The sequence below is a fragment of the Hyperoodon ampullatus genome, assembly GCF_949752795.1.
Source record: "Hyperoodon ampullatus genome assembly, chromosome: 4".
NCBI classification, from domain to species: domain Eukaryota; kingdom Metazoa; phylum Chordata; class Mammalia; order Artiodactyla; family Ziphiidae; genus Hyperoodon; species Hyperoodon ampullatus.
The window spans coordinates 78,870,284-78,942,372 of NC_136917.1; positions in this window are offsets into that span (position 1 = coordinate 78,870,284).

The window sequence follows — 72,089 nt, forward strand, 5'->3', positions numbered from 1 at the left end:
ATGGCTTTCTGGTACTCTCAGTGTTGAGGAAAGATGACTCCTTAAAATGGCCCACAGGGCCCTTTATTGTCTGGGTCCTCAAAGCTACAGTTAACTGCTTCTTTTCCTTGTACTTATCATGGTCCTGCCCATCACAGGACATTTCCACATGTTTTCTCTGTCTGGAATGCTTTTACCTCTCCTCTTTGCCTAATTAATATAAATCTATCTCATCCTTCATGTTTCTCCTGGTGAGGTCAAATTCCCTATTATAGGTTGCCATGTTATTATGAACCTTTTTGTCATAACACTTTTAATGGTTGTAAATTTGATATATATATTTAAATTTAATATTCTGACAGACATATGAGAAATAATTCAATACATAAGTTTTTTCTGAATTTATAAGCAATTTGATGGTAAGTTGGTTCTGTTGACATTATATTATCTGTAGCAAGATAAAAATTATGTATTTGAATAGAGTTACTTCTGGTTATTTTTGAAATGAGATGGAGTAAAAATAAAATAAGTAGGCCCTCTGGAGCGTGATGAATGCAAAACACAATGCTTCCCATTTGAAGGGCTCCTGCTTCCTTAACGGTTTGGAAAATCATGCCCAAAGATAGCATCTGAATACAGGTTCAGAAATTTGGAGATACAGAGGGTATATACTGGCTCTGTGCTGTTCAGTGTGATAGCCACTAGCCACCTGTGGTTGTTTATACTTAAATTTTAATTCATTAAAACTAAATAATATAAACCACAGTTTCTCAGTCATACTAACCATATTTCAAATGCTTAATAGCCACAACCAATCAGACAGTGCAGATATGAAACATTTCCATCGTTGCAGAAAACTAGCACATAGCATTGCCTTAGACAGCTCCCACTAAGGATAGAAATGTTAAGTGGAATTAGAAAAATAACTGAGGAATTTCTGAGGTAAAATTAATTGCTTTCAAAGTGAAAACTCTTAAGTTACAAGTAAATTTTAATGAATTTCCCTTAAGCAGTTTGTGCTGGCTCATAAAATATAGTCATATCTTTCCTAAAGCGCCTTTCTCCTCAGAGAATTCTATTTATAGATATGTGAAAATTTCCTGATGTTTTCTACAAGATAAATCGAAGAACAAATTCAAAACCTTCCATTAAACTGCAGAATGCAGTTGTAATAAAATTGGACTTGAAATTTTCTAGGTGTAAATATTTATCTAGCAAGTTATGTTCTTGTTTAAAATTTAGGGTTTTCTAATAGATATGGTTCACACAGAAAAGACCTCTATCCCCTTCATCCCTGTTTATTTTCATAAGGGACTCTTTCACCTCTTGTCAGTGTATTTGAAGGAGAAGTCAGGAGGTGCACTTGCATTTTTCACAGAATAAGGTTGAAACGCCACATGAAAACTTTTGAGGTCATTAATTCACTCACTTGACATATATTCACAGAAACTGTTCTTTGTGCTAGGCTCTGATGGGAAGGGGAGGTAAACATTAGCCAGAAGAAGGAGGGCATGGACAAGACAGACTATGATGGGTAGTGAATACTTTGAGCAAAGGACTAGAAGTGAGAAGAAACATATATAAAACTTCACGTAATTGTGTCTGGCTGAATTATGACATAGTTATTACCAGGCACATTTTATGGATGGAGAAGCAGATGCAGAGAGGAAATGTGCTTACACTTTTGTGGAGAGTTATTACGAGAGTTGAAGCAGAACACAGGTCTTTGGGTGTCAACCCACGGTTCAGCCCTTTGAAACTTGATTTCCCTAATAGACTGAAAGCATCTAGAGACACTCATCAATACCCCTTCTGAGGCTTGGGAACAATAGAAGTTCTTGGGTACCTCAAATAAATGGCTCAAATTTAAGAGTGTAAAAGATTGGGTTGGAAAAGGTTGTATAAGATGGGGCACTGAAATCTGAGAAACTGTGATCAAATCCTGGCTCTGCTTTCTATTAGCTGTGCAACTTTGGACCAGCCTTTGATCTGTGGGTCTCAGTTTTTCAGTCTGTAAAATGTTCCTAAAAACAACAACATCCAACTCATACAAGGAGCATGTATGAGCTGGATTTTTAGAAGTTATATATAATCTGGAATTCTAAGGTATTCCCTAGGAGGGAGAAATGGATATGGATATCCCAGGATATGAAACCTAAGTTTTAGAAGATGCAGAATCATGAAGGAGTGTGGAGTATTTGGAGACAGAGAAGAAAGTTGGTGTGGCTGGAACATAGGATGTGGATATTTGTGTGTGAATCAGGTCATTGGAAGCTGGGGAGAGTGGTGAGAGATGAAGCTGGAGAAATAATGTGAGGACACAGAACCAGGCACACTTTCAGGTTGAAACTTCATATTATCTTTATATTGTCAGTGCCTAGCAGGGAACTAGACACTTAAATTCATGCTTTTGAAATAGGTGGACAGATAGGTCTATGGATAGATGAATGGTTGGATGGATGGATACTGAGTACATTTAGCTGAAGTAAAGACATTATGTATAAAGCTCCTAGTTTTGATTATATTCTTTAGCTATTTGAGGCACTAGAAAGTTTTTTAAAGCAGGAAAATTGGGTGACCAAATTTACATTTTTAGATTATAGTTGGAAGTAGTATGGAGAACTGACCGGAGTGAGGAGGGGATATGGGCAGGACAGTTACAAAGGAGGTTGTTAGGATATTCTAGAGAAGAGATGTTAAGTGCTGTAAGTAGGGATGTAGAGAAGAAATGCAGTTTAAGAGCATTTCAGGTAGAGGTGATAGAAAGTGTAAAGGTGTTTACATGGGGCAGGAGACATAGATGTGTGAGACAAATGAATCTCTTCATCTGGAAAAATGATGAAAATTTCTTTTTCAGATTCTTTTCCATAATAGGTTATTACAAGATATTGAATATAGTTCCCTGTGCTATACAGTAGGTCCTTGTTGTTTATCTGTTTTATATATAGTAGTGTGTATCTGTTAATCCCCAATTCTCAATTTATCCCTCCCCTCCCTTTCCCCTTTGGTAACCATAAGTTTGTTTTCTATGTCTGTGAGTCTGTTTCTGTTTTGTAAATAAATTCACTTGTGTCTTTAGATTCCACATAGAAGTGATATCATATGATATTTGTCTGTCTTTGACTTATTTCACAGAGTATGATAATCTCTAGTATGATAATGTTGCTGCAAATGGCATTATTTCATTCTTTTTTATGACTGAGTAATATTCCACTGTGTATATGTGTATGTTTGTGTATATATATGTGTGTATGTGTGTGTGTGTGTGTGTGTGTGTGTGTGTGTGTGTATATATATATATATATATGCACCACATTTTCCTTATCCATTCATCTGTCGATGGACCCTTAGGTTGCTTCCATGTCTTGGCTATTGTAAATAGTGCTGCTTATGAACACTGGGGTGCGTGTATCTTTTCAAATTAGAGTTTTCATCTTTTCTGGGTATATGTCCAGGAATGAAATTGCTGGATCATATGGTAACTCTATTTTTAGTTTTTTAAGGAAACTCCATCCTGTTTTCCATAGTGGCTGCACCAATTTACCTTCCATCAACAGTGTAGGGGGGTTCCCTTTTCTTCACACCATCTAGCATTTATTGTTTGTAGACTTTTTGGTGATGGCCATTCTGACCAGTGTGAGGTGATACCTCATTGTAGTTTTGATTTGCATTTCTTTATTAATTCATGATGTTGAACATCTTTTCATGTTCCTGTTGGCCATGTCTAAATCCATTCTGAGGTCAAAATATATGATCTAATGTTATCACTTCAGCAACTTTTTTCAGGCAACTTGTACTTTACCCACTAAACTGTGTTCTGTCTGGTCCCTTAACCCTTGCTGAGTCGTAATTGATTGCTCACTTTCTTATAACCCATACTAAACTGCTTACTCTTTAAAGGCAAACACTGTGTCTTATTCATTCTTTTATCCCCGGCTTCTAAAACAGTGCCTGACATATAGCAGGTACTCAACAGATAGTTTTAAAATTATTAATGAATACATGAATGAATGAACTTCTAACTAGGGGACACTGTGGGATCCTATGGCTCTCTCAGGGATTTACAGCTCCCATCTAAAGTTCAGAATACCTTGAGTTTGGTGACCATTCTGGCATCATTTCTAAGTTTTCTGTTGTGCTGGGTTCTGAGGGACTAAGACTCTTTGGAATGATATGAATCCCCAGGCACTGGCTTTCTTCCTTCAGTTTTGTCTTTTCCTTTGTAAAAGTGTCTGAGAATAAGGAATTTTCTAGGCTAGTTCCTTCTCAGCACCATCCTTTCTTGGGGTGGATAGCAGAGGGCTTTTCCTGAGACCTGAAAACTGTGAAGATCCCTCAGGTTCAGGATGTAGATCAACTCTTCATTCAAATATTACCAGATGACATAGTGTAACAGAAAGCCAAACCCAAAATGTCACACATGGAAAGCAAAGCAAACAAAAAATAAGACCTTGATGACATTGGTGCTTTGTAGGTTATACTTCATGATTACTTTCCTATGAGAAGAGGTTCTTAGGTGATTATGGATAAGTTGGGAAGAAATATACAATCATATTTTCAGTACCAATTCATCTGTCTTGCAATAACTGAATTCAGGGATACTGATACTATATTGTAAACATCATGTGATGTTTTACATCACTTTAATGGCCAAATTCCCTTGTTTCAAATAAATGAAATACATTGCCCTGAATATTGAAACAAAAATATTTCAAGACTGATTACCCACTTTAATAAATTATTTCACACTAGGGATGCATAAAGTAAATACCTTTAAGGAGATCAGTTTTGTTTTAATGAAATTTTATTTTATTTTTTTGACTGAAATGTGTTTCTTCACAAATTTGCACTTGGGATTTATTTATCTATTTGAATTAGTCAATTTATTTAAATTTTCTGCTGCTTCTATGAATATGAAATTTATTAATATTTTACTGTATTTTTGCTTTAAGTTTGGAAGTCATGTATCCAAAATGAGAACATGTGGTGGGTGCATCAATATTCCTAGCGTTGATACTTAGATATCCCAGCAGGACACCTCTCAAACTCAGAGGATAAGGCGCGCAATTAACATAGGATACATGAAGTTAGAGACTCAGCAGGGCAAGATTAGGTTATTTTCAAAGACCAAGCATTCTCTAGGCCATGATTCAGTAGTAAAAGTTTCCCTCTGTTCTAATGAGGGACCACATTACAACCAAAGAAAGAATAAATCCAGAAAGAGGGAAATGGTCAGTTGCAATCTAAGAAAGATGACAGCAAAGATTAGTGTGTTGACTTGCTCTTCAGTAACATGCAGAAGAAAGGGTCACTGACAAAGCGCCTGGACGTGCATGTTCTAGTGGCAGGGATGCCTCCTCCCGGCACTGTGCATTCATTGTCATAAGCTGATGCCCTGGGCCACTAATAGTGCTGTGAGTTTTCACTGTTGTGATTCAATGTGTACAAAGTAAAATTGGATTAGAATTTGGTTATCTATTACTTAATGGTACACTACTTCAAAAGTTCATGGCTTAGAACTAACAACTAATTAATTCTCATGGTTTTATTGGTTGATCAGGAATAGCTGGGGAGTTCTCCCTTGTAGTCTCTCATGGTAGCTGGGGTTGGAGACATCTGAAGGCTCAGTTGGACTAGATGTCCAAAATAGTTTCTTTATTCACATGTCTAACACTTCACCTGGGGGCTGGCTGAGCATCTTTTTCTCTTTGTGACTTCTCCACGTCTTGCTTGGTTTTCCTCATAGCATGGTAGTCTCAGGTTTTAAGTCAGGCATCTTACAAGGCTGCTGACTCCCCAGAGAGAGAATTTGCTTAGATATAGGCAGAAGCTGAAAGACTTTTTATGACTAAGTGAATACAGCATTACTTGTGTTATGTTCTGTGAGTCAGAGAAAAGTCAATGGGCCAAACCAGATTCGTAATGAGGGAACTACAAGGAAGCCCATTGGAGGCTCATCTTTGGAGATTAGATACAACAGAGGGTTAAAAGCTAGAGCAACTTATTGAGGCACTTAGCCTAGAAACAACTTCCATGTTTTGTGTTATGGGTATTTATTTATTTGCAGACTGTTTAATTTTAAAAATAATAAATAGACACGTACAAAAACAATAGAAACATTTTATAACGGTGTTGAATGAAAAATAAATCTTAACACTATCAACTTCCTTAATCCCATCTCCACATCCTATGTAAGCATTTTTGGTTACATTCTTCATCATCATTATAAAACAAAATAATATATTAACAATTCTGTTGCTTGATTTATCACTTTAGATAATAGATTCAAGCTCCTATCTTCACAAATGGATAAACTGATGCCTTTTATACTTTTTTCATTTCCCTTCCAAACAAATTTTACTATATTTTAATTTGTTTATTTTATTGCTTTCATAATTTTAACAATATATTTAACTCTTTATTACATGCGTGATTAAAAGGTATTTAAAAAGGTATTTTTTGGTTCACAATTACCAAAATGGAGTAAATTATCATACTTTACCATTTCAAACATTATTATACTTTACAGTAAAGAACTCTATTTTACATTTTAAGGTTGGTAAAATTTTCAATTTGTCTATAAATATAACTAAGTCTTCACTTCTCATTGTTGTAATATATTGACTCTAAAATTTGTGGGGGAGGTGTGTATAAAGTTGTTTAACATATTATAATCACGTGTCACTCTTCAGAACCAAATGGTATGATTGACCCTGTGGAAAAAAAATGTAATCATGTGTCATTTTAAACCTGTGCCACATGAATTAGTATTTCAGTGTCAAGATCAAATGTATGTTTCTCCTTTAAACACCGTATTTGTTCAAAATTATAATCTGCTTCTCATTTAGACCATTTCCTTCTTGAATGGTATTTTTACTCTTTTACAATGCTTTTCTTTTCTTCTTGACTGATCTTTCTATTATTAAGTTCTTCAAACTCCTTGATGATGGTATTTCCTGAATTAAGATATCAATTCACTTTTTAGTGATTTTTGAAGATCTTTGACTTCTCGTGGTAGGCAGCCTCTAAGATGTCCCCCAGTGATCTTCATCCCTGGCCTCCCTCACTCCCCATGTAATCCTTTCTTGTTATATGTGGGTGAGGCTTATTTGCTTCTCATGAATCAATTACGGCAGAAGTCATAGGATGTCATTCCTAAAATTAAATTGTAAAAAATTGTGGCTTCTGTTTTGGGCACACTCTCTTTTGTCACTTGCCTAAGAAAAAGGCACCTGCTATTCATGAGGGAGCCCTCTAGTGAGACCTGTCCACAACCATGGAAGCAAGAAGGTCCCCAGGTTGAGCCTTCATATGAAACTGAAGACAGAATCAACGGGTTGATTGCAACCTGTTGCAATCATGAGTGATCCTGAACTACAGGTACCCAGCTAAACTGCATCCAGATTTCTGACTCACATAACTGTGAGATAATAAATGTTTCTTATTTTAAACTGTTAAATTTGGGGAATAATTTGTGTTATAGAGAAATAGATAAATAAAACAGATTTTGGTACCTGGAAGTGGGGTGCTACTAAAAACCCTGAAATGTGGAAGTGGTTTTGAAACAGGCATTTGGCTTTGAGGAGAGTATTACTGAAAGTTTAAAGTGAATTAAAGAAGTTATTAATTAGGAGATGCATGGTCTTTGGTAAGGCTGCTCTTGAGGGCTTGCAGGAATTGAGGTAGATGTTATTGAAAGCTGGAGAAAAGGGGGTACTTCTTATATAGTGGCAGAAATTTAACAACACTGTTGTGTGAAGTAACTTGGAAAGTAGAAAATGTGCTTAATGAACTGAATGATCTAGCAAAAGCGATTTACAAGCAAAGTGGTGAAGGTGATGTCTAGTTCTCCTTGATGCTTTTGGTAAAATGAAAGAGAAAAGAGGCAACTTGAGGGAAGGATGGTTAAATACGAGGAATCAGCAACTGATGTTTTGAAAATTCTTCATTTCTACAGATGGCAAATGATGCTAAAGTAAGAAATGGCTTCCAAGGAAGGGTCAAACCCAGGGCCCAGCCAGAAAAGCACATTCCAAAGATGCAGCCAAGGGTGTAACTTTAAAATATCTTTTTTTTAAATCTCAGATCTAAGGTGATGTATCAGCATATTCTGTAGGCAAAAGGCCCTCAAGGGAGAATAAAAGTGTTCTTTACAGATCTCAGTAAAACGAGAGATTTTATAAAGGGCTTCTCTTAAAGAAATTTGTGGGTGTGGCTTTTGTTTAATAGCGTGAAGCTCAAGAGGATTCGAAGGAGGCCCTTAGTGTTTAAGAAATGCTGCAGAAATATCCACCAGCTTGGATTGAGAAGGACAGAATGTTAAGTTGAGGAAAGATCCTGAAACCCTAGAATTCTACTGCCAAGGAGCAGGCTGAGAAAGCTGGTCAGCTACCAGCACATGATACCTTTCATGAAAAAGGAGAGGTAACATAGGGGACAAAAATAAGAGTCCAGTGGGCAGAGCCAAGAGCTATAGAGAATTATTCCTGGATCTTGAGATGTAATTAAGGAATTATCAAGATTTGCCTGGATTTCAGAATTTCTGTGGAGCAGTGACACCCTTGTGCCTTCTACTTTCTCCCTTTTTGAACAGGAATATCTATAGCAGTTATCCTTTCGCTGTCCCTCTGTTGCACATTAGTGTGTGTAGCAAGACAACTTATCTCTTTAGTTGTGCAGGTCTGCAGGTAGATCGAAGCTATATGCAAGGAGCCCCACCCAAGGAGTCTCTTCACACATGGAACTGATTAGATGATGATTCTGAAGTTTGAACTGATGATGTGATGTATGTCATTTCCAAGATGAGATCCTAAAATATCTGTAGTTCCCATCCTGAGTGCTTTCTTTTGTTCTCTTGTGGATTGCTCCCCCTGGAGGAAGCCAGCTGCAATTTTGAGGACCAGCTCTGTGGAGAGGCCCATGGGGCAAGGGACCATGACCTGGCAATAACAGCATGAGTGATCATCCAGCTGAGGCTGAAGGAAAGCTTTGGCCAGGGCTGCAATCTTATCTGAAAGCTCAATTTACCAGGTCTAGAGAGAATCCACTTCTATGCCATGAATGTACTCCTGAGCCCAAGAAACTGTGTGATATATAATACATGTTTGTTGTTTTAAGCCGCTAAGTTTTGGCGTAGTTTCCAATGTAGCAGTAGGCAAGTATTACAGGTGGGAGAATGCCAACTGACTAAGATGTTAAATGAAAGAGAAAATTTTGCCTCAATTAAAAAAACCAGTCCGCCTGTTTCAGCATATAAATATCTCGAGAGGTGCTTGGCCAAATTGTTTGTGGAAATCAGGGTTTCTCTAGGAGGAAAGGAAATGATATCATATAGCTCATCTCTTCTCCATGAAATCTAGAGTTAGGAAGTTTTATCTGGATACACTTGTATTACCCTCTTCATAGCCTAGTGGCATTATATACAACAGAGTCCCTGAATGTTTTGATAAGAGTAAAGGGAATAAAGTCCAGCTGAGTGACTTGCACAGAATTGGATGAGATGAATGGGAATCAGTGTGTTAGTTGGCCAGAATGGTGGGCACAGGAAAGGGCCCTGGATCACCTCTACTGGGGGGGCAACAGAAATAAGTAGGCATAAGTAGGGGTGTAATGTTTTGGCACTCCTCATAATGCATGGGACAAGGGTATTGAATCCCACTTATAATGTTCCAGAATCAGCTTTCATAGAGAGCCACACTGTTTACAATTGATTATTAGAAATACATTTCCTATTGGGTAGAGCACAGTCATCAGGGCATTACATGCTAAGTTTTTTCCTCCCTCCCTCCCTTCCTTCCTTCCTTCCTTCCTAATAATTTGAGTGTCCGCTATCTTATAGTTTCTGCTTTACATGCTGAAGTTATAACAAAAAAGCAGAATGGATCAAATCCTTGCCGTCTTGAGGCTTTCTTACCTGTACATGGGTCTTATGCTCTAGCTGCTTCTAGAAGAATCTGCTTGGTCCCACTGCCTCTCTTGACTTGTGAGCATGGCTAAAGGAAGGTATCTAAAGACCTTTGATCTTGAGTGCACTGGTCAGTGTGCCAAACTGATTTTCACTGAAGCTAAAGCTGACGAATTCACCTACTTCTGTGGGTGAAATGCTACTGTACCACAAGTATAGCAGCAGAGGAAGGGGATTTTGGATTAACTACTGTGCTTCAGCCACAGTCTGCCGAGGCCAGTTTCTACTCAGCAACAGATGGCCACTTTCATAGTCAAGGCACTGACATAGGACCACGTCAGCCTACACTCTCTTTCACAGAACTCTCCTAAACACATGGAAATTCACTGACAGAAAGCAGAGGAGACTGAGGACTTGGAGGGAGGCAGACTCTTTTTGCTTCCATTTCCATCTGGTGGGTTTCTGCATCCCACCCAGGAAACTAAGAGTTGCAGGTCATACTACTCAGCCATAAAACGAATGAAATTTTGCCATTTGCAACAACATGGGTGGACCTGGAGGGTATTATGCTTAGTGAAATAGACAGAGAAAGACAAATACTCTATGTTACCACCTAAATAGGGAATCTAAAAAATGAAATGAATGAATGAATATGAAACAGAAACAGACTCACAGAAAGAACAAACTAGTGGTTACCAGTGGGGATGGCAGTGGGGGAGGAACAACATAGGGGTAGAGGATTAAGAGGTACAAACTAAACTACTAGGTACAAAACAAATAAACTTCAAGGATATATTGTACCATGCAGGGAATGTAGCCAATATTTTATAGTAACTTTAAATTGAGTATAATCTTTAATTTAATGTTGTCATGTTGTACCCTGGAAACTAATTAATAATGTAAATCAACTATAACTCAAAAAAAGTTGCAGATCAATCTGTAAAGTAGTAGATCTCATTTATATATGTTATTAGGCATACTAAATTCTGATTCTGAAGCTAGAACAATTTATTAAAATGACCTCAACAAATATATTCTTGATTAAATTAAAACCTGCTTTAATAGGCCTACGTGAAACATTATTTGTGACTAAACATTTATTTTACAAGTACATTCACACTACGATACACACACACATACACTCATACATCTTATTCACCTGAGGTTATATTAAGAAGAAAGACTGCAGCGACAGGCAAAATATTTTTAAAATGTGCAAGTGGATTCATAACCTTTTGAGTCCAATCCATATGGCAAATAATACTTTCAAGGCAAATATTTTGCAAATGTTTTTGCCCTTCTCACTGCAGTTGTCAAAGTCCTAGCCAAGGTTTAGCAACTGACAATAGTTTGTGGAAATGTTAGCCAAGCGAGTACTCTGCTATTAGTGGCCAAAGTAAATACATGTTTTATTGCCAGTGCTTCAAACTAACATTTTCATAAAGGCATGTTTACCAAGGAGTAAGCATCTCCAGTTGTAACCTAAGACAGGTATGTGACTGGATAAAGGAGATGCCTGTTATTTTATTTTGTCGTTGTGTGAATTATAGACATATTTTTGTATTGCATAAAAAGAGTGCATATAAAACTTTAAGTTACATAACAGGGGTATTTGTTAATGACTCACTTTCTCTTGCGTATCATAGATTAAAACGATACAATCGCTTGGTTCATAGACTTTACAGTCGGTTGTTCTTAAGGAATTACTCCCCAAATGTATATTACTTTGGTCATCATCCAGCATGCTAGATAATTTGGGTATAATTTTTGCAAATAAGTGTTTTTTTTAATTTTCAAAGTTGTCTTACAAGTTTTAGTAAAATAAGCCAATTTTGCATCATTTTACATTTCTTCTAAATCTTATCCAGATGATGGAATAATTCTATGCTTTCACTGCCACTTTTGAGACAATAACAAGATGGAGAGATTTAATAGTTAGCATGTTTAGCGAAGTACAAAACTTGCTAAAGTATTTATGCATTCTAAATGAGAACTGGGCAGTGATTCCATTTTTTCCCCTCCCTGACCAATAAAATGACAAAACGTTTTAAGGGACAAAACAATAGCAAGTGCTATCCTTTATAAAGTACAAAACATACTTCAATCTCTGATGGTTCATTTTGTGATATGTATGTTGAAGAGAACAGAAACTAGTTGAGGATTAATCACATATCATGAATTTCTAACTATAATAAAATGAGAAAATAGTACATTAGGATGGTATGTATGGCCAACGCTATTTTAAGTCCATGATCATTTTAGAAAAGGTACATCACTTTGTGGATTAGATATTCTTGTTTCATTGCTATAGCGAGATAACTAATGAGTTAAATTTAGCTTAAAAGAAAGATTTTCAATCTCTGGGCTGGTTTGGGAATTTCCACACATCTGGACACGAAGCTCTTTTTTTACTGATACGGAATCTGTGATGCTGTCAATGAATTACCTACACTTAAAATTATTGAGTCAGAGCTTCCCTGGTGGCGCAGTGGTTGAGAGTCCGCCTGCCGAGGCAGGGGACACGGGTTCGTGCCCCGGTCCGGGAAGATCCCACATGCCGTGGAGTGGCTGGGCCCGTGAGCCATGGCCGCTGAGCCTGCGCGTCCGGAGCCTGTGCTCCGCAACGGGAGAGGCCACAACAGTGAGAGGCCTGCGTACCGCAAAAAAAAAGCAAAAACAAATTATTGAGTCAGTTGCCAATGTTTCTTACTCTGGGGAAATACCTCTGCCTAGCTCTGAGAGGAAAAAAGCTCTTTCTCTGAAATGTAGTTCTCTTGAAGGCAGCATTAAATCTGTTAGTGTTAATGCCTCTTTTGATCCTAATAAATTATGACCCAAAAGGCTGTAGTGTCTTTCAATGCATTCTAGTCCTTGTGTGTCTGTTTTACCACAGGTAGCCTGGAAATAGTGCATCTAGCTCATCTAATGCTATTGAAACTCAGTGAAGGGTCAGGACTGAGAGGGAGCGATACCTATGAATGTGTCAGTAATTGCTCATCACCAGCTGATATGAAACATAGTGGGACTGACAGTGGCTTGGCAGTTGAGCCTCCAGGTAAAGAAGCTTTCAGCTAAAATGAATTAAAGCTGGGATGACACCCGAAAGCCCTCAACTATGTCAGACTTGGAATGAACAAGGAGCATACAGATTCTCTGTGCATATGTATAATGCTTTCTGCTCATGCCTTCTTTATTTTGATGAATTCAAGCCTTTTTCCCTTCTATTTATGAAGGTTTGGACTAATGATGTTTACCTATGCCTGAAGAGAACATGAGCACATTTGTCTCAAATTTTTGAAACAGCAAGAGGAATCTTCTTCTTCTACTGAACTCAAACTGACAATTATAATCCCTTAGAACAATATTTCTCCTGGGGAAAATGCATTGCAGTAGGAAGTTTCTTCCAAATATATAGCTAAAAATGGGCGAATCTTCACTTATGTTCAGCTTTTCTTAGTTTATTTATCACTGTCATCATCATCATCACCATCACAATGATGACAGTGACCACATTAATGTAGGAGAGCAACTTTTCACAAACAGAATGTACCCCAAAAAATTTGGCTGAGGAAGTATTTCTTGTTTGATCACCAGTGGAATCACAATAAAAAAAGAAAGGAAATTCTTCCTTCTTTAAGGAGTATGGCTTTGTGTTCTAAGTAGAGGTAACAGGCCATTTTTGAAGGTCTGACTAAACCATACCTGGGAGATCAGTCATCATGTTACCTAAGACATAGAAGGAAAAAGGATGATATATTAAGTTGAAAAAGTGTGGTCCTCTATGGAGGTGGCTGTCAGAATGGGGAAAGGGCAGGTGTAGGACTCTTCAGGTGGCCAACTGCTGCACCTTGGAGATGGATGACTAAGTATGCTGGGTGGGTATTTGGGGAGACCTGGCAATTAAATAATGTGACCTTGGGCACCATGCCAAAAATACTTTTTGCATAACTTGAAAGGGATTGCTGAGTGGGCATTGTGGCAATGGCTCAGAGAGATCGTGTCCTGGAGATGGTAATGGACAAGAGTCCAAGAAAGGCAGTGCATAGCAGGGCCTCAAGTAATGCAGCAACACTGTGGCCTGAAGCCAGGGTCCTCCTCTGTTAGTTTTCCAGGATATTCTAAGTCCAGGAATTCTATATGATTCGTTAGAGAGGGAAAGGAGCTCCAGTAATGCCTGAGTTTGGGCTTTGTGCTGATCTTGGTTTATAGGCTGTTAGAGCCAGATTTGCTTTACTTTGGAAAAATGGAGAATATCAGCATTTCTTGCTCTTGGGGCATTGTGGGGCAACTAATATCTGCTATATTAACAACAACATTTTCATTAGTTTCCTGTTATGTTCTCATGTACACTTTATCTATAATACTTGCAAAAACCTTGTTAGGTAAGTTTCTCTTGATTTTCTTAGATATCTTCATGTGTCTATTATAATACTCACTATGTCAGTACTATTTAACTATAATAAATAAAAACTATAGTTATGGGCTTCCCTGGTGGCGCAGTGGTTGAGAGTCCGCTTGCCGATGCAGGGCACATGGGTTCGTGCCCCGGTCCGGGAGGATCCCACATGCTGTGGAGCGGCTGGGCCTGTGAGCCGTGGCTGTTGAGCCTGCGCGCCGTGGCTGTTGAGCCTGCGCGCCCGGAGCCTGTGCTCTGCAACGGGAGAGGCCACAACAGTGAGAGGCCCGCGTAACGCAAACAAACGAACAAAAAAACAAACAAAAAAACCAACTATAGTTATTTAACCACGAACTTATTTATTTGGCAGATATTTATTGTTTACCTATAATGTATCAAGCACTGCTCTAGGTGTTGGAAATAAATAAGAGAAACAAGGTCCCTGCTGTCTAAAAAGTGAAGACACTAAACCAGAGGCATTTTGATGTCAGGGACCATATACTGTTTATCCTCTTATTCCCAGGTGCCTGGAGGTAGAATAAGGAAATTGACATTTGTTGTGCACTTACTTTGTTCTTTGGTAAGCATTTTTGTTCTGTATACAGAATACAGCTTTAGCAGAAAGGGAGTGGATTGGAAGGGTTCCAGGACAGCCCTAGTGACCAAGGGACTAGAACTGAGCGACCTCAGTCTCTCTCTATCCATCAGTTATATTAGCTTTGTTCTTTCCTGCTACACGCAGTCTTTCTCTACTTGGTGGAGCATTTTTACCAGCTTCTCCAGATTTGTTCTCTTGCAGTTTTATGGTCTGATAGACAAAGAAACATTTATCCCAGCAGTAACTGTCCTGACTTTGGGACAAATGCCCAACCCTGGAAACTTACCAGGAGGATGAGGCCCCTGCAATAGGTGCAGATTGGGTCTAGTGATCACCTCTATATTTAGCACACAGGGCTAGCTCCCAGAAGGCAGAACCTGAACTGTGTATACGCCAGGTGGACTAACACAGCTACCACACGTAATTCTTATAACAACTCTCTCAACAACTATATCATATTCCATATTTTACAAAAAATTATGTCTCAAAGACATTAATTAACTATATTCACTCAGCTTGTGGAGGTGAGATTCAAACCCTGTTCTGCCAGCTAGAAATCTGGTGCTCTTTTTGCTATGCCATACTATTTCCGTGATGCCTGGAGCATGACAGTTCCTAAGTAATAGTCACTGAATAAATGCATAAGTATCAAACTATATGTAGCTAGGATAATCCAGAAGAACCTATGTAATTTTTACTCAGAATTTAAATTGTAATGTATGTAAGCCTATGAATTTTTAGATTTGAAATGAGAATACTCAACATGATAGATGTATAAATATGTATGTGAACACGCAGTGCTATATTTGGGGAGCTATGAATTCCAAAGTACAGAAATAATTATTTCAGTTTCTGTATAAAACATACTACTTTCAATTCTTAGAGAAGACTTTTTTAAGTTTTAAAATGGCCAAAACCACTTTTATTTTGACAAAAATGAGTCAGCTAAATGTATTCTCTGGAATATTGAGAAGAATCCTCTTACTAAAATACCTTCTAATGGTTAATTGAGACATTTGCCATCATGGTTGAGACAGCTTTGCACCTCCTTCCGAGCTTGTGTCTTATGGTGGTGAAATCTATAGGTGAGTTCTGACTGACTGGCAGCTGTCACTTGTCAGTGGCTGTATGTGAGGATCAGCATAGGTCCTAAATATTTTTTTTTTTTTTTTTTTTTTTTTTTGTGGTATGCGGGCCTCTCACTGTTGTGGCCTCCCCCGTCGCGGAGCACAGGCTCCGGACGCGCAGGCCCAGCAGCCATGGCTCACGGGCCCAGCCGCTCCGCGGCATATGGGATCCTCCCAGACCGGGGCACGAACCCGTATCCCCCGCATCGGCAGGCGGACTCCCAACCACCGCGCCACCAGGGAGGCCCTAGGTCCTAAATATTGACTGCAGAGCTTATCTAAGGTGCCCCAATGTAATGCCTTTAAACAGGTATGCTCCTAAGAAGCACTTTACAAAAACCCAGCTTCAGATGGCTTAGCCAAGAATAGTCTTACTTGTAGAACTGATGGGTATGCTGACAGTAAAGGGAGGGCAGTGACAAAACGGAAACAGGATCAGAGTGGACACTCCTTGTGGAATATCTTCAGGCACCCAAACAAAGATTATTTTTTCCAGCTTTCCTTCAGTGTATTATATCACAGGTCAGCAACATTTTTCTTTAAAGGGCATTTTCTATCAAGCCTAAAATGTTTCAGGCTTTGTGGGCCATGGAGTCTCTGTTGCAGCTACTTAACCTTGCTATTGTAGGGTAAAAGCAGCCTAGACACACATAAGCAACTAGACATGGCTGTGTCACCCCAAGAATTAATTTATAAAAACTGGTGGGAGACCATATTTAGCCCACAGGCCATAGTTTGCTGCCCCCTCACTTACATGTAAGCTATTATTTCATCCATGTCATCTCCATACTTCTGTTGAACTATTTCCTATGCAGTGTTCTGTACTAGATAGAAAAGAATGTGATGATATCAGTAGCTTTGGGGGGTTATAAATCTAACATGAAAGACTGGAGAAAAAGCCATAATGTTTCATAACTAATGCAAACATAAAGCTTTTTACAAGTTTAAGGGAGAGATCTCTTCTAGAGTATATGGTCATATGAGAAAGCAGGATCTAAACAAAACAACTTGAAGAACAGATTGTAAAAGAAGAGCATAGAGAGTATTAAATGTATAGGGGATGGCAGAGGACAAAAATAGCAAGGAAAAGTAGGGACATGTTAAAGGAAAAGTCATTATGACTTGAATCTTGAACAGTATGAAGAAGGAGTTGGGTTCAGATTGTGTAGGACCTTGAGTGGTAGGTTAAGAAATTTGAGTTTTATTTTTAAGCAGTGAGGAACTTGTGAGGGCTTGAAAATAGCAGGGGAGTGATGGGAGCTTTATAGTGAGAAAATGAACGTGCTGTTTGTAAATAGTTTGGATTGGAGGGTAGAGAGCTTGGAAGTAAAGAGACTAGGTAGGAAGTAATTGGAATTGTCCAAATGAATGGACTGAAGACTTGGATCAACGTTTTGGGAAGTGGAAGTAAAAAAAAAATATTTAATACAAAAGAAAAAAAACAAAAAGAAATGGATATGAAAGACACATAAGCATTAGAATGATTGAATATAGTGGGTTAAGAAAAGAGAGAAGTCAAGAAATACTTTTAGGGGCCAAGCCTGAATAACTAGGAGAAAAGTACTCATATTTAAGCAAATAGGAAAGTCAAGAGGTAAGACCAATTTGGGGAGAAATGTGATTAATTTAGCCTTGAATATATGACGCAAAATGAAGAAAGAAAAAAAATGTTTGAGTCCAGTGACATGAGGCATTCTGCTCACGTAGAAAGTTTCTTATCATTGAGAGTTGCATAATGGGAATATGTAACTGAAATTGCTTAACTCTTTTATATTAAACTACTAGATCATGACTTATAATAGCAGACTAGCAATTACATTACCAATCTTCTTGGACCAGCCATCAGCCACAAAGAGTAGTAATTCTCCTGTTTATTTCATAAGAGAGAGTACAGAGGAGAACAGATGTGATAGAGAATATTGGAAGTAGAATTAAACCATGATCTTCACATATTTTATTAAATGTCAGTGATCATTGTTTTAAGGATTAATGGCTAACTCTTGGTTTGAATTACAGTACATTTCATTACTGATAGTGATCAAATGATGTAAAATTGTAAAAGCTGAATCACTATAAGTCATGTTTTATAAACTGAGGCATATGTTTTGATAAAGAACAAAAAAGAAACCCAGCTAAATCATGAATCTCATAATTACTGGCTGACATGGGAATAAAATGCTAGGTTGGATTTTCAGAATCTCTGTTTTTAATTAGGTCGTTGATAATGTCATTTGGTAATCAAATTTAATTCCAAATTGAGAATTAGGAACACTTGTATTTTTCAAGTGACAAAAGGACATTGGTTAATGAAAGAAAGCATATGAAAATGACATTTTAAATGCTTAACTACTTAATAATTTATAGCATTTGAATAGAATCTGTTTTTCTTTTGCTGAAAGGTTTGGAGAATATCCCAGATGTTATAAAAATTAATTCTAAGACCACTTCTGTGTTGTGAATGAGCCCCAATAGTATCTATATTTTGTAGAGTGTGGCCTTGGTACAGATTAGTTTGATAAATAAGCTGCCTGATTTTTCCCAGAATCTCACAGAAAGCAGGGTTTAAGGTACATGAGGGAAGCTCTGTATCCATTCCTCTGTTTTGGTGCTTTGTTCAAGACTATTACAGGCCTAGAGAAGATGAACTATAAATGGGAAGTGTAAAGAATTTTACTTTGCATCTGAAGGTCAGCAAACAATGGACATTGGTGAAAGTAGAGAGCAGAATTTTCTTCTGAATTCAGTAATAATTTCTTTTTTTTAAACATCTTTATTGGAGTATAATTGCTTTACAATGGTGTGTTAGTTTCTGCTTTATAACAAAGTGAATCAGTTATACATATACATATGTCCCCATATCTCTTCCCTCTTGCATCTCTCCCTCCCTCCCACCCTCCCTATCCCACCTCTCTAGGTGGTCACAGGGCACCGAGCTGATCTCCCTGTGCTATGCGGCTGCTTCCCACTAGCTATCTATTTTACGTTTGGTAGTGTATATATGTCCATGCCACTCTCTCACTTTGTCCCAGCTTACCCTTCCCCCTCCCCGTGTCCTCAAGTCCATTTTCTAGTAGGTCTGTGTCTTTATTCCCGTCTTGCCCCTAGGTTCATAATTTCTTAAGAGGATGAACTCTTCAAAAATCAACAGACCTGTTGCTATCAAGAAAAAGGGGCAAGAGTAATATGGTGAAACTCCCTTCTTTTCAGCTGAGATGTCTGAAAGACACCAACTAAGGGTTGTCACTTAACATGTATAAAGGCATAGAGAAAATTTGAGTCATGGATATTCTTAAGTAGAGTACTTGAAGGATTTTGACAGGATACATTTTGAAATGTCTGTGTGTGCAGAGGTTGGATTCAGAGGTAAGAAACCAGAGGTCACATAAAGTAACAAAAGGAGGCTAAACTAAAAAGTTTAATGGGTTTGGTGATTTAAAGACAAGTACGGTACATTTCCTCAGAATCTGAGCAGTCCCAGCACAGTCTTCAGGGGGTGCCTTCAGGTACCCTGAGCCTATAAACTAACAATTTGTATGCTAAGACTTAGCCAACCAAAATTTCCAAGTTTACTCCAATGCACAATTCAATGCAAATGTGTGTATTTTGGTGGAAGTTTTTCAAATAACAAAACAACACTGGTGACAACACACGAAAATGTGTGCCCCAGCAGCAGTCTGCCCTCCTTGCTTTGGCTTTTACTGTTGATCTGAGCTTCGTGTTGGCTCTTTTTGTTTGTTTGTTTTTAATTAATTAATTTTTGGTTGCGTTGGGTCTTCATTGCTGCGCGCGGGCTTTCTCTAGTTGCCGCGAGCAGGGGCTACTCTTCGTTGCAGTGCGCAGGCTTCTCATTGCGGTGGCTTCTCTTGTTGCGAAGCACAGGCTCTAGGCGCGTGGGCTTCAGTAGTTGTGGCTCACGGGCTTCAGTAGTTGTGGCTCGCGGGCTCTAGAGCGCAGGCTCAGTAGTTGTGGCGCACGGGCTTAGTTGCTCCACGGCATGTAGGATCTTCCCGGACCAGGGCTCAAACCTGTGTGCCCTGAATTGGCAGGCGGATTCTTAACCACTGAGCCACCAGGGAAGTCCTCTTGTTGGCTGTTTTATGGTGAAAGACTAACCACAGACTCTGGAGATAAGGACCTGAGGAGATTCAAGCAACATACTCAGAACAAAATACCAACTGACCTTGGGAGGAGAACAGAAGACTTGCACATTTCACATCCCAACCAGAAAAGCAGTCACATTTTTAATGTGCAAACAGTTTTACTAGTTCTCTCCTAGTTTATCAAATATAGCAAGTGTGGAGTCTGAGCTCAGATTATGTTTAGCCTCTTGCAGTTTTCCTAGAAAGTAATTTGGGTGAGCATCAAATTAAGTGCAGCTTCATTAATAACTGCAGCAGCCACTGTGGTCTCTAGGGTAGTTATACTAAATGTATTTACATACAAGAGTGATTATTCTTTAGTCTCTGTGGAGATATGGAAATGTGCATAGCTAATGCCAACTATTAAGACCTGTATTAGATTGAGGTAGTATGATACTGAACTACTTCAGGATTTGGAAAGAAACTTGGAATTATGTGTTAACGTTGACTAGTAAATGCGACTGTTATTCCACATTAGATAGTATCTTTAGCACACATGGACATAATCTATGAAAATATGCTCTTTTGTAATCTGGACAGTGGAAAACATCACTTTAACTTTTTCCCAGCTCCAAGCTCATTTTTTTTGAGAGAAGGCAATGTGAAGAATGACACAGTTGATTAGGAAAGTAAGTGACTGGCACTTGAATACAAGTGGCTTCTTTCCGTCAAGAATGGAGTTCATTATTTGCCACTGTTCAAAGAGTGACATAAAGCCAATAAAGCACTTTGTGCAATTTTTCAATCACTCCTTAACAAGTATATAGTTTCTGTATGTGAGCCAGTGCCACAAGATTGTCAGGGTATATGTGCTATTTGGAAATTTATTAGATGTGAAACGTATTTTTATTTTTCTACTTCACACTTGTTCTTTTCTAATTTTCCAGCCTTTATTTTGGAGTTCTAAACTAGCGAAGACACTCAAACCAGTATCATTTCTCTTGCTCCATGGAAACTGATGCATCATACAAAAATGCTCCTAGATTCAAACAAATTTAAGACTTAATAACACTGTTCAAAATATCCAGTGTTGTGGTTCATCTCCTACTAGTGCCCTTTGACCTTTGGAATAGTAGATAAATTCTGTTCCACTCTGTGTCCCTAAAAGTCACTGGGATGTTTTATTTTACTTTCTTTGAGTCTGTAACATCTTTCTGAACTTTGCTTATAAACCATAGGAGAAGTATATATCATGCATTATTTTGTCCAGTGTCATGATCAGATTTGTTGAGCTTCCTCTTTTAAATGAGTGAAAAATAATTTTTATCATGTAAAAAAGTGAGAGTGTAGCTTATATTTAATAACTATCATATACAGTGTCAAGTTATGGTAGTTTTTCCAACTTTATTTTTGTTTTCTTTATAGTGTTTGAAAATAGCATGGAGCCAATTTTAGAAAAGTAGGAGAAAAGGACCACTTTTGTATACTATTGGCATTGATTTAATAAGTTGTTTATCTCATATAATTAAAGGACATTGATTAAGGTTAAATCTCATTGATGAAATCGGTGTAACAGAAGCAGAGTAGCGTAATTTAATTATTCATAAGACATTGATAGTTACTATGTATATAGATTTAAAAACAAGAAAACTAGCACAAGGTAGGTGTGACACTGCAGAGAAAAAATCTTACACTAAATCAAATGCACTATTCTCTCCAAGCAAAAATTAATGTTTACAGACACAAATCACACTGGAGTGCATATTCACACACACACACAAATTGACATTAGCAATCATTTCAAATTATGTTTTAATAGTTTTATTAGAGATATGAAAAGACATTAACTGAAGAAGGTTGTGAGAAAGTTGGTGACTGAAAGAAGTAGTAGAAGAATAAAGAGAAAGATCAAGCATCCTTGAGATCCTGTGAGAAATGGTCAGGATTCTAGTGAGGTCTTGCCTCCTTTGGTGAATGTGACTCTGATTCCTAGGCAACCCTTATTATGATATTTAGATTTTTATTTTCTTTTATTAGAGTTTTGGTGTTTTCATGCATAAAGATCCTGTGAAATTTTGTTTCATTTACACTTGAGTATTTCTTTTTTGGATGCTATCATAAATGTCAAGTCTTCAAGAATTTTTCAAATTCTAGTTTTTCATTGCTGGTATATATAATAATACAAAAATAATTGACTTTCATCCTTGTTTATTGGTTTCAGGAGGGTTTGGGGGGGTCAGGGGGGGTCAGCTAGAGGGGTTTCTACACAGACACTGATGTCATCTGTAAACAAAGACAGTTTGATTTACTTCCCTATCTGTATACCCCTTATTTCCTTTCCTTATCTTTGTTACTAGCTAGGACTTGCAGTATAATGTTAAATACCAGTTATGAGAGAGGACAGGTTTGTGATAGATTTCACATGGTTCTTTTAATATGCTGCTGAATTTGGTTGTTAGTACAGGCATACCTTGAAGATATAACAGGTTCTGTTCCAGACCACTGCAATAAAATGAATATTGTAATAAAGCAAGTCACACGAATTTTTTGGTTTCCTAGTGCATATAAAAGTTATGTTTACACTATACTGTAGTCTATTAAGTGTGCAATAGCATTATATCTAAAAAAGGTACATGCCTTAATTTAAGAATACTTTATTACTGAAAAATGCTAACTATCATCTGAGCCTTAAGTGAGTTGTAAACTTTTTGTAGTAGTAAAGATCACTGATCACAGATACCAGAACAAATATAATAATAATGAAAAAGTTCCAAATATTGTGAGAATTCCCACCTTGTGACACAGAAACATGAAGTGAACAAATGCTGTTGGAAAAATGATGCTGATAGAATTGCTCCATGCAGGATTGCCACAAACCTTCAATTTGTAAAAATGCAATACCTGTAAAGTGCAACGAGGCGAAGTGCAGTGAAATGAGGTATCCCTGTATTTTGTTGAGGAATTTTGCATCAAATGTTCATAAGGCACGTTGGTCTGTGGTTTTCTTTTCTTATAGTATCTTTGTCTGGCTTTGCTATCACGGTAATGTAACCTCAAGGAAATGAATTAGGAAGTATTTACTCTTCAGTCTTTTGGAAAAGTTTTAGAAGGAATGGTGTTCTTCTTTAAATGTTTGGTCAAATTCACCAATGAAACCATCTGATCCAGGGCTTTTGTCTGTTGGGAGATTTTAGAATATTGATTCAATCTCCTTATTAGTTGTAAGTCTATTCAGATTAGTCTTCGTATGTTTTTGTGTTTCTGGGAATTTTAACATTTCATTTAGGTTATCCAATTTGTTGGATTAAAATTGTTCATAATACTCTTATAATCTTTATTTCTGCAGAGTTGGTGGTAATATCTGCACTGTCATTTCTGATTTTAGTAACAGCTAATCTCTGGGTTAGTCTAACATAAAAAATAAACTGTGACTTAAAGAAGGTAGCCTGTATTAGTTTCCTATCACCACTGTAACAAATTACCACAAACTTAGTGGCTAAAAGCAAAGCAGATGTATGATCTTATAGTTCTAGAGATCAGAAGTCTGAAAAATATTTCACGGGGCTAAAGCTCAGGTGTTGGCAGGGCTGTGTTCCTTTCAGGAGACTCTAGAAGAAAATCCATTTTCTTGCTTATCCATCTTCTAAAATTTGTCCTCATTTCTTAATTCATTGCTCCCTTCCATCTCCAAGGTCAGCAATAGGTAGTTTAGCCTTTCTTCTGTGTTAGCACTCTGATACTGACTATCCTTTTTCTTCCCACTTCCACTTTTAAGAACTCTTGTAACTACCTTGAGCCTACCCAAATAATCCAAGAGAAATTTCCCTGTTCTAAGATTATCTAATTAGCAACTTTAATAGCACCTGCAATGGTATTTCCCTCATACCATATAACATAACATATTCATAGGTTCTGAAAATTAGGACATCAACATCTTTGCAGGGGACATTATTCTGCCTACCATATACACCATCTTGATTTTGTTTAAGGTCACTTATTTATGTATTTCATTTTTATTCAATTTGGAGGTTAAAGGTGGAGCATGGGGGCTGTGAAGTACTGGGTTAGGATTATCCTAGCACCTAATCTTTTCTTTGTCTTGATTGACACTTGAGAGTTGCTGGAGGTATCTATGTAAAGCAAGGAGTCCAGGATTCTCACCTGGGTAGCAGAATGGAGGGAGTTCTCATAAAAAGGAAGAACCTCTTAGGAGCTATAGATTTGGTTGAGAGGGATGAGGAGTTCAGTTTGAAATTGAACTTAAATTACCAAATGGATTTTTCTTACATAGTTAAATAGGAACATGAGGCTTAGGAAAGAAAAATTTGTGAAGGTAAAACTTTAAGAGTTGTTCACATAGAGATGGTAATTAAAATCAGAGAAGTGGCTACAGTCTTAGGAGTACTTATAGAATACAAAGAGAATGCCTTACCTAGAAATGAAAAGAGAAGCATTAAAGGGCCAGGTTCAGACTGAATCCTCTGCAAAGAAGACTGAGAAAGAGTGGACAGACAGGTAGAGCAACACTATAAGAGGGTGGTATTATGGGCGGCAGCGGAGGAGAGTATCTCTAGAAGCGGGGGGACAATCAAAAGTCCTAAATGATACAAAAAGCTAATTAAGCCAAAGCCTGAAAAGAGGCAGTTGAATTTAGCTACAAATTCAATTTGGCTATAAATTCAAGGCAGTTGAATTTAGCTATAAACCTTGATAAGAGTTGGACTAGTGCCTTGGTGAAAATAGTAGCCACCATCAAGTAGGCCACAATCAAGTAAGTAGCTAACTGAAGAGCAGTGAAGTGCTATCTGAAGGGGACAAGGAGAGAACATGGGAGAAACCTGGGCACATGACATGCCACGACTGAAACCGTAAGAAGGCCTTGTGTTGAGGGTACAGGATAAGGAAGAAATGGGAAGTAAAGGCCTTGAGTAGAAAGGAAAGATGTATCAGCAAGGAATTACTCGAAAACAGGAATATCTCCTTCTCTGAAATCGGAATAAAAATGAAAGAATGGGCTAAAATATAGTTACCTAGTTTTCTTTTGACAGTCTACAGTTCGGAAAGTCTTGTTTGATTGCTCTCATTTTCTCTGTGAATAAGGAACAATGTCTCTGTAAGGAGCATTTTCTCTGTGAGTAAGGAACTGAAGATGAAGGTGGAGGTGAGGGGTTGGAGAGATGTGTGAAGAGTAAGTTTGAAGTAGCTGCCCCTGATAAGCATGGGACAAGACAACTACTGTCAGTCTAGCAAATAAACTCCTACAGCTCAGCCTTGTTTCCCTTAAGATACCAGTCCCCATTGGCAGCTTCAGTTGTAAAAACATTGTGGTAATCAGACTTCTAAGGTAGCTCCCAAGGATCCCCACTTCCTTATATTTACACCCTGTCTAATCCTCTCAACCTAAGTGTGGGCTGGCCTTGGTGACTTGCTTCTAATAAATAGAATATTGCCAAAGTGATGGAATGTCACTCCTGAGGTTAGGTTGTAAAAGACTGTGACTTCCATCTTTCTAGCACTTTCTTTCTTGCCTGTCCACTTGCTCACTCTGATGAGATCAGGTGCCATGTTGTGAGCTGCCCTTGGAGAGATCCCCATGGCAAGGAACCGAGGAGGGGGAGGGCTCTGGTTAGTATCTGGTGGGAGATTGAGCCCCTCAGTCCAACATCCCATGAAGAACTAAATCTTGGAACAACAAGGTGAGCAACTGTAGAAATGGATCTTCTATCAGTTGAACCTTAAAATGACAACAGCTCTGTTCAGCTCCTTGATTGCCGCCTTGTGAGAGATCAGAGCCAGAGGATCCAGCTAAGCTGTGCTTGGATTCTTGACATGCTATGGCATAATGAATACTGTTGCTTTAAGCCACTAAGTTTTGAAGTAATATATTATGCCGCTAGAGATAACTAATGTGGACTTCTGTCCTGTTTTAGGGATTTATCTTTGATTGCTTTCAGTAGAGAACAAGGTGTAAGCCAGATGCATGGTGAGTTTAAGAAGAAGTTTCTTAAGAAGAAGAACCTCAGTTAAAATGTAGGTGCTTCAGTTAATGAATTCCAGCTTTATTCGAATTTTGGAAGATTAACTAGCAATCTTATTCTCCAGTCTTCAAGTGAGACTTAACATTAAACAGAGCAGTTCTGTATCACCCTTTGTTATCAGTGAGATGAAAAATCTCAGACTGTTAGGACAAATCTGAACCTAGGCTTCTTGTTCTCAATTAAGGACTTGAAGAGGGCTTATATAAAGCAAGTTTTATCCTAACAGAAACAAAGGGATTAAGCACTAGATTCACAGAAGTAATTTTTACAAGTGAAGCCTGGAACACAGAAACCTCTTCTTTGCATAGATAAGGGCTCACTATATTCTTGACCGATAATAGGGAACATTATTGATTCACACATGTCTTACTGCTCCCAACAAATCCAACATGGGCATATCCTTCAAGAGAATACTGTTGGGCTTCCCTGGTGGCACAGTGGTTGAGAGTCCGCCTGCTGATGCAGGGGACATGGGTTCGTGCCCCGGTCTGGGAAGATTCCACAGGCCATGGAGCGGCTGGGCCCATGAGCCGTGGCCGCTGAGCCTGCGGGTCTGGAGCCTGTGCTCCACAACGGGAGAGGCCACAACAGTGAGAGGCCCGCATACTGCAAAAAAGAAAAAAGAGAATACTGTTCACTAACAGAAAATTAACTCAATCTCCCAGGTCTCATGCATATTTTATTTCTTTAAGTTTAAGAGTCAGCAATAGTCAACTGCAAACATTATCAAGGATCATGAATAAAGTGACTTGATGTTTGTAAAGAGTGTTGGTCAGCTTAGGTCATTACAATTTAGAATTTATAAGACACACTGGACATTTTAGGGAGATTTATCCACTTAGAAAAGAGTAGAGGTGTTTTGGGGACTGTCTTTTTCAGATAAGGATGCACTCTGAGAGGACTAATTCTTTAAGTTCTTATTACATACTCCCTTGATCTGCATCCTAAAATGAAAATGTTGGGTCATCTAATTCTGGCTCATTTGTTCCTTGCATTGAGAATCTACCGTTAAGTCAGATCCTGTGCTAGAAAGTAAGGAGTTAAAGACGAACATTAGCCAGTTCTGAATTAAACTAACAAAAGAGTTAAACTGTATAGCTATGTCAGTTTCAACTAGCAGCTAGTGTAAGCCTAAAAATGCAAAGTATGAAACACTGTTATCTAGTGTGTGGTGTATGCACGTGCCATTCATCTCAGCTCTCCAGGTTCTTGGTGACGACCTGCTCGCAGGATGGCTCGCATGTTGTCTCTGTCTTGGTCTTCACAGGAATCATTCTCTTATTAGTCTGTCTTCAATTGTTTCTACGAGTATTTGCAACTTTTAGGGAGGAGTATTTGTTTGTTGCAAAAATAATTTAGTTTCTCAACCTCATTCAAAGTTGGTCAGATATTTAATTACTACACCAATTCCAGCTATGTTATTTTTTTTCTCCTCTGCTTATATTTTTAATTGTCATAGTTGGTATTGGAACTATTTTTTTTGGAACTATTTTTTTGTAAGTAAAGGAAGACCCAACTCCAATCGCTTAAGTAAAACAAAAGTAAAAGCAAAGTAAAGCAAAACAAAAACAAAACAAAAGATAATCATTTATAGTCTCGAGCTGAGCAGCCCAGGGGTAGGAATAGCTTCAGGTACCTGTGGTGTTCAGGGCTCAGCCTCTCACTGTCCCATACTGTGCTTTATGCTGAGGTGACACAATCCCAGGTACTTTCACAGTGGCAAGATGACACAGGGCCAGAAAATTTTTCTGTAAAGTGCTCCATAGTAAATACTTTCAGCTTTGTAGACTAGATGGCCTCTAGTGTCACAGCTACACAACTCTGACGCTGCAGTGCCAAAGCAGCCACAAATATTATATACATGATTGGTGTGCTGTGTTCCAATAAAATTTTCTTCACAAAAACAAGCAGTTATACTTTGCTGACCCAGTGCACGACCCTGTGCAGTACCTATTTTTACATCTCTCATCCGTGTCCAGAAGAAAGTGATTCACTGTGCCTAGAGTTATATAAAAGTCACGGACCCCATACTTAGGTACTCATCCCAGCACTAAACACAAAATAATGAAACAGTGTTTAGCATAAAGCAGTGGAGGGTAAGGAGAAGTTCACCATTGTGATTCTCCGTACTCAGGATGGAGACAGGGCCAAGGAGTGCTGAGGTCCATTGTCACCTGCACTGTTGAGTGAAACTTCCTTTACATGCTGCGGACTTCTCTCTGCCAGCCTGGTGAGATAATTTCTATGATGTTGTTATCCAAATGCCTGTACCTCTAGGAATTTTTCTGGAACCTCACTACACATTTTTCTATGATCCAAGACAATGTCAAGACTTCCATTTTGAGTTTATTTTTTTGTGTAGGGTGTTAGAGAATGTTCTAATTTCATTCTTTTAAATGTAGCTGTCCAGTCTTCCCAGCACCACTTATTGAAGAGACTGTCTTTTCTACATTGTATATTTTTGCCTTCTTTTTTGTGTTATACTAAATCATATTAATTTCATAAGATTTCTTTAATCTGATTTTTTTTCTGGCAAAATCCCAAAGCAGAGGTTTATTATAAATAGGAGGGAGGTTGGGGGAGGTACCTGGTAATGTATTAAGTAAAAGTTACAGCCATTGTAAAACGAGGCCACCAAATCCTTACCACATTCTCTTTTTTCAGTCGACTCTAAGCTCACATAAGCCTGGTTCCTCACCCTTTGTCAGTCTTCCCTTTGAACTTCCATCTCCCCACAACTCCTTCCTCCCTCGGCCTCTGACACCCAAATCAAAAAAAAAAAAAAAAAAAAAACACACAAAAAAAGACTTCCAGTGTGTTGTACACATGAGAACTGTGACACATGCCCATGACCTTAACACTGTATTTGAGACTTCCTTGAAGTTTATGTATTTTTTGGAGCTCTATACCTTGTATTTGCTATACATGTATGATCATGTATATATATATATATATATATATATGTATGATCATACATATATGATCAGCTGGAGTTAGAATGCAGATTCCTAGTTCTTGCCCCAGACCTACTAAATCTGACCCGAATCAGGAGAAGACCCAGGGAATTGACATTTTCAACCACTATCTGAGGTGATTCCTATGAACAGGAAAATATTACTTTAATATTGCTTTAACTTCCACCATGTTTACTTGCATTATATTTGGGATTAAAGTTAGACCTGCTCTTTAAAAATGTGATCCGGGCTTCCCTGGTGGTGCAGTGGTTGAGAGTCCGCCTGCCAATGCAGGAGACACAGATTCGTGCCCTGGTCCGGGAGGATCCCACATGCCGCGGAGCGGCTGGGCCCGTGAGCCATGGCTGCTAAGCCTGCACGTCCGGAGCCTGTGCTCCGCAATGGGAGAGGCCACAACAGTGAGAGGCCCGCGTACTGCAAAAAAAAAAAAAAAAAGAAAGAAAAATGTGATCCAAGTGTTGACATTCTGATTTATATGAGAGAGTAGTCTTCTAACATGGCTGCATATTAGAATCACCTGGGAGCTTTTAAAAACTACGGGTGACTGGAGGCCATCTCCTCCTCAAGATACTGACTGACTGCATGGTAACAACCACTGGTATAAGAAGTGCTTACACTAAAACATATGCAAGTTGTTCCTTGTTTCCTTTTTTTTTAGAGCAAGGCTTATTCAGTGCTGACATAATTTAACTGAAAAACTGTTGCAATACCCTTTACCATTCTAATTTTGGAAACTTCTTCATCTAACTCTTTGGGACAAGCTGTGGTAGGAGAGTAGGGCTCTAAATAAATACACTTATTTGCATTATATATGAAATTTTCAAATTTTAAATGAGGAATTTTCTAAATCCCTACTGTTGTTTCATCCCAAAATCATGTCACCAGTATATTTTCATGGGTAAATATTCAGTTGCTGTTTATGCAAACTAACAAGAAATTATCGTTTCCTAAAATGCTTAACTTATATTTCACAAATTAAATTATGGTATAAATATACCTAAATTTACAGTGATTAAAATGGCACAGTATTTGGAAATAGTTATTTAGTTCTTAGGTATTTCTTTTAAGATGGGAATAAAATTCAGAATCTGGGCCGCTAAGCTAAGTGATCAGGCCAAGGTCACATACTCAGATTCTCACAGGCAAATTCAGTGAGTTAAGTGAGATCAGCATAAGTGTACAAGAGATATAAGAGGCGGGCACTATGGAGTGACAAAAGAAGTAGATGGATTATTCTAGATGCCAACAGTGTATATAATTTCCAGTAATTCTCAAAACCTGTCTGAAGTCGTAATGTTATTTTCTCCCTTCTTGGGTGGGGAGACAAACACTCTGCCATAAAGAATGTTAGTTACTAGAGCCCTGATTCTATCCAAACCCGCACTCTTAGCTCCTATCATTCTGCCTCACAAATGGGAATACAGTAGGATTAAAAGGGTAGAAGATTAGAGTTGGCGAGGAGGCAGTATAGACTGTTAGAAATGGGGCTTCAGTATTGATTCAGATAATTTGTCACCCTAAAAATTTATCATCTTTGTCCTATCTGAAAATTGTCTATAAATTGACTTGCATCTTGCTTAATGGTCTAGACAAGTCTTGGAAAGTAACCATTAGAAGATGCTGACAAAAGAGTACCAGCTGGTGGGCAAACACAATGCTTAAAGAACACAATCACAGAGCACTGTGAATGGTGACATGGAGACTGACAGTGGGGGAGCTCTGTGCCAACAATAGGAGCCAAGAGTGTGGAATCCAAGGTAACTGATTTAAGGGCCCGCAGGCCAGGTGGCATCAGGCAGATGGCCCAGCAGATGCTCAGGTGTCCAGCCCGTGAGAAGGAGGCACCCAGCCAAGCAGAACCCCACCCCTGTCTGTATCCAGAGAGAATAAACAACAAGAGAAAGGATTCCTGGAGAGAGAGAATTGCAGAGGCCCAGTAGAAGGACTGGATCAAATAGCAGCCCAGAGCTGGACCAGGAGAAACTGTGGAATTGGAATCTGGAGTGGTTCAGTTCCTCCTGGCTCATGTTGAATTGGTCCTAGGAACTGAGAGTGAAGCTGAGACTATAGAAGGAGTTCAAGTGGTTCTTGTCTGTGGGGAGAACTGAGTTTACCAACATTAAGAATCAGGCTTCTCCTGTCCTTTCTACAAATGTTGGCTCACAGGCTGACCTCTGCATATCCAATATAAACAGCTCTCTTCTGGTCCTAGCATCTGTGTTATATAAAAGAAAATCTGGATTTGATGTCATTAATTGGGTACAGCTTGTCACAGGGTGAATCTCTTCATATAATTCATCTGTCACTTGTAGATGTTCAGACTGCTGTTCATCAAAAAAAATCTGTTTGAAGAAAAAAATCTATTTGAAGAAATTTTCTTAAGGTCAAATTTAAATAATAACAGGTAGATATAAGAATGAAACCTTGATTTCTCTGAGCCCCAGATGATACAGTAAGCATGCTTACGGGTCTCCCTTCATCTAAGACCCAATTAATATAGTAGCAGAGAAAAAATTTTTAAAGAAATAAATTCAAACCAATGAAGAAATATGATGGAATGAGGTTATTAGTGGATGACTGATTTCAACGTATTTCTGGAAGACAGAGATCAAATCATAGGGTTTTAACAGATCAAGTGGAAAGGAGGGAGTTATAGCCCAGAATACTCAAAGGGATTGCAAAGGGAGAAAGGTGATCTGTCTTGCAGCACCTACAGAAGCTCCAGATTTGGGTTCATATGGTAATGAGAGAAGAGGCTAAAAATAGGTGGTTAACTGAAAACTTAACCACGGAGCATATGCACTGGAGATCTTTCTTGCCTCCTCCTTCCATACGAGCTTATGAGCACCCTAATATGGACCTCTCTGGTAAAAGGGAAGGCTCTTTTCTAAGGAGATTAAGTCAGCTAATCAAAGAAGACTAGGGCTGGAAGGGTGGGTGTTGATCTCCAAAGTGATGCCCTCCTTAGTCTGACATTTGGGAAGCCCAAACTTAGTGAAAAACTACTCATCCATTTGGAGGTAAACCAAATCCCCCAAGTCAAACTATGCCCCTATACTCAGAACCCTCAGTTAACCTTTCTACCCCCTAATTTTTAACCCTGAAAGGATAACAATGGATCACTAAGTACTTGAAGAAAATCAGCAATATGAAAAAGAAAGACCCAAATAAACAGGCCTGATCTCAGGGAAAAAGTGAAAATTCAGAGGACAGAAGAGGAAAAAAAATCCTGTAAATAGCCTCAGAGTAATTGAAGATGACCTTGTACCCAAAGAACATGAACAGGATGTTAAGAGAAAGGACCATTAAAAAATAATAAAGATAATGTAGAAATTTAAAATTGTCATTATTCAGTAGAAGGTTTAGAAAAAGTAAAGATAATACAATCATGTAGACTATAAAATAAAAACAAGATATGGCAAAATTGTTTAAGGTATGAATGAATCAACCTAGCAGGAGCAAAGGAACACATCACAGTGCTCATCAGCAGCATTAGGTGTTAGAATAAAATGGAACAATATCTTTAAATTTTCAAGGGAAAATAGCTTTTAACCTAAAATTCTATACACAGTTAAATTATGAATTATGTTTTAATTAGGTTTTAGTTATGAAATTTAATTATCATATTGTTATATTTAATTATATGTTAGCAACAAATAGGTCTATAAAGTGATTTGTTCAATTAAAAGAGGAAACCTGTTAGTTCTAAGGCCAAAAAAAAGTCTCCACAGATAAAGAATGAAATGGCGTCTGCCAATAGGAAGGGCCAGTAAGAGTTAGAAGACATTAATGGGATGAACAAGTTATGGTTCTTCGTCAACAATAAAAAGAAAGACAGAAACTGCGGGTGGATGTGGTGGGGTGGACAGAGAGGGGAACTGCCTGGTAAAATCATGGTTTACATGGATGCTACGTAACTGGCTGCCCTGAATGGGTCCCTGGAGTGGTATCAAAATCCCGAAGCTCAGGCTACATCCCAGGCCAATTACGTCAGAACTGGGTTGTTGGCATCCAGGAAACTTACATGTATCTGAAATTCCCTGGGTAATTCCAATGTGCAGCCAAGTTTTAGGACTCCTCTTCTCATTATAAGCAAGATAAGTTGACATGATTTTGAGGAATTGAAGGAAAATAAGAAAAGATAATTATTTTGACTTTGATGCTAGGAATCAAAGAGATTCTGACAAGGAAAATAGAAATTCTGTTATCCTTTGCTGTGTAGTTAACTATTTTTATAGTTAAAGAAGATAAAATTCATTTTGTTTTTAACTTTTAGTATCAATTTATAGACAGTGTTATAATAGAAATTCTACTTTGGGTTGATTATCTCTCATTCATCACTTAGCAGGGGTTTACATATTTCAAATACTCTCTTAGAATGTTTTTGAAAGATAAACAATGAATATTTATAACATCATTTGCTTTGGACCAATTTAAATTAAGAATAACAATATCCCCTCACTTCATTGTGTCCCTGCTTCAAATGTAAATTCCTCAGAGGAACCCCCTCCACCATATGTACACACCCCAGCCACATATGAAATAGCAGTCTCCATCATTATTACTCTCTTCCCCTTAATTTTTCTTCATAGCACATATCAGCACCTGACTTTTTTTTTTTTTTTTTTTTTGCGGTACGCGGGCCTCTCCCTTTGCGGAGCACAGGCTCCGGACGCGCAGGCTCAGCGGCCATGGCTCACGGGCCCAGCTACTCCACGGCATGTGGGATCCTCCCGGACCTGGGCACGAACCCGCGTCCCCTGCATCGGCAGGCAGACTTTCAACCACTGCACCACCAGGGAAGCCCAGTACCTAACTTTTTTAAGCATCTATTTTTGTCTCTCATTCCCACTTTTCTGAAAGTAGGCTCAGTGAAAGGCAAAAAATAAATAAATAAATAAATAAGTTTACTGCTTATATCAAGCAAGAGTGGAAACTTAGGAAGCACTCCATAAATACATACTAAATAAATCAATGAATAGATGGAACTGTAAAGGCTGCAAGAGAGCATGGACTATGCCTTATTCCTCTTCTATTCCACTATCAGTCAGAGTGTTTTTTGAACCTAGCTACAAATATCCACAAGTCCATGATAAGACAGAGTATAGGTCTGTTCCCAGGGAGCAAATTTAGTTGATCTACCTGATCTAAGATGTCTTACATTTATATCTAAACATATTCTTTAATATCCAATTATTTCCAAAGCCCTGGATAAGGTAGTAAGAAACTTGTCTTGTTTCCTGGTACCATTATATGACTACTGACCTTACTGTATTCATTTTCGCTTCCATTCAAACCATTGCCTCCCAGCCAAGTTTAAAATGAGATATGAAAAAAATATAGATAAAAGATTTGAACATCAACTCATCCATTATACATGAAAATGTGCGATTCTCAAATTGTTATAAAATAATACTCATACAAGTAGTTAGCACGTTTCAAAATTTTATTCAGTTCATTAATACAGGATGACAAAGGTGATTTAATGAGGGTATGAGAAATTCAGATTTATAAGGTCAGTGGAAAAAGAAATTTGGATTGAGATTGCTTGGTCTGATAAAAAACTCATTAATATCCTGTAAGGCAATAAGCTATAACCTTTGGGGGATATCTTCTCTATCAAACAGAAAAGAAAAAGTCACACATGGTTCATTGTCCACAAATCAACCTCTAACTTTACAGAGTTATTACATATGAGCCTTAATCAACTGTGAATAGTAAATCAAAATTATATCCCATGAGAGAATCAAATGACCCTCAGGCAGTCTTGTCAGAAAATACCTGTACTATAACATTTTTTAAAATTATAGAATTCTTTAAAAAAATTATAGAACTCTTCTTTTTGCATTGTTTTCAGGTTTTGCTTATTTTATTTCCCTGAACACACACTAGGGAACTAGCCCTAAATGGTGTGGTGGGAAAATATAATAAGTGAAATAAGTCAGACAGAGAAAGACAAATAATATATGATATCTCTTATATGTGGAATCTAAAAATTAAAACAAACTTGTGACTATAACAAAAAGGAAACAGACTCACAGATACAGAGAAGAAACTAGGGGTTACCAGTGGGGAGAGGAAAGGGGGGAGGGGCAGTAAATGCAGGGGACTAAGAGGTACTAACTATTATGTATAAAATAAATAAGCTACAGGGATACATTGTACAACACAGGGAATATAGCCAAAAGCTTATAATAACAATAATTGGAGTATAACCTTTAAAAATTGAGAATCACTGTGTTGTATACCTGTAACTTATATAATATTGTACATCAACTGTATCTCAATAAAAAAAGAAAATACATTAATTTTAAGGGGAAGAAAATGATGTTGAAACAGCAGAGACAATATAATACATGAGTATTTTGGAAAAGGGGCCCAAAGTCATCTCACTTTAAAAGTGATGGAGATAATTTCTATTTAATTACATTTGCCTCACTCCTCCAGGTGATACAAAGAAGTTTCTCAGAAGAGTTATGTTGTAAAACACATACTGCTGCTTCTTTTTTAAAAATAAACTCAGTCATTTATATCTAGTTGTATACAAATGCCTAGTATGCTAGTAATAACCAATATTTTTTAACTTTAAATGGAGTATAATCCATAAAACTATTGAATCATGATGTTGTACACCTGAGACTAATATAATATTGTAAATCAATTATACTTCAATTTAAAAAAAGTAAAAATTGGAGGAAAACTAAAAAAAATAGAATAAAGTTGCTAAGCCATAAGAACAGGCTTTATCCAATATGCTGGAGAGTGCTAAGCATTTTCTGTTTTGGAGTCCTTGCCTGGAGATGACTTCAGTCATTTCCTTTGTTGAATTCTGTTGTCTTGGGGTCTAGGAGGCCCAGGGCTGAGTGCTAATGCTTCTACCTTGAAGTCATCCTACTTGTTAACACTAACCGTGCCAGAGGTGCAAGTACTTGATCATAACCTGTTTGGTGCTATCTTCTAATTGTTGCATGACTGTAAGCCATGTCTTTCTCAAACACTGTATGCCACTTGAGGTGCACTTTTTATCCATCCTCTGTAGAGCCAGGGAATGGGATCTAAGTGACTACAAGGCCCTCCTACAGGTAGGGCCTCTACTCGTCTCTTCCAATTCCAAAAAATGTACAAAAACCACTGCCCCCTTTTAAGGCCAAATAAAGGGGAAATCGCAGTAAGTGAAATATTTACTGATCACTTTCTCTTTCCTCATCTCTTCTGCCTCCTGGTGCTTCTCTTTTTTCCTGCCTGATGCCCAGCAGCTTCCTGACATACCTTTGTTCTTAAGGGCTGTTAGTGTGTCTCACCTGCTTTCTTTGGAGAGTGCTTAAGTCTCTGGACTGCTTACAGTCCAATAAGTACAATAAATTGTTATTTCCTTACTGATTATACCCCTTATGATAATTCATATTTATATTAGGAAAAATCTTAAGTCTCACAATATTTCATGGGTTTGGCAGAAGGTTTGACTGTTATTATTTTATAAAGACATCGAAATATAAAATGCCTTGCTTAGCATTGTGAAGTGAGTCTGACTGGTACAATGGCTCTCATTCCTAACCCAGGAAACTTGGGTTGGTTGGTTCTGCTAAAAATGTGTATTTAGCAGGGAATTTGTGGGCTCTGAAGTTAGGATGCCTGAGGTTGATTTTGAACCTTGTCCTGGACTGTACCAGGGTTCTGAAATGTGGTCTCTGGACCAACACTGTCAGCATCATGTGGGAATTTGTACAAGTGTAAATTCTTAGACCCCCACTCTAAATCTTCTAAATCATAAACTCTTGAAGTAGAAACATATATTCTGTTTTAGCAAGTTCTCCAGATATTCCTCCATGATAAAATTTGAGAACAGTTGGACTACACTATGTGTCTCAGCCTGAATAAGATATTTATACCCCTTTGAGTAAATCCACATCCTCGTTGGTAAAAAGGGGTTAATAATAGTACCTCTACTCAGGCAGTAGTCCTACGGATTAAGTGAAAAAAATCCATGTAAGTAGCTTAATATAGTGCTTGGCACAGAAGAACTATTCAATACATCTTAGTTATTCTTACTAGCTGTTATTCTCTGACCCTTGAGCCATTTATTATTGATTGCCTGGAACCTAATATGGCTTTGCCACTCTTCCCAACTCTGTCTTCTTTAACCCTTATTCTTACAAGTGGAGGAAGAAATCCTAGAGAGAATAAATCAGTCAGTTTGGGATTCAGGTAATATGGATACTACTAGTTCTGTACATTATTAAAATTCTCTTACTTTTACTTCCTCCACCATGATATTGGGATGATCATTTCTTTGTGTGGTTGTTGAGAATAAAATATGACTAAACATGTAAAGCCTCTGTAGTAGGGAGCATATTAGGTGTCCAACATACATAGCTGCTGCTCCTGCTCTTTTATTCACTCTCCTTATGGCTTCTGACTATCTTTCCCTCTCATTGTTATTATTTGTGTTTTGTTTCACAAGACTCTAAGGCCTGATACTAGAAGGAAACCAAGATTTTCAAAAATAGTTATGCCCCTTCTCAATACATCTGAATTAGATGCTTCCATCTCTTAGTATCTTAGGTCACATTCCTCAAGAAGCACACTGAGATCAGAGTTTGTGTGCAAGAGTTTTGTTGGATAGAATTCTCGGAAACAATACCTGTGAGGGAGAAAGGAAGGAAAGAATAGCAGAGGGAGAAGTTGAACTGCCATTTAAATGCAACAGAGGCCTAAGCCAAGAATCCCATGGGTAGTTCTGAAGTTGGAATGATTCTTCAGAGTTATCCTAGATTCAAGCAAAATGCTCAATTGCATCTACCAATCAAGAAATGTGGGCTGCTCAGGTGAAGGGGCAGATTCCTGGAAAGGGAGTCATCTGTGATCCATCAGTCACCAGCGCTCCCCAGAGTTGGGAGAATGAGTGTCTGGGTCCTAAAGGGGTCCTAGGTGGTCCTAGTATCCACTATACTTCACTCTTATACCACCATTACCTTGCTTCACATAGTAAGTTCAACTTATCTGGGAAAGCTCCTCTAGGATTCTGGTTGTTTCCTTTCCCTGGAGAATCTCAGGAAAGGAAGGTTAATAGGATGAATTATAACCTTGATGCTGCAGCCCGTCTCAGGCCAGCAACTGACATTCCTCATCTCCCTTCTCTACTGTTCATTCTAATTTCTCTTCACCAGCAGTACCTCCACTGAACTACATGGCTTAAATAGTAGAGTGACACAGTTCCTGGTCTCTCAGGGATCAAGAATCTGCTATGGCCCTTGTGCACTTATCAAATCCTAACAGTGGAGTTACTAAAGATGTCCTTCTGGACCACCTGCCCCCATTGGAGGCTGTTGTAGCCTCATGTCCTGCCAAAGTAGTCATCATTTCCTTACCTTCTGGTCTTTTGGCAGGAACCAGGTGGCAGTCATAGCTTGAAAGTTAATGGAATATTTACTGTGTCCCCTGTTTGAAGTATTTCCCCTGGGAACAAGGACCTGTAAATCCATAGAGCCTAAAACTGAAAGGATGGGAAGCACAAAGAATCCTAGTGGGTGACTTGGAGCTATGGCAGGTGGGCCATTGCTATTTTCAACCCTTCATTCCTTAACCAGTAGGTATTCTATCTATTGAAGACACAGCCCCTTTTAATGATCTCAGATTTAAGGAATATATTGCATCATGTGGTTTGTTGCCTCATCTTTGCAGTGTGTTTTCTCTACGTTGGTGCTACAGATATGCCTTCAAGTTGCTGTTCCATTGCTCTCTCGTTATGGCACCTTTGGGTGGTATAGAATTTGATGGCATGAGTGGCTCCCATGATTATGGTACTACTCCTGAACTGACTGTTATAATATAAATCCTTTCATTTAAGATTAGATAATGTTATAGAAACCATGTAGGTGGATCAAGAACTCTGTAAGATCTTGGGTGGTATTACTGGCTAAGGTAAACCATATCCATTATATAGCTCAACCCCAGCAATATTACTAGATGCCCATCTTGGAGTAGAGGGGGTCCAATGTAGTCAACCTGCCACCAGGTGCCTAGTTGTACTCATGAAAGAATGGTGTTATATCTGGGACTTGGCATTAGTCTCTGTTGCTGAAAGGTTTGATATTTAGTAGCAGTAGTAGCTAGATAAGCACTGGTGAGGAGTATATGCTGTTGAGCCCATGAAGAACCTCCACCCTGCCACCATGGCTCCTATATTCACAAGCCCATTGTGCAAGCACTGGGGTGGCCAGTGGCAGAGGCTGACTGATAGCAGTTGGTTGAATCACTCTTCTGTGGTGGCATTAACATGTGACATAATAATCTTCACCCTTCATGCACAGCCCCATAAGTGCATCACATGGTCTTTCCCAGGAACCCTTGATTGTAATATTCCGATCTTTTCTTCTCAGGACTCTGACCATCCAGCTAAGCTATTCCCTACTGCCCAGTAGTCCAAGTTTATTAATTTGCTTAATACTGCCCACTGGAGGATTTCTCCTTACCATTGTCTTTCGAAGGCATCCTGAGTTGAGCTATATTTTAGAATCAGTCATTTTGAGATTTGCACATACATACTTTGCTGACCTATACATGGTACAAGTTGGGCCTTTTTCTTCCACCATTCTTCCCCATCATGCTGATGGGCCCATCACCTTATACATAGTACATGTGTCTAATAGAATCCTACTCCTGATCTTAGGTTCAACCTTCAGATTCTCTGTCAGGGCCTAGTAACATGCTAAGAACTGTTTTTCAAATGGTGTATGTGTTCTCTACTGAGTAGTAGACCGATGTGATGTTCTGTGAGATATTCAGATAATTCAAATCCCTTTGTACTATATTGTTACTTAGGCTGGGAGAGTTGACATAGCCCTCAGGTCAGACTGTAATACTTTACTGGTCTCTCTGATTTTCACACTTATACTAAGTTGATAATTAATCACCCTTAGCCTTCCTTTTATTCAGTGCAATCATAGTATTCAACAACAGCCATCCAATTCCAATACACTTGGAATTATCGTTTCTGAATCTTTAGAATACGTGAGATAGTACATCCATCCACCTTCAACTGACAGACCATCCCAGCTCAGCTTCTGTGAAAGTTTAACAATTTCATGGTTACAGCACGCCAGGAGCTAACAGTATTTTCCTTGCCACTAGTAATTGGGTCCTCATTATGTGCAATGTGGAAGGCAATAGAGTTCCCAAATCTCATATATTTCTTTTAAATTTACTTCTTATAAAAATTTTGAAAGAAAAGATTCAAGAAAAATAAAAAGAACTCTTTTTCTTGAAACTTCTGGGAACAAGTCACCAACAGAATATCTAATCACCCCCAGATATTTTGTGTATTATTTTACAAAGAAGCACATCCTCTTATTTAACCTCAATACAACCATCAAAATCAGGAAATTATCATTAAATATTACTACCATCTAATCCTGAAACTTGATAAAAAATTTATGAATTGTCCCATTAATTAGGCCCTTATACAAAAGTTTTCAATACAGAATGAGATATTGCATTTTACTGTCATATCTCTTTAGTTTTTTCTAATCTGGAATAGCTCTTCAGTCTTTCCTTGACTTTCATGATATTGATATTTTTGAAGGTTACAGGCAATTTATTTTGTAGGTTGTTTCTCAGTTTGGGTTTAACTGATGCTTTTTCCTGGTTAGATTTGGCTTATATAGTGTCATTTGGCAGGAATGTCAAAGAAATAATGCTGTTATTCATATGTCATACCAAGTTGCACACACATTTGATTTGTCCCATTGCTAGTTGACTAATTTGATATCTTAAAAGAGTCTTCACTGTAAAGTTACCCTTTTATTCTTTGGTGTTAAGTATTTCGTTAGGAGATATTTTTGATCTAAATAAATATACCTTTTTATTCATTTATCCCTATATCTTTGAATCAAACTTTTATTTTTATTTTTTTATTTTTTATTTTTTTTGCGGTACACGGGCCTCTCACTGTTGTGGCCTCTCCCGCTGCGGAGCACAGGCTCTGGACGCGCAGGCTCAGCGGCCATGGCTCACGGGCCCAGCCGCTCCGCGGCATGTGGGATCTTCCCAGAACGGGGCACGAACCCATGTCCCCTGCATCGGCAGGCGGACTCTCAACCACTGCGCCACCAGGGAAGCCCAAACTTTTAATTTTTAATTAATTAATTATACCACTATATACTCATGAATTCATATTTTATTCTCTGGTTTTAATTTGTTATCATCACTACTCATGTTGATGCTCAAATTGTTCCAGATTTGACCAGCGGAGCCCCTTCAAGATGTTCTCTTGAGATATCTCATCATCTTGATCACTTCCTTATTTTGTCTCAGAAAGATGTTCCAGGCTTATCTTGTACTTCCTCTCCCTCAGCCCTGGAGTTAGTCATTTCTCTAAGTTGTTCTAGTTTTTTTAAGTGGAGAATGAAATTTAGAAGCAAAAATGTGGCTGTTAAATATACACATTGCTATTGGGGTATCACTGCTATCAGGCCCTCTCACTGCACAGAGCTAGAGAATGTGTGTATGTAAATATATGAAATATATATTTAGATATAAATATTCAATTATAAATATGTATAATATTATAAACATATGTATAGTATTACATACATACTCATATACTCAGTGTATTTACTTTTTTGATCAATCTCTCTGTATATAACCAATTTCCTGCCTCCTTTCAACAATCCCCAGGCAGACACCCTACCTAACTCACTTTGGCTGATTCCCTATTCCAAGCTGCTGTTGCTTCACCCCTTATACAAACATCCTCCTCACTGGGCTTCTAAAGCCATTACTGGTCTTGAACTGCTGCTTTAGCCCTGGAGGGATTTCCTTCTTACCATCCCCCAACTTCAGTAGTCCATGGGGCTGACCTCCCACTGCTCCAAGCAAAATCGCTCCCCATTTCAGAGACTCTGTTCAGGCCAACCTCCCCTCTGATGCCTTCCTCACTCCACTGAGTCTCTGACTGTCCCCCTTGTGCCACCGTCTGCTTGAGTGTCTTGTTGAATTCCTACCTTACTCATATTCTAATTCACAGTGCCTTGGGACTCCTGGTCCTTTCCCCATGTATATATCTTTCTCATCTTGCTTCACGATCAGCTACGGCCTAGTTGAGAGTCCGCATTCAAAGATCACTTAAGCACCAGCTCTCTTTGCTTGAGTTTCTGGAGAAGCTGATTCTGAAGGAAAAGGTGCATGCAGGAATTTTATTGTTATTTCTGGGAATAACACCTGTGAGGGACTGAGAGTGGCATCCAAGCTCAGGGGAGGTTCTGCAGCTTTGATTCCTTTAGCGTTACATCAAACCAGGGTACACATGAGGTCTTTGACCTGTCACATCAACCAGTCATTGGATGCTGGCTGCACCCAGGGAGGTGGCAACTGTGGGACGGTTGACTCTTCCCGAAGGGAGAATCTGAGCAACAAACCACAGCATCCACTTGATTTGGTTTCTGAAGCTGGATAATAATAGAATCAATTGAGTTAGCTTTCTAAAAATAAAGATTCTTAGACTACATCCCCAAAGAGTGTATTTTAGTAACACTTGGACGGGGCCTAAGGAATCTGTTTCTTTTAAAAGTCCCCAGATGATTCAATATTTGTCCTGTTTAGCTACAGTCGGCCTTAGTTAAATATTATTATTTTCTGTGACTGAGATTTTTGCTCTCAGAGTAGGCAGAAGGCACTTGAACTTCACAACTTTCAATTCTCATAACTGTTCTCCTTGGTTGTACTTCATGCCCTCTCTCCTGATGGTTGATCAAGGTGCGACGCAGTTTTTGTTTTGTTTTCTGTGGTTGTGAAACGGAATTACTTCCAAAGTGACCATATTTGCCATCCACATCACACAAGAGAAACTCAGTTACATGTTTCAGTATTTTTGTGTAGGCTTTCATATAGTACATAAAATATTCTATAGTTGTTAAAAAAGGAGCTATGGATCGTGTATCATATAATTCTTACTTTCAAACATGTCGAAAGTCGTGTAATTGGTGTTTTCAGTTTTCATGTTTTCAGAGCAGTCCAAGGCAGTTTTGGTGATAGCCTTTTTCTACACTGGAAAGATTATTATGAACGTCAGCCAGATAAGAGTCACCTTAGGAAAAAAAGCCACAATCCCACAGCATGAATGCCAAGCCATCTCCAAGTCTCTTAAATGGAGAAGCAGCAGAAGGGATCCGTTTCCTTGTGGCTTTTCAGAAGTTCTTTGCAGGGAAAGCTAGGTGTACATGACAGCTCTGTATGTAGATACCTTATTCTCTGAGAATTTGCAGAGCAGTATGAACAAGGCAAGAGGGGAGAGGGCTCCTGGAGGATCCACTTCTGCTGCCGCGTGGATGTCTGAGCTGTGGCAAGTCTAGAGAAAGTGGAGATCTTAGGGCAAAAGTTCTAAATAGTGTGGGCAAGTATAGAGATTTCCATGCTATTTCTCTATGCAATGAAACCTCATGTTCTCTCAATGATGGTGGTAGTCCACTGCCCATAATCCACTAGTACCAACAGAGTACTAGAGTTTTTGACACTTTATAAAACATATTTTGAGTTTTATGACACTTTATAAAACATATCTTGAAAACATTATGAAAGGTTTTTCCCCCTATGAGGATAGTCCTATCTCCTTCCTATCTCCCCAACTTTGCAGAACAGTACGGGTTTGACAGAGTGAAATTCGAGAGTCATATAGGATCATTATGAGAGAAAGCTCATGCACTATATAGTTAATTATACATCAGTGTTTTGTTAAGGCGTTCAAAGAAAGATTTTCAAACTAAATCAGAAGCTCTCCCTTTATGTTATGAAACTATTATCTAGATGTATCCTGGAGAGTATACAGACCTTAAAAATAATGACCTATGTTTCCGTTATAAAGAGATGTCTCTTCCACCCATCTGCTCTTCAGTGCATTGTGAATTTTCTTTATGTGTTATTTTTTCAGTATAGAATTGTGGAATCAAAGTAGAAAATACATCATTTATTTATTGTGCTGAAAAGATAAATGGCAATTGACATTTTGTACAAATTAAAGTTTCTTATTTCTATTCATTCAGATAGCAAATGTTTATTTGGTACTTACTATACCTGAGACACTATGTGAGATGCTGGGGAAGGTGCAGTTGTTTAGTTTCAAGGTTAATTGCTGAGTGGCTTTTGGATCTCCTTTGACTATCTTTAAACATCAAACCTATATTTTCTAAATTATTTTTCTAAAATGAAATAAGGTAACTATATAAAGTATAAAATATGACACATATAATTGTGTTTTTATTGTTTTTCAAAATTTTATTTGTTTTTCCTCAGTAGTTAGGAAGACAAAAAGCTGACTAAAATCAATTGAATGGAAAAACACCTATCTTCTCCCGTTTTCCTTTAGAATGTAGGAAGAATTTTACATAAAGATTGAAAAAATTAAACCAGAAGAGTTGAAATATTTGAGGTTTCACAATTGGTCTGAAAAGTCAGGATTTTATAGTGATATCTGTGACAGATGAAACTGAGTGAGAATTAGAGACAAGATTCAATTCAGATTCAGTCAGAGAAACATGATTCTGGAGAATACTATTGACTAAGTGGAGAACATCATATGTACAGAAATATGTTCCAAAAAGAAGAAATATTCTTTAAAAGGTCAGTTTTGAACATCAAATCTATTGATTTTCTGTCTCTGTGTAACAAATTACCACAAACTTGGTAGCTTAAAACAACACAGATATATTAGCTCACAGTTTCTGTGGGTCAGAAGTTTGGGCAGCGTTAGCTGGGTCTTCTGCTCAAGTGCTCCTCAGACTGTAGTCCAGGTGTTGGGCAGGGCTGGGGTCTTGTCTAGGGCTGAAGAGCCTCTTGGAAGTTCGTGTAGTTGTTGGCAGAATTCATTACCTTGCAGGTATAGAACTCATGGAGGTTGGATCTTCAAGGCCAGAAGCGGTTGGCACTTCACTTTCTTTTATGGGCTCAACTGATTTGGTCAGGTCTACCCAGGATAATCTCCATTTTGATGAACTCACAGTCAATTTATTAGGAACCTAATCAACGAGGGGATATCCTATCATCTTGACAAGTCCTGCACAAACGCAAGGGAAGGGTATTATATAGGATATGTATACCAGGGGATGGAGGATCTTAGATTCTGCCTATCACAATATCTGAAGCATATTTTTTTATTTTTTTTGCCATACGCGGGCCTCTCACTGTTGTGGCCTCTACCGTTGCGGAGCACAGGCTCCAGACGCGCAGGCTCAGCGGCCATGGCTCACGGGTCCAGCTGCTCTGCGGCATGCGGGATCTTCCCGGACCAGGGCACGAACCCGTGTCCCCTGCATCGGCAGGCGGACTCTCAACCACTGCGCCACCAGGGAAGCCCCTGAAGCATATTTTTAAAGAGGAAAACTACTACTTAAGTTACTAGGTAAATAAAGTATTAATTGTTTGGAATTTGAAACTTTCCTGCTTTTACTCTAATGTCTTGACTATTTTCACAGGAGGCAACCAGCTCCAAATGTGATCAGTCCCTCTTCAGTTTCAGCTGATCTGCCTAATCTAGGTGTATTTGTTATCTGTCTGTGAACCATAGACAGTATTCAGAGTTTTCTCTAAGGGCTAGTTTCCCTTCAGAGTAATAAGGAGCCTAGTAGGAAACACAGCATATAATTAGCTGATGCTGACTGTGATATACTCATTCTTTGAGTGATTCAGTGCACATCCTATGTTTCTGGATCCATACCCTGTGACAGATGATCCATGAACCACAAAGTAAACCTGTCAAGAAATCAGGATAGTGACTTCTCTTCATGCATAGAATATTGCCATAGTTGTCATAGAAATCAATCGGAGATTCTTTTTTTATTTTTTCGCATTTCCACAATCCTTCCTTTGACAATTAACAGGTCTTGAGAGAGTTTTATCCTCTTTAAGTATGCAGTGAAAGATATACCAGCTCAAGGAAAATAACAATCTTGACTACTTTCTTTCGTCTTCTGTATATTGTTGACAAGTGGCATAACTTAAATTCCTTTTTCTACTCCCTTCTTCACATGACTGATTTCTACACATGGCTGACACCTCATAATATGATGGAACCAAACTTTACTTCTAACTGACTCTCAATTATAATACTGCCAGGCTGCTGTTAGTGGGCATTTTGCATTGTTATAAGATTACTGGACTGAGCAGTATTTCTGTAGCTCAACATCAGCATAATCTAATCTATTTCCTGGCTGCAATGTTACCATACAAAAATGGAGATCAGGCAGAATTCCAGGAGCCAGAGTCACAACACCTGGTGTCTGGCTGTTTTGCCAGAGCACCAAGGAATGATGGAATTAAGAAGTGCTATAGTCAACTCACATAATGAAGATAAAAATGATAATTAGCCTTGTGGTAATTTGAATTACTCAGGTAAATCTTTGTTGTGCTGTAAGATGTTCTAGCAATCGAATATGAACAGTTGAATATGTTGGGATTTTTGTCGTTTTAAGAAACGGGGAAGGTAATGGCAATTTTATCAAAATGAAAATAAATTGACATAATTTTGCATGTAGAAACTGTAGTCTGTCTAGAGCCCGAGCATTAGACATGGCCCCAAGTAAAATTCAGTAGAAATGAGCAAACTACAGCTCTTAAGCAACCTGAGCACATCTTGTCCTAACTTGACTGCAGCAAAATTATGTTATAGTCATGTATACATAAAGTTGAACGACATTATGAAAGTGGCCATCTTAAGCTTTTCATAAGTTGTGGTCTTTTTTTCTTAAATATTGTTATAAAATTATAACTAATAGCTTAACTTTCAATTAATGCAATTTATAGAACACTCATTTATTTTATCTGAGCAGTAACTGCTAAAGGATCTGATGAGGGACGCATTTGCTTTGTCACACTGTCAATCTGAGTTCTAATACGTCACACAGTGATTAATAACCAATTCAAAATCTGTCAACGAGTTCTCAGCATCTGTAGGATTTCGGTGAGCCTAGAGCTCAAAAAAGGGTTTTAGTAAGTCAGAAAATGGAACTGAGTCCTTATTAGGAAATTGTTCAGAAAGAGATCTAAAATGACTGAGTAAATTCATGACGTTTCAATTACTGAGGGTAGTTCAATGGTACATGATTTTAAGAGGCTGTCTGTTATCAATGGAAGCGTGCATATAAAATATTCTTTGCGGTGCCAAAATGTCATACATTTACTGATATAGAAGACAAAAAATCTAGACAAATACAAAGAAGAAAAATTATCCCAAGTAATTAATTCTGGGTATTTCCACAAATTGTGAGTCTATATAATTTCATGATTGGGGCAGGGCTCTGAGAGCCCATGTGATTTTTTTATTCATCTCCCAGCTTCAACACCTTCCTGAGGATATATTTTCTTACATATAATAATAATAAATAATAATAATTAATAAATAAAAACATCCAGGGTGTCTTCAGTTTTATGAGACCTCAGTTGTACACAAATTGGGAAAATTTAGAGAAAAATCAAATCAAATCAAGAAATAGATATGAAAGTGTACATTTACTTAGGATGAGAAAAATTTTAATAAATTGCTAATGTTAAAAAGCTGACCAATACCAGTAAAATTACAACACCCAGAAGAAAATCATTATATTTTAATTAATTAAATGCCTAATACAACTCTATAGTATTTCTTTACTACTTATTTTTGGCTTTAAACTTCAATTGCCATTTCATATGAATGTAATTTAATAATATTTTCTATAGAGTGTAGGGAGATAATTTTTGATTATCTTTTGAAAACTTTTTTATGTTATTGATAATTTGAAAATTTTCCTTCAGCTTCACAACTGATTGTAATGTCAGGTAAATACTGTACTATCACTGTCAAATATGGGGGAAAAAGTTTTTCAAAATTTTCTTTTTTGTTTTTTTAAATGAGATGTAAGAATTGGAGGAACTTTCCACAGGCTAGCTTTTCATGCTACATTACTATGTATTTCAAACCTTTTTTCCCTCCATTATCCTCATTCTTTCAGTGCTAACCTCAGTAGGACATATTAATTGCTTCATAATATCTCTGCTCTGCATCTTTTGGTGTCAACAATGAGGGAGTTAATACAGTGGGCTGTGAGAATTTCCAGGAAGTCATACCTATACCAAAATGGCCAGGAATTGCTAAAATATACATAGACATGACTGTGATCCATATGTGTAGACTTAACTAAATCAAACTCAGTTGTTCCCAGCTCAGCTACTTCATAGCCACTCCAAACATGATTCTACATAAGCAGAAGTGTGTCGGAGAGTAAACTGGAGCAGAAAGAGACAGCAGTTTCAACCAATTTTGGTTAAAGTGTCCTGTGTTTGCAAATCCTACAAAAATATATAGAGTGTATTGCTATAAGGGGTCCATTAAGGAAGAGGCTCTGACATTTAAGCTTAATTACTATGTTGGTTAATTCACATCTGAATTAAAGGCAGACATGAAAGTGACTTGATATTTGACTTGATATTTGAAACCAATTCAAGCAAGTGGTAAATGCTATAAAAGAATGAAAGATCATCATTACCACTGGTATTAGGATAAGCAGATGTCCTGAGAATACACAAGATGAATCTTTAGGGAAAAGTCCTGTTCAGTTTGGCATTCTGCAAATTGAATAATACACTTAGGGAGTTTATGGTGATGTTCATAATTTTATATGAGAGATATTTACAACTAATTATCTTTGATGGTAGGAGCAAGAATATGAGAAGGAATTATTCTTTCATTTCAAATGATTTTGAGTAACATCTTTAAACTTGCTGTCAACTAAGATTTTTGTTATTTTATTGTTTTAAAAAATTGTCATTAAAATAAAATCAATATCTAACTTTTATTTCCTCTACTTATTCTTTTCTCCCATTTAATTTTAAGCGCCTCAAGGGAATGGGCAATGTTTTATCATTTTGTTTGCTTGTTTGTTTATTACCTCTACTGCTAGACTCACAGTGGTCACTTAATAAATATCATTTGCCTGGTGGTATAATACTTATACATTCATTTTATCTTCATTTATCTTTCATGCTTTCCATTCTCATAAATCTAATGACTTTGCTTAACCCTTTACTTGCTCTCTCCATGGTAATTTTTTTTCTGATGATACTCATTTTAGAAAGTTTTAAAAGGTTAAAAATATAAAGACACAGTTAACAGTCATGTAGGATAGCAATCACTGTTACTATTTTAGATATTTTCTTCCAATGTTTTTCTTGTGAATTTTGCATTGTAGAAGTCATGTTATATATAAGATTTGGCCTGTTCTTATCAAAGTAGAACCTGTGCATAATTTAAAAATCCAATAAAGCTAAAATAATTGTAATAAAAACCTTCACTTCTCCTTATATCTCTAGTTCTACTCCCCAAAACATTTGCACCCTTGGTTCATTTCTTATGGCATTTGGTAATTTGCTTCCGTATTTCTAAAACAAAGAAAATATTACACAACTCTTGATTTCTCTTTTTTTTTTTTGGCATTATGTAGTAAATCTTGCGTCTGTTTGATTCAGTAGAGTTTATCTTGTAATATCTCTCTCTTTTTCTCTCACTCCAGTAATTTGATGGAATCATAGCACAATCTTTCTTGCAATCAGCATTTACTGTGACTACACTATTGAATCAAGGACCACACAATGATTATTTTCCTTCTTATATAACTTCAAAAATAATTCCTTCTTTTCTATTTGCTTGATTTCAATGGGATTATCAAATTCATTAAAATACTTAACTCACTTGTTACATAATACTTCTTTTTCTTCAAAAACTTAAGCACAAATCATTTATTAGTTGCATTTAAAAAAATTTTCTGGAGCCTCTTCTTGCAGCCCTCTTTCCTCCTCTAGCCTGGGCTGTTCTGTAATAAGAATTTGCAAATGCCGTTTACTTTTTTATTTTGTTAATGGTTTTCCTTAAATCTAAAATTAAGATTTTTATGTCATTGTATCTTTTTCTCTGTAATGTCTTTTAGTATTTTTTGGCTTTCAAACAACTATTGCAGGGAACCACTATTTATTAACCATGGCATAGCAGAGCTGCTCTGAATGAAATGGGGACAAGACCTAGAGCCTGACCTATTAGGTAGGCCTCCTTTCCCACTTATCAATTTATTGCCTCAGCCTAAAATTACCCTTTAATAACTGCTCTGCAGTAATGGATGGGATTCCTTTAAACTGTGCTTTAAAGTGAGCACAGTGTTACACTTTCTCAGTAGAGGATGTTGGAGGGACATTGCAGGAGGAAAGAGCTTCTTTGTGGGTTCAGCAGCTGCATCACTGATCAGCAGTATATTCTCCACCAGCTGCAGCTTGGCTGTGCTTCAGGCTTGTTTCCTATTTGCTCATTGACTTTGGGCCACCTCTGAGCTGGGCATCCCAGTGCACTTCTCTGCCATCCAGTGGGCTGCCACCATGCCTTCTCCAGTGAGGTCTGATCCCAGCCTTAGAGAGAAGACCTCCTTTGCAAGTTTCCCTTCCTTAGATACTCTCTCTCAGCAATGCAGTGCCCTTTAGCATTCTCTTTACACCTTATAGTCACTCTGTAATCATGGTTTAATAATTTATTTAATGAACTTTTCCTGTTTAAATCACTGAGTGGTTTCTGTCTCCTGCTTGGACCTAGATTTACATATCTCCCTTTTGAACCCTCAGGTCCTTCAAGGAAACCAAAAGCTCCCAAGAACATTTTGAAACTGGCAATCTAAAAAATATATCAATTAATTTGAATTAGAGTGTATGCACAGAGCAAATTAATTCTGAATGACCAATTCAACTCAGTTTTCCTACTATTAAGTAACCCTTTTGTTTCAGTCAGATTGGCATGGCTGAACTCTTTCACTGAAACTGGTTTTTATATACCAAAAATAGCAATACACTAAACCAGGACTCAGCAAACCAATCTTCTTGTCCTTTCTGTCCCATGAGAATAGAGCAAATTCTGAATGAAATGAGCTTCATTTTTCAAATCTGTAATATGGAGAATTTGAGCTTGGTTTTTACGATTCTTAGAATTCTTAATCTTTGTCCTTGAAAGTGTTTATAATGGTTCCATTACACACTAACTGCTGTTAAAGGTAGTTCACTCCCATCTTTGTGAACTATTTTAAACATTTTACAGAAAAGAGATTCAAGTCTAAGACTCCTGTCACCACAGAAGATGACTCAGTACAGCCCCAGAAAACATGTGAAACTAGAATTGCTGGAAGAATGAAAACCTTGCTTCCAATGCTGGTGGAAGGATGAAGTGGATTTTTAATTATTTTTTTCTGAGATTTTAATCTTTGTCTCTGGAATTCCCTAGGGGATTTCCCACTGATGATGGAGTGACCTCAATGGGATGAAACAGAGCAGACCTCACAGGATCTTGGAGACTTTTGCAGGGTTTCTAAATAATGCTTCAAAAATTAGAAAAGATCCTTTTTAAAGGATTTTTTTTATCATAAAGGAGAATTTAGAAAGTAAAAGTATGAAGTAACAAACATCAGCCTTGATTCTACCATCCAGAAAAAGTCACTGTTAACTTTTTGAAATACTTTCTGTAATTTTCCCTGTTGCATATATATTTGCATATATCATATACTGTATACCAGGCACTGTTCTAGATGCAGAAAATACACAGAGGTAACTAGTCACAGCTCCTGTCCACAGAGTACTCACATACTATATAGGTAATTTTGCTTTCTGTTTCTTGAATTTAACAATTTTTGTAAACCGTTTTCCAAGCCTTTAGATAGTTTCTATAGAACATGCATGATATTTAATGATGTTCTATCACATGGCTTTTACTTAATGTTGAAATGTTATTTCAAATTTATATGATAAATAATTCTGCAGTAAGTATAATTGTGTAGAGATTGTTGTGTACATTCTTTCCTTAGGTTAAATTCCTAGAAATAGAACTCGTAGGCCAAAAAAAAAAATACTTTTGAGGCTCTTAATGTGCATCATCAAATTACCTTGTGAAAGGTTTTGAAAATTACAGCAGCCTCCCACCCTTCCTTGCAGGAGTGTGTCTGTGCAGGTTATCTGATGTTTGCCCCTCTATATCTACTCTGCACTGTGCTCCACAAGACTTTTGCACTAGAAGACTGACCTGTGAATCTCCATTCCTCTCTGGCTTCTTGCTGAGTTCAAGCAAAGTAAGCATCCACTGGAGATCAGTGGGAAGGAAGAAAGTGAGGTCATGTATTTATTCCCTTTTCTTTGTTCCTGGTGGGCTGCTAGTGGCCGTAGGATAAAGGCCATAGCTCCTGTCAGTTGGCCTGTGTTACACGGTTCTCCCTCATCCCAGGGGTTACTAGCAACTGCTCTCTTCCCTTGTTCCTACCCAGCCTAGATGTGGCAATCTCTTCCACTATTCCCATTGTAGGGATGATTTTCTTTGTTGCTGTTTGCAAGTAAACTCCCTTTATTTATTTTTTAACAGCTTTATTGGAGTATAATTGCTTTACAATGGTGTGTTAGTTTCTGCTTTATAAAAAAGTGAATCAGTTATACATATACATATATCCCCATATCTCTTCCCTCTTGTGTCTCCCTCCTTCCCACCCTCCCTTTAATAATTCAGTTTCAGTATGCTATCTTTTTCCTGCTAGACCTCTGACAGACACAATGCCAATTTAAATGCACTTCTTAAAAAAAAAAGCTGTAGGTAATAATATATGTAATACATTAACTAACTCAGTGTCATGCAATTATATTTTAACTTTGTTTTTGATTACTCTAGAGATGAATATCTTTTCATGTATTTATAAGGTACTATTTTTTTTCTACTGGGGATTATGCATCATAGTTTTTCTAGTTTTTATTGCAGTTATTAATTTTTTCTCATCGATTTTATTGAGTTCTTTACATATTAAAGACACTAATACTTAGTCTATTATATTGATTTAAATATGTTTTATTCAGTTTACCATTTAGCATCAGTTGGTGAAATGGTGTATAGTATTTCTGTAATACCAAAAGTTTGCTTTGCTTTTGGAATCAAATGTATCATCTTTTCCAGTATTCTTTTAAAAATTAGCATTTCAGTCATAGAAGTTTTGTTAATGCCATGAATGCTTTAGACTCTACGTGCATTTTATGGCTGTGCAAAGAAAAGTATCTCAGAAAGGTTAGAGTACTTATCTGGGTTTCATTTGCTCTTCTTTTTCTATATTGTGACATGTTACTCTCCATCATTGACTTACCTATTTACTGATCATTTTTATCTAGTTCTTTTGGTCTGCATAAATGGTTCAGGTTTTCATTGTTAAGATAAATCTTATAGAGAAGTGAACAGATCCAGAGTGCACAGTTCAAGTTTGACAAATGTAAAGATTATGTAACCAACACTCCCATCAAATATTATATATCCTTACTGATCTTTTTATCTACCAGGTCTATCGTTATAAAGAAGGGGTGTTAATCTCGTCAGTTATGAATGTGGTTTTGCCTGTTCTTTTTTCGTCTGTCATATATATTTCGCGTGTTTTGAAGCTCTCATTAGGTGCTGACACGTTGAGAATTTTTTCATATCTTCCGGATGATTTTTTTTAACATTTTTGTTGAAGTATCATTTATATGCCATAAAAATCATCCATTTTAAGAGTACAGTGAATTTTAGTACATTTGTACACTCAAGCAGCTATCTGGATTTATAATATTCCCATCATCGTAAAAACTTCCCTCATATCCTTTTAAAGTCAATACTCCTCTCCCACTCCTAAACTCAAGGAACAACTGATTTGTCTTCTGTCATAATTTTGCCTTTTCTAGAAACTTCATATAAATAGAATCATACAATATGTGGTTTTTAGTGATTGACTTCTTTTACATAACATAATGATTTTGAGGTACTTCCATGTTGTTATGTACATCAATTCTTCATTATTTTTTATTGATGAGTAGTTTTCTATTGTTTGGTTGTACCTCATTTTGTTCATTCACCTGTTGATGGACATTTGAGTTGTTTCCAATTTTTAGGTATTATCTGTATTTCTGCTATGGATACTCACAAGACTAGGTGTGGCTCTATGTTTGTTTGTTTTTTCTCTTTGGTAAATATCTAGAAAGAATTGCTGGATTGTATGTTAGCTACTTAACTTTAAATAAAAATTCTAGAATGTTTTCCAAAGTGACTCCACCATTTTACATTCCAAACATCATTGTATGGGTGTAATAGTTTTTCAACATCTTTGTCAACACTTGATAATGTTAGTCTTTCTAATTTTAGCCATGCCATTGGGATATAGTGATATTTCATTATGATTTTAATTTACATTTCCCTAATGAATAATGATATTGAGCACATTTTCATGTGCTTTTTTGCTATTTGTATATTTTCTGGGTGAATGTCTATTCAAATAATTTGTCCATTTTTAATGGAACTATTGGTCTTTTTATTATTTAGTTGTATGTGTTCTCTATTTTCTAGATAAAATTACTCTATTGAATGTATTTTTTGAAAATGTTTACTCTCAGAATGGGGCTCACCTTTTCATTTTGTTAATGGTACATTTTAAAGAACAAAATTTTTCAATTTTGACAAAGTTCAAATTATCAATTATTTCGAAAATTCCTGCTTTTTATGTACTACCTGATAAATCTTCACCTAACCAAGTCACACATTTTTCTACTATGTTTCTTCTGCAAGTTTTATATTAGGCATTTCAGCTAGGTTTGTGATCCATTTTTAGGAAGTTTTTGGTTGTGTCCTGAAGTTAAGATTGAGGTTTGTTTAGTTTTGTGTTGTTGCACTTGAATATCTAATTGTTCTAGCACCATTTATTGAGATACTATATTTACTGAAAATACTATGTTTATTAAAAGCACTATTTATTGAAAATATAATTTATAACAATTTCCTCCCTCATCTGTGTTATGAGCCTGACAATACAACGTTATAATTGGGCTTTAAACAGTCAAATGGTTTTTAAAATGCATTAATGAAAGAAAAATATATATACACAGAAAACATATATATATATATATATATATATATATATATATACGTGCACGTGTGTGTTGGGGGTGAGAGAGTGCACACAAGACTTTTGGGAATGTTTTCACTTTTATTAAAGGATAGTGTCATTGGATATATAATTCTTGGTTGATAGTTTTCTTCTTTTTGGTCTACAGTGCTTCTGGTTAGAAGTTGAGTGTTAATCATATTATTCTTCTGTATGTAATATGTGGTACTTTCTTCTTGCTGCTTTCAAGATTCATTGTTTTGGGATTGGATAATTTTAGTGATTTCTATTTGGGTTCACTGTTGCTAACTTCTACCATCTCAAATCTGTCCTTGGGCCCATCTAGTGAAACTTTCCCTTCAATTACTTTTAATCTCTTGAATTTTCATTTGGTTCTTTGGGTAGTTTCAGTTTCTCTGCTGATAACCCCATTTGTTGACTCAGTGATAACACATTCTTTGAACGTATTTAGATTAGCTGCTTTGAGTTCTCATGCAAAGTGGTTTCACTGAGCTGGGGAAGCAGAGAATAGACCAGTTTCCATGGACTGCTTTGTTTCCTGAGTATGGGTATAGGTCACACTTACTGCTTTCTGATTGAAAACTAAACACTGTCAGTAGTATGTTGGAGCAACTTTGGATTCCTTTTTAAATTTTTCCAAAAGTTTTTGGGTGTTGTTTGTTTCCTTAACTTGCCTTGACTTAAACAGCAGAGTCCATCTCCCCATAGAAGTGTGTAGCTGCTGCTCAGTTCTTTCTCTGCCTTCCGAGAGATAGGCCTTGCATCTGTGTGGTTGAATGCTCAGCCACTGACTGGGGCTTGGGCAGAGGTTATGCATGCTCAGACATCTTAAATCTGTAATGTTTTTGCTTTCTGCTACCCAGGCTGTGTATGATGAGCATACTGGAAGTCTGCAAGTTCTCAGGTCTCCCATGGCTTTCGATTTTGTTGTGCTTCATGACTTTCCCACAATCATGTATAGTGTATTGGTCAGACAGATGTGTGGGAAGTTTATTATCTCAGCTCTTCTATTGATCTCTCAATCCATGACCTCCTAGTTGGTTTACCACCTGCCCTGAACCAAGATCACGACCTCTGATTTCTGCTTTCTCAGCTCCGTAAATTGATGGTCTGTTTGGGCTCTCCCTCCCTGCTATATGACAGGAAGTACTCCCTGACAGAGAACCAGCATGTGTGTGGCAGTCCACTTTGTGTCTTCTCTTTTTCTCAAGTATTACGAACCTTTGTTGCCTGTTGTTTAGTGTCTTAAGACATTTGCCTCATATATGTTGTGTGTTGCTCTTTAGAGTGGAAGGCAAGTTCAATACCAGTGACTCTAAACATGAAATGATGGGAAATCTAGTGTTCAGATTTCCTGTATAAATGTCTAAGGCCATAGAATGTCAATTTTATTTTAGACTTTTGAAACAATCTGATTATTTTAAATACTATAATGCTTTGTATCGTGTAAGTATATTTTATATTTGCAAATGAGTATTATTCCACCCCCTTTATCCCTTTTCTGAAGTCCCAATATTTCTAGGTTGTATTAACATTCACATCACCTCAAGGCTCTGGGAAAGTTTTAGAGATGATGACTGAAGCAGAATTTGAGTTGCAACGCTAACAGCACCACCAATAATAGTATCATCAAAACATTTATCAAGAATCTACTCTATTTTGGACATACTGTAAAAGTTGGGTTATCAAATACCTGATAAGGGATAATCCCTCTTCTAATGCTTACAGTTTATTAGGGGAGAGAGAAAATACATATTATAAGATATATGATAATGCAGGTCACCCAACGTTAAATATTTTTTGAGTGAGTAGTGAAACATTAAGTGGTCATAAAGGTCGTATGGATTTCATGGGAAGAGATTGAATAGATAAAAGAGGTGTGAAGCACCCCTCATAGGGAGTAGGCAATAAAATAAATGAGTATAGTGAGAAACTTTTAAGATAAAAGAGGCAATACCAAACACTTGTAATAAATAGTAACTAATTTTCACCTTCATAATTGCAAGAAAATAGGGGACAGTTGTGACTGGAGTGTACTGGAGTGTAAATTACCTTATAAAAGAGGAACCACTACTTAGCTTCTGCTGCTTATTGTCTAAAATAATGCCAACCCACATGTTGCCAGACATCCCCAGTTTTTCAAAAAGTTTAGAAATCTAAATTTTTTGTGCAAAATCTCCCAATTTTTAAATGTCAGAACCAGTAAAATATTTTATCACCATAGAGGCCACAGAACTCATGTCTGAGAATGAATTTGGCATTCAGGGTATCAGTCTGTGACCTCAAAGTTCACACATTCTGTAAGATGGATTAAGTCTGTGGCAGGAAAATTTGTCTTAAACATGTTCTGTACTAGAAATAATGACTTAATGGCTTAGCATAGTCAGCTATGCTACTTCCCTGTAGCATTTGATGCTTGCTGTTACAACTTCATAAGCATAAAATAATGGAAACACCTCTATATCCTTTAGAAAACAGATGCACTTGAATTTTATTTAGAAATTCATGACTAAAAGTTGTAAACAGAATCATTATTTTTATGTACTTAGTGTTTGGATTCAGGGCTCTTTAGGTTTGTAAAATTAACATATTTTAAAAGGGAGAAAAAAGCTCCCTTGCAAATACCAGCTCAGTGTGGCACAGCAGATTGCAGTGTCTCCACAGGGGCTGCAAGCTCATCACTGAGCATCATACCCAAATATTTTACCAATTTAAAATGCATGTTATTTACCAGCTAGATTTTAATATCTTTGGTAAGCCATCAAATCTACAGTCTCAATATCTGTTGCAACATTTTTAAAGTGCATATTGTGCTCAGATAACCTAATAGAGAATAAATTCTTTAACATCAGTAATGCCCTGGAAAATAGATGTTCTGTTTGAACTGCCTTACTGCTTAGTTTAGACTTGAGTGTATATATCATTTGAGATTCAAGTTGGCTTCCTTTTACCAAAGCACAATTTCAACTGTAAAAAAGAAAAAAAAAAAAAAAGAGAAGAGAGTGAGAAAATAGTTTCTTACATATCTAGAAGAATATTTAAAGCAACATTTTGATTATTAGTGAAGTGTAAATGAATTGAAACGATGTGAATATTCTTCCTTCAAAAAATATGGATTTAAAATAAATACAGGGCAAGATTAAACAGAGAAGTGAAGTGTTCCTGCTGAAGCTGAACTATCTGAGGACTGCTGAAGTCCTATCCCTAAGTGAATGCAGCCATTATTCCAGGACAGTTCTCTTTTGTGTGTGCATCTGTGTGTGTGTCTGCATACATATGTACCTCTTTGCCTGTGTGTGTGCATGTGTGTGTTTCCGCGTGTGTGTATTTCATGCAGCAGTTTATCTAGTAAATGAGCTAAATTAATTTTGTTAACTGTTTTAGGTAACATCTCTGCAGTTGTTAACATTTTACCAGGTGCTGGCTTTGACTTCATTTCCATTGAGCTTAGAAACTAGATATAAGTAATATAAGTAATTAGTGTAACTTTGACCTCCAATTCTATCATTGTAGCCTTTTGAAACTTAATCTCTTCTTAATTGTATCTTGTTTAGTCAAAGTCCTAAATGGCTAATCTTGTTGTCAGTTAATTTCTTTTCAGATAATTCACAAAATCATTTAATTGAAATCTCTTTTTTGTTTTATTTTCTTTTTTGTTTCATTCTCCTGATCTTTTTTCCTTTTGTATCTTTTTCTTCATTTACAAGGGTTTTTTGGAGAAAAATAGAATAAAGTTAAGATTACATTTAAATAGAAAAGGTAATGAGTCTCAATAATTTCGTTTAATATAAAACACTTCCTTTTGTACAAAGAAACCTGAAACTTCTTTATTGTTTAAAATCAAAGTATATGAGTCATCTCTTTTTGAATGTGAAATCAGGTGAACAGTCCATTCATTGTGTCATTGGTTTAATTTCTCTAATTATGAGTACAACTAGAGACAATCTATGTAACTAAATCTTGGGGGGGGGCACGGATTGAAATATATATATGCAATTAAACACTATATAACAAATCTTCATTTCTCACTGATTTCTGTCAAATACTTCCTAAATGTGTTCTTTAAAATATTTGAGGAGAACAAAGGTAAATCTGAACTTGTTTGAAGGAAGTTCTATATATAGAAGTTAAATAAATTCTTTTTTGTTCCTTAGAATGCCCTTGACTGCTGGTTTGGATGGTTACTAATCTTATTTAAATGGAATTAAATATATCACAGTTGTAAGAAAGACAGTTCCATTAGTTAAAGCCCACAAGCCACTCTATATCTTAAATGATCTTGTTTTGATTTTATTCCTGCTTTGAAGTCTACTTGTTGCACTTTTGTGTGTAGTGTATCTTTTTTCCACAAATTCATATTTTTACCTTCTTTCCCATCTAAGAGTCAATGTCCTTGCCTTGCAAGAAGTTTTTCCTTTTACGTGATTTTGTTGGGGGTAAATAGACTGATTTGGGGTATTCTCATATACCATATTCTAAGTCAGGAGAGTTTTCTGGCTCCAAATTTTCACAGTATCTAGAAATTCTGTTGAAGTTTATAAGCACAAATTTAAACTTAACTATTGATTTTATACCTTGATTTAAAAATTCTATGTCAGCAATATTTTACATATTGGGTCATTACATAAGAATCCATTTGTTTGACTTTGAATATTTAAAATGTCTTTTCCTGTAGTGATGATATACAACATGGCTTTCAAATCATTTTTGGTGAAAGGTGGAGTTTCTTTGGAAGTATACTGAGAGCAGTGAGATTGGGATAGTGGGCAGGGCCCTGGACAAGCACAACTCATGAATAATTAAAATGCAATTTTACTTTTATCTTCCATTGTCTTGAAGCTTGGTTCAATGGGATAATCTTTCCTTGTCCCTAGATGGTAACTCTAGCTGATCTCACGCCTTTTATGTTCTTTTCTAGATAACAAATAGCTAAGTCCTAATACTACTTTAAGTTGCAAACAGTGATTCAATACAATTTTTAGAATGTAAAATTTAAGATACTGAAGGAACCACTGATTTCAAAGATGGTTAAAGCTGAAGTTCTTAGTTGGTCTTGATGAAAATGAAACCTGAATCTTTCTCTCCTGGAGCATTCTTATAGCTTCTTCATAGGTTTTTTTTTTTTTTTTTTTTTTTTTTGCAGGGCCCTTGACTGGAGGGCTGACACTTATTCAGCTCTATTCCCTGTGTTATCTTTGCATTAATTTCTCAACTCTTGGTGTTTGGTGGTAGGCATCTGGGTTCTTTCTGCTCAGGTCTTCTGCTGTTTGACTCTTCGTATGGCCTCATCTCTTCCACAGGAAACTCACATGCCTACCTTGGACTAACTTAGAACTGGTCCCAATGCAGCAGCAGATTGATCCCAACATGGATCATACACTTCTGGTGCTATCATTGAGGACACTTAGTCACCTCCTGTCTTGTTCTCTAGATTTTCTTGTTTGAGAGTCAGATGCAAATTCTTAGCTGCTTTAGTTTTATAAATGATAGTCAGATGTTAATTCCTGTGCCCCTCAAAATTTCAGAATACGCAAGGCCAAGATCTCTAAATCATTCCCCTGAAGCTTTCCTAGCTTACCTTAATGCGAAGGTGCATGATGTGCATCTCCCTTGAATCTTCCATATGGAGGGAGAATATAGGAAAAGCACTATGAAAGGTCTTTCTCTACAAAAATCCTCCATCTTCACTATCACTGACTCTGTGTATATTCAGGAATTTTGGAAAAGTTTCTGGTGACATTTGATCATAAATTTGTCTGGTGTGTGTGGTAGTCTGTCTCACACATATTTCATTACCGTTCTTTTACGTAACTTGAGTTTGTTTTAAAAAAGGCTTTTATAGTTTTCGAAAGTTTGCAAAGCAGTAATCAGATGGTATAGATTTAATTAAGAAATACAGGGGAAAAAACCCAGCAAGAAAAACTTAACTTTATAAAATTAAGAATTTAAAGAATTTCTTTTTGAAAATTAATTTTTCTACTCATTACCTTTAGAGAGGTGACCTAGAGTTCAAACAGTGGGTAAAACTAATGCCTTTATTGAAAGAAAATCTAGGAAAATTACCTTTCAAATGACCTATGGAAATAATCTTCATCTTCTTAAAATCAAGGAGAAATTCAAATCAGATTCTACACTCATGTTGAATATTAATATTCAGAATATTCTCTGTGATATGGAATATATTGTCTATTTAACGATTTGTATAAGGTAATTGTTCTTGTGCATGCTCCTTGTGAAATTAATTGAAATAATGGAAATCAGTACTATTTATATTTGAGTAAATGGTCATAGTTTCTGAGATAGGAATAATCTCAGAGATCATTTAGCTCAACACTTTCACTTTATAGGTAAATGTATAATGATAACAGTACTCATATTTGTATAGAACTTTGAAGAATATGGGAACCCAGAGAAGTTATTAGTCTTCTTCAAGGTTAAAGAGACCTGCATTAGAACCCACATTTTCAAACTCTCAGCTTATGTCTTTATAGTATTGCACAATGATTGGTATTTCATTTTCAGCTTGGGAAACTGAATGATAAAACTGAAATATTTATACTAAAAAAGTATAAAGTATATTTCTGTTCTAGACCTCTAAGGGGCAACTACAAAGATGCTGGTTATTAACACAATGAAAAATATCATGACAATTTCCTTTTAATTCCAGGAGCAAACCCAACCACATCTATATAAGTGAAAAGAGAAGGCATATAATGTAATGGAGAATGTGTACACAGCCTTCTAAACTGTTTAGGTGATAGGAATTTTTTCAGTTTTAAGATGAATAAATGCTTTTCTACCAAAGACATAATAGAACATTTAGAAATAAACTTCTTTTCCTTAATTTTTAGTTTCTTATTTTCTGTCAACATTGTCATGAAAAATGAGTATTCAGTTAATCAGCATATTGATAATCAGAGAGTAGAAATACACAGATTTCTTTTACAACTTGTTTTCTTCGCTTATTTTGATTTTGATTACCTATGCAAGACAATGAAAATCATTCTGCATCAGCCAAGTTTTGATGTCACTGCTGCTCTTAATCTAGATTCTGAGTCAGACTTCTTAATAGGTGAAGAGAATAAAAATGAAACTTAAAATAGCTAGAGAGAAACACACTGTAAATACCTGGAGAATTAAAAAAATAAAGGGTTTGTAGGCTACTTATGTGCAAATGAAGGCATTTAATTGTAATGTGTCTTCAGTGGTAAATGGGAAAAAAAGTCTTGAATAAATTTCCCATTATAAAATGAGAAATTGTCATGCTTTGCCCTTTTCATTTGTTCCTTGAGAAAGGTGAACTTATCTAAAAAAATTTATACCAGAAGGTTTGCTTTTATTCAGCTAATGAACTACAGTAACTTGGGAAATGGCACTATGTTGGATGGTATTAGAGGGCAGGAATGATAACACTTCTACATTATTAAATTAATAGTAGGATTTTTTTAAACTAATTTTATTCTCAATCAATTTTTCCTAGCAAATAATGAGTGACAGGTAAGAGAGGTCACAAGGGTTGCATAGGCTCAAGCATAAGCCTAGACAACATCTCAGTGTCCCGTAAAGGACCACAAGTCCCCAAGGTGGTAGGTCATTTTCAGATCAGAAATAAGCTTTTTGAGTTCAGGGTTAAGGACTCACTAATGTACCAGAAGCTGTCTTCTGAAGTGTCGGTATAGCCAATAGTGCTTTCTGGAGAAGAAACAATTCATTGAAGGTCCTGTCCGCTTTTAAGCCTGTAGCAGACAGGATGTAAAATTGGTATATTAGAGTAGGTAATGGGACATGTTTAGAGTGTCACAGCTACTCCTCCTGCCCACACACAAGAGAGTTCAGCACGGGCCAAAAGAGGGAAATTAAGTGTGACATGAGTAAGAGGCAGTTGGCAAACAATGGAAGAGTCACAGGCAAAAACATGATTACAAGAGAAAAACATTCTCTTTATTCTATGTTCCAGTATCACAATTAATTCCATATTCATATTTTCTATTATAATTAGTATATTTATGTTGCTATGAAAATCGCTTTTGTCATTATCCATTTTTTTGCTATGATCCGCACTGAAAATGCATGGCGATTCCTTTTTACTCATGATATTAGACTGTGAGATACATTTACAGAAACAGTTCCCAAACCACCTTTTTTAAGAGAATCATTTTTCTTCTAAGAATACATATTGCAGATAATCTTTTTTTTTTTTTTTTTTTTTTTTTTTTGCGGTACGCGGGCCTCTCACTGTTGTGGCCTCTCCCGTTGCGGAGCACAGGCTATGGACGCGCAGGCTCCGTGGCCACGGCTCACGGGCCCAGCCGCTCCGTGGCATGTGGGATCTTCCCGGACCAGGGCACGAACCCATGTCCCCTGCATTGGCAGGCGGACTCTCAACCACTGCGCCACCAGGGAAGCCCTTGCAGATAATCTTTAAATTCACTTTGAGTCCCTGGAATATAGGGACTATGGAATATAATAAAAATCAATTGTTGAAAAAGAAATCAACTGCTATCAGCTTTCATAAAAGCTGTTCAGCTTAACCAAATAGAGGCTTCAGTTTTGCTTTAGGCTAAGGTTCATGTTGGATAGTGCAACACTTTTTTCTACCGCAGTAGTCTAGTTTCATGTACATGAACCCAAAGAGTGATATCTTTGAAGAGGTGGTATTAGTTTAAATAAAACCACAAAAACATTTTCTTATGAGAAAAAAGGTTTGAATGGGCCTCACAAAACTAATATTAAGTTTTCTGTCATTTACCTCATTACTTTGGTAGATGACTTGCCCTGAACGCAGCGAAGCACAGAATCAGCAACCTGGGTCTTTGCTATTTCTGCAGGGCTACAGATACACATTTCATACAATTTATACAGATATTATGTATGTTTAGTACACTTCCTTAGAATATCTGTGAACTGGACTAGAAATTATGCCTTTATTATGATTCTTCAAGATGTTGCTATTTCAAAGTGTGAGTGGAAACAATAGTTATTAATAAGCAAAACCAGAAAACCAGCAAATACTAAAGAGTCATTGTTTATATATTATGCATGCTATTTGCCTGTGTGCACAAAAATCGGTACAAAATTTATTCTTCCTTTGAAAATTCTGGAAAAAATCATGAGGTAATGTTGATTACTTTGGAAATCAACTCAAAATTTGTAATCATATGTAAATCAATAATAAGTTTCATTTTTCAAAACAGAAATAGGTTTGTACTCCTCCTTGAGAACATACTAAATGTTTCCTTTATAAATAAAGGATGGGGATGTTTACTTCAAATGGCCCTTTAAGACATTTTTAGGGCCTTCATGTATTTCCTAAACTCTCATTTATTAGCCATAATCCTGAGTGTCATGTAGGTTCTGAAGTACTTGAATGGAGTAACTCAGTATAATAGGGTGAGCCTGACCCATGGCTATGGTGTTTCTCTTTAGCTTGCTTTAACTCTATGGCATGTATTACTGTGTTATCTCAACATTTGTCTATGTAAGTATTGTTAATTGGCTCATTGATGAAGTCATGTGATGACTTGTCCCCACAAATGAAACAAAAAACCCCAACTTCCCATTTCTAGACTTTAAATCCATATATCCTTTAGAGATAGTGCTGAGAAATCAGGAAGTTATTGGTCTATGGAGGTCTAAAGCTAAGAACTCACTTCCTTGTGTAATGGGCGTGGCTAGCAGATAAGTAACCACAAACTAACAGGTACACAATCAGCAGCATAATGGCTTTTTTTAAAAACATCTTTATTGGAGTATAATTGCTTTACAGTGGTGTGTCAGTTTCTGCTGTATAACAAAGTGAATCAGCTATACATATACATATATTCCCATTTCTCCTCCCTCTTGCATCTCTCTCCCACCCTCCCTATCCCACCCCTCTAGGTGGTCACAAAGCACTGAGCTGATCTCCCTGTGCCATGCGGCTTCTTCTCACTAGCTATGGCTTTTTAAAAGTTAGCTCAAGTTACCTTTTATTGATCCAGTGTAGAATGATATTGTGCATATACCATATATCTGCAGTACTGTGATTTATTAAAAATATTTATTTGGTCATTCAGATGACCAAAGTGTATTTCTCATATATTTTTGGTCTTCATCCACAGTGCCTGGCTCACAGCTCCCCAAATCCCTGTAATTTCCTAAGGGTTGAGAGTGATAAAGTTATCTTGTGTTATGTTAAACAGGCAACTTTGGGAAAGCACCTAAGAATGCAAGCTGTTTGCAAATGGAGCCAATAAGGTGATAGAGGATTGGAACTTTCCTTCCCACCCCCTGACCTTTGAGAAGGGGAGAGGGCACCCCTCTGCCACACCCCCCCCAGGCCGAATAAATCGCCAACAGCCAATGATTTAATCAATCACGTCTTTGTAATGAAGCCTTCATAAAACCCCAAAAGGATGGTTTGGAGAGCTTCTGGATTGGTGAACACTTGGCGACCGGGCAGAGTCAGGAGTCTAGAGAGGGCTTTGGAAGCTCTGAGCCCTTTCCCTATAGCTTACCCTGTGCGTCTCTTCCACCTGCCTGTTTCTGAGTTTTTGGTAATCTATTGAGTAAAATGCTTCTCTGAGTTCTGTGAGCCACTCTAATAATTAAGCAAACTCGAGGAGAAGATCTTGAGAACCTCTGATCTATAGTCAGTTGGTCAGAAGTACAGGTGACAACCTAGACTTGGAATTGGCATCCTGAGTAGGAGGGGGTCATTGGAACCTCCATTCTATAGCTGGTAGGTTAGAAGCATGGGTTAACACCTTTTTGGGCTCGCAGCTTGTGTCTGAAGTGGTGGTGGGGGTCAGGGGAGTCTTGTAGGACTGAGCCCTTAACCTGTGAAATCTGATGCTGTCTTTAGGTAGGTAGTGTTAGAATGAACACTCTGCCGGTGTCTGAGAATCGATTGTTGGTGTCGGTGGGGGGGACCTCCCAGCCCCACATGGGAAGTTGACTCTCAGAACACCCAAAATACATGCTGAAGTTGGTTTCCATGGTTTAGCATTTATTCTGGAAGAAATTTTATACCAGGTGAGGTGATTTGCTGAAATTTCAGATGCTGTTTATTCTGGTTATTCTATGAAACCCGGACTATACTTCTGGTTCCATGTAGGCACCAATTTACTGGACATCATTTTGTGCCCATATTGTCTTTGGACTAATTCTCTATAGGCACTGCTGGTCGGGAACTCACAGGGTACTAGCACATGGAAGTGGATCAGTGCACGTTCATAGTGGCTGGATTAATACCATTAGTGAATATCATCAATGCACTTAGGGGGCAGTAGTACTCCCATGAGTCTCCAGTGTTATGAAACTGTTTTTATGATTGGAACCATTGAAGATAACCCAAACTCCAGGTGTTAGATCTCTGACTTAAAAGTAGGTACCATTTATTGAGCTCCTCTTGTCTTAAGTTCTTTTGAGACACTGAGGCTGTAGCAGTATAACTGTAGGTTTATATGAATTTGAGAATTTATGATATTTTTGATTTCTTTAAATAATTTTGCTGAAAACCCTTTTCAGCAAACTGTATATGTTCTATGAAAGTCTTGAAATCTTCTCAAGCAATATTTTTGCTGACCCACATCAGGGAAAAAAACCCTCTTAAGCTCCATGCACTCTGATCTCCGAAAAAAAAAATAGAGAAATTATTTTTTTAAAAAGCTATAAAAATCCATCTGTAAAGGTTTTAAACTAAACAAACAGAAAACTACAAATCTAAAAACAAAAATCAGACCACACAAGTCATCCAGAACTAACCCTAGGGCTTTGAGCAGGGCTAAAGCAACCCATGGAACCAATAAATTATATATGCATCTGAAAATCTGGGTCAAGAGCTAACAAAATTTACTTTATTCTTAGACTGGTTAATAAGCATGCCTTACTTGTCTTCCTTAAGCATGTCTGTGTTATTCAGAGCTTCATTAGGAGCTCCTCAATGTTGCTTAGACAATTTTTGCCATGCAATTTGACCCCATAGGAAGTCATGTTGTCGAAGTGATGGTTCCCGATCCCGGGCTATCATATCTTACAATGAATTCCAAGGTATCCACATTCAGGTACAATAACTAGCATGGAGATGGCTGTAAGAAATGCTGGAACATCTGATGTAGGGCTAGTGGGGTGGGAGGGAGAATAGGGACCATCTATTGAGATGTTTTCAAGCAAGAATTGTGCAAGTTCTAAATTAAGGCTTAGTTTAAGCAGGTATTGCTGACTCAGGCTCTGCTTACTTGGTGGTCTTGTCAGTCAAATACAAGAAGTAACACAGGCTTCACTGCTGTAGATCTAGGCAAATGGTCTTTTGGAGCAAGGGCCAATGTGATTTGCTTTGTACAAGAGGAACAATGCAGAAATGACAGAGGAATTAGTGAGGTTAAACTTGGGGTTTATAGGGGGGCTCTATATAAAGTGTTGATAGGAACTGAATGGCTAAGCAGGAGTCTTTTCCAGAAGTTCAGTCATTACTGTGGCAACACATGGATGCCAGGAGTCCAGGAGGCAAGCTTCTGTGTTGGATAGGATTGTGGATTCTGGGGTTAAGTCACTAGAGTTCAAATGCAAGTTCTCAACTCATGGTACAACTTTAGGCAAGTTATGTAACTCTGTGAGCTGCAGTTCCTTATCTTTAAAATAGGAATTATTAAAGTATGTAAATAAGTGAAAGTGCTTATAGCAGCAAATAAACAATCAAATAATATTATTTAAATACTGCTTTGGTAAAATTGTTTTTGCATGTGGTTTAGGCTAGAGGTATAGGGCTTCACTGATTATAGTTGAAGAGGTCATGAGAAATCTAGTGATCTTGGAGATCTAGCACCACTTTGGAGTTTCCCACTTACAAATGAGCAGACAATAAACAGCTAGGATGAGATGACAGCCATGAACATCTCTCTCTAAATCTTCTTCTCCACCTAAGCATAAATGTGTTCTACGCTCTCACTGTCCTCTCACGGACACTTCAACTCCTCTCTTTTCATGTTTTCCTTGTTCTAGTTTCATCACTTTTCTTTCTGTCAATTTAAGTTCCTTTCATTATGCTCCTCCTCATTTCCTCAGCAAGTCCTGTTGTATATAAATGTGTGTGAGTATGGATGTGTTAATAATGAAAAGAAAGAACAGATTTTTTTTATTAATAAGATTTTTTTAGAGCAGTTGTAGGTTTATGGAAAAATCCAAAAAGTATAGAGAAGCTATATTCTTTTTGTTGTTGTTGTTGGCCACACCATGCAGCTTGTGGGATCTTAGTTCCCCAACCAGGGATTGAACCTGGGCCCACGGCAGTGAAAGCACCTAGTCCTAACCACTGAACCACCAGGGAATTCCCCCATATATTCTTTAATCCTTCCCCTCACCCACCATTTTTCCTATTATTTACATCTTGTATTAATAAGGTACATAGGTTAAAACTAAGGAGTCAATACTGTTACGTTATTATTAACTAAAGTCCATAGTTTGTCAGTCAAACTACATTGTTTGTATTGTATAGTTTATGGCTTTTGACAAGGTATAATGACATGTATCTAAATACCATTAGAGTATCATACAGAACTCTAGGTTCACTGGCCTAAACTTCTCCTGTCGTCCACTTGTTCATCCTTTCCTCCCTCATAACTCCTGTCAACTACTGATTTTTTTACTGTCTCCATGGTTTTACTTTTTCCAAAATGTCACGTAGCTGGAATCATACAGTATGTAGCCTTTTCATAGTTGTTTCCTTCACTTACCAACATGCATTTAAAGTTCTTCTGTGTCTTTTTTGTGGCATGATAGCTCACTTTTTATCACTGGATAATATAGCATTGTATAGATATACCACAGTTTATTTGTTCAGCTATTGAAGGATATCTTAATTGCTTCCAAGTTTTGACATTTATGAATAAGGCTGCTATAAACATTCACGTGCAGGTTTTTGTGTGGACCTGAGTTTCACTCATTTGGGTAAATGGAAAAAAGAGCTATTGCTGCATCATAGGATAAGAATATGTTTAGTTTTGTAAGAAACTACCAAATTGTCTTCCAAAGTGGTTGCATTCCCACCAGCAGTGAATGAGAATCCCTGTTACTCCACATCCTCACCAGCATTTGGTATTGTCACTGTTGGCGGATTCTTTTAAAGGATCTACTTTCTTGAAGTTTTTGTGGGTGCAGTGCTAGTTGCTGTAACAAAAAGACCTGAAACTTTCAGTGACTTAATTTTTATTTCTCTCTCATGTGATCAGCTATTGTGATATGACAGGTGACACTGCTGTCCTCAGTCATTCAGGGACCCAGACTGAGAGTGGCTCTGCTATCTTCAGTGGATAAGGTCACTCTTCTCTTGAACATTCCAGGCAGCAGAAGGGGGAGAAGTATGCTAAGGAGGCACAACCACTTTTTAAATGTTTCAGCCTAGAAGTGGTATGAACCGATTCTGCACCATTCCCATGATGAAAACTAGTCATGTGACTATTCCTAGCTGCAAGGTCAACTGGATAACATAGTCCCTGTCTGGCCAGTGGCTCCCAGGCAACAAATTGATTAGTGTGGAAGGTCAGAGCAGATTTTGGAGGATATCTAGTGATCCTCCACACATTTGCGAGAACAGTTCATTGTATCAGTTGTGATCAAATGAATTTTATAATTCCCTCATTTCAGGCACTAATGGCAGTTCAGTTAAGAAAGAAGAATGGCAAGGATTTCCTGGAGTCAGTGATAATTGGGCATAACTCTGTCCAAGACATAGTGTGATCATTGGCTTTTAACATTAGACTTTATCAGGAATACTTTTCCCAGTGCTTGAATAAGATGATTGGGTATCCCATTTTCATATCTTCCAGAAAGCAGTGGTTCTGAGGAGTTGAAAGCTCTTCTAACTTAATTGGAAAATTAAAAAAAACAAACAATATATTTTCAGCATATTGGTTCTAGTTGGGGAAGAGGGGGGCATCAAGAAAATAATTACAGATTTCTAAATCCAGTCATCTCTGTGTAGTGTACTCCTGTTGCTATTCCCCTCCTTATGCACACAGTAATTTAGATTTTGTTTTGACAAGAACATAGAGCTGTTCATAAACTGAGAGGCAATATTTAGAGATTTAGTGAGTATCTTGTCAGAAATAAATAATAAGTGCCCTAAAGTTTTGAAAGCATGGTTTAGACATTAGTTGACTAGAACCATGGAGACTATTTATTACAAATAAAGCTTAAATCAATTCAAGCCTTTAAAAGGTAATCCAAATATGTATTTGACAGGCCCTCCAAATCTGTTTGGCTTAAGATTAAATAAAAAAACCAATAGTTATTTAACCACACCAGTAAATTAGCAGGTTTCAATTAGCAATTTTATTGTCAATCTACCCTTTCTTTCTCACATAAAATGTTCTCAGTTGATATATTTCCAAATTCCTATTTGGAAGCAAAGAAGCAAGGAAGGAAGGAAGGTGGGAAGGAAGGGTCAGGTCAGAGGGAGGGAGGGAGGGAGGAAGGAAGAGATAGCTTTAAACTAGATGCATGAGTTTTAAAATAGCAAGAAAACACTTGTTACTTGTCACCAATGTAATAATTGTTCATCAACATGCTAGCAGTTCTCCAGAAGCAGAAAACTATAGGCAGATGCCGTGTGTTCAATTTACAGTCTGCAGTTGGTTTATGCCAAAACTCCAAAAAAATTTAAAAGTCTAGTGTTTTGAGACCCCTCTCTCCTTTAGGATCATTGGGCTGAAATTCAGTCAGTTTGAATTGAGTGATGCTGCCTTTCACTGGGAAGATACCATGAGTAAACACTTGAAAAATTTTTTTTAAATCACAATTATTTCTGGCTGCCAGACTATCTTTTATCTTTTTCTCATGAATAAAAACAATTTCTGAAATGAACCACTGTACGATTCTGCAGACCAAATCTATGAACCAAGACACTCGCAAAATTTAATCTGTACACCAGTTTTTGAGCAGTCAGTCATTAATGTTAAATAAGCAAATGTCCGTATATTTTAAAAAGACAGGTGTCCTAGTCAGATGTTTTACACTACACTTCTTTTAGGATCTAAGAGATTTTAAAACACTCTCAGTAATTATTTTCTCAGAGAGAAACCATTTATTGCAACCTCTGAGAGACAATCAAAATAAATATGTTTTGAGCATGCATTTATTCTAGAGCTATATCTGGTTCTTGAAAGCAGAGATGTTGGCAGCACTGCTTTCTGTTATTATGGCTATGTCTCTATTACTGGTCCCTTTGAGGGGTTACTCAACTTTTTTTTTTTAATTGAAGTATAGTTACAATATTATGTTAATTTCAAGTGTGTAGCATAGTGATTCAATATTTTTATAGATTCTACTCTTTTAAAAGTTATTATCAAATATTGGCTATATTCCCTGTGCTGTATAATATATCCTTGTAGCTTATGCATTTTATATATAGTTTGTACCTTTCAATCCCCTAACCATGTCTTGTCCCTTCCCTCTTCCTTCTCTTCACTGGTAACCACTAGTTTGTTCTCTATATCTGTGAGTCTGTTTCTGTTTTGTTATATTCATTTTTTGGTTTTATTTTTTAGATTCTACATGTAAGCAATGACATATGGTATTTGTCTTTTCTCTGTCTGACTTATTTCATTAAGCATAGTATCCTCCAGTTCCATACATGTTGTTGCAAATGACAATATTTCATTCTTTTTTATGACTGAGTAATATTCCATTGTGTGTGTGTGTGTATATATATATATATATATATATATATATATATATATATATATACATATATATCACATCTTCTTTATTCATTTATCTGTTGATGGACACTTAGGTTGCTCTTTATCTTGGCTATAGTAATTAACACAGCTATGAAAGTTGAGGTGCATGAATCTTTTCAAATTAGTGTTTTCCTTTTATTCCAATATATGCCTAGGAGTGGAACTGTTATTTCAAACGGTAGTTGTTTTTTGAGCATGTTCCATACTGTTTTTGACAGTTGCTGCACCAATTTACATTCCGACCAGCAGTGTACAAGGATTCTCTTTCTTCCATATCCTTGCCATCATTTGTTATTTGTGGTCTTTTTGATGATAGCCATTCTGACAGATGT